The sequence below is a fragment of the Symphalangus syndactylus genome, chromosome 15 (assembly GCF_028878055.3).
Source record: "Symphalangus syndactylus isolate Jambi chromosome 15, NHGRI_mSymSyn1-v2.1_pri, whole genome shotgun sequence".
Lineage (NCBI taxonomy): Eukaryota > Metazoa > Chordata > Mammalia > Primates > Hylobatidae > Symphalangus > Symphalangus syndactylus.
This window is the reverse complement of record NC_072437.2, coordinates 106447337-106519425: the sequence shown is the minus strand read 5'-3', so window position 1 is coordinate 106519425 and position 72089 is coordinate 106447337.

The window sequence follows — 72089 nt, the reverse complement described above, 5'->3', positions numbered from 1 at the left end:
TTGCATAAAAGTTAAAAGGTAATATTTAATATTTAATGAGGCTTATTGAGCTAAATGATGATATGCAGCTTGGGTTATACTTGCAATTATAAGATTTGCTCATTATACCTAAGCAATCTCCTTCACTCAATCTAGCTACCACTAAGGAAGCAAAATTCCCTGAATCATAGTATCAAAGCATTCCATTATGTTTTCTATTAAGTTGTTTTGTTCTTTGAATCATTGTCTATTTTAATTTATCCTTTTAGAAAGAAAACAAATTACTTAACTTGCATTTCCCACTAGAAGCTTCACTACAGCTAGACTTGGAATTGATTTCAGGCCATTTTTTAATAAATGATTGTCCCTAGTGAAAGATAGAATACTTGAGCCATCAATATTGAGTAAATAAAAGGGTTTGGGTAAATAAGAGAGAAGATACCTATTTTTCTCAAATATTTTAAATATCTAATAACCTATTCCTCATCTAAAACAAGCCACAATTACTGGAAATGATGGTCAGAGGAAGGTTTTAGCAACCCTGTGTAATACTACATGTCATGTTGGATGGCTATTACAGAGAAACAGTTGTCATGCTGCATTTTAGTAATTCTACACATTACCAGAGAAATAGACAACTCTTATAGCCACAGAAATCCAACGTAGCTACTGTCTACATATTCTTGTTTCAGACCTTTGGTGAAAAAAACTACTATGTGTATTGAATATATTTTACATTAGTTTTATCACAAAAAAGAAAAATGAGAATTCTATTAGATGCAAATACAAATTCTGAATGACAGGAAAGAAAAATTAAAGTCAAAGCTGATCTTAATTAACAAAATGTATTATCTGCTTACATGTATATACAACTGTTCATATAAAGGCACAGATGCATTTGTGGTTTTGAAAAATATCTATTTCATTTCAAAACTTCATTGAACAATATTACATATGGCAAGAAAACTGCTTTTTTTGAAGGATCTTTTAAAAAGTGTTAAACTTTATTAGATACTTCAAACTAGCAAAGCTCAACTTCATCACAATTATATAATAACACTGCACACTTTCAATTTTATCTGGAGAAATATACCTATCCCTTGAAATAACTCTGTAAACTTCCTGCTCACAGATTTCATTTCAAGCCTTAAAATGCAGGAAATCAATGCCGAATATACTTGCCCCGAAAGGAAAAGAAAATTTCAGCGATGTCAGGATGTTTTATCACATAAAATACAGAATTGCAATTTGTATCTGAGCAGGCAACACACCTCCAAAAATAATACAATACTTATCACAAAATACATTCACAGATACTAGATTTGGCACAAACCACTCCATACAGCTATTGATGAAATCAGTATTGAAAGCCTTATTACAAAATCTATGGCCTTTTTCTACGCTCCAACAGACATTTCAGGAGGCCACAACCTTGCAGCTCCACTCTCTCATTAATTTCCCCTAAATACACTTGGCAGAAGAATGAGAAACGTCACATTTTTCATTTAATTTCTAAAGAACATCGCATCCTTTAAGAATAGGTTCTTGAAATTTTAAAATGTAAAACATAAAAACCCTAAAGAGACAAACATCCAAAAACATAAAAACCCTAAACAGACAAACGTCCAAAAACTTTTCTTCAAAATCACGACAACTTTATATGCTACGTGTTCTTGTAAAATACCACACACACAAACTCACAGGCACACCCACCCACCCAAAACCCACACACACGCATATTTATGGCCTCGTAACACCTCACATATATATACATATCACCAACTACAACAGAGACACACGCATATATATGGCTTCATAAAACCTCACATATATATACATATCATCAATTACAACAGAGAAAAGCCAATTTCAGAAAGATGGCTTCAATTTTGATGCATTTACTCACACCTAATTCTATTTCAATTTAACTGGTGCAGAGATATTACAATACCCTGTAACAAAAACCTGACGGAAGATTGTAACAAATTGCTTAAACATCAAACCAAAGACTCAACATAATTTCATCACAAAGTGAAATTCGCATCCAACTCGCAAAGAATTAGAAAATCCTTGCACTTACCTTGGCCTTGTCCATTCCCCAGATGACCCCAAAAGACCACCGTCATCATCAACAGCCCCGGAGCCCACGTCCACATCCTTCTAGTGACACGCTCATGTCTTCTGGCCATTGCATCTTAAACTCTGCATATTCAGTGGGGTGGATGTGAAAGTACAATAAATTACATTCTTAGAGAAATACACTATGACTCAAATCCCATATCTAATATGCACTGTGCATTTCTGAATTATCCTGCCTACAAGGAGGTATATTTGAAAATCATGCTTCCCTTTAGGGTTGTCATATTGATGATTAATACGAAAGCTCATTCATTTTTAATCTTTAAGCATTCATCTGAATTACATTTTTAATATCATTTTCCAAAACAGGCCACTTAACCTATGAATGTTAAAAAGTACTCCCGATATACATATTGGAGTTCAGTCAAGCAAAAGCATGGTGTATGGACACTACTTAAGTATAACTTGATATTTAGGCAAATTGATGAATTTAACATACCATGTAATCTCTACATATATACAAAAGGACTTTTCAACACATTTATGTAAGTTTTGCATAAATACCCTTGAAAATATTCTCAAGTTTTAAGTGGTATTCTAATTATGTCAGTAATTTTAACTGAATAAAGAGATGCATCATGTGCAAAAACTAATCTTGTTTACTTAAAATTGAGAGTAAATTTAATTATAGAAGGTACAAAACACTTGTAATTTTGATTTCAGATATATGACCCACAGGAACCTTCATATATACAAATATTATACACATATATGCAATGTATATTTGAATGTTCATTTTGAAACTGTTTTTCATACTGATACATGAAAATACTTAAATGTCCACCAAAGCAAGGTTATTTATTCATACATTTGAATGATATACAGTAGCTCAAAAGAATAAACTTGAGTTGCATGTACTAATATGGATAAGTGTCCAAAATGAATAGTGAAGCAAAATTAGCAAATTTAATAATGATAAGTTCAAAACTACACCTTTCATATGTAAACATGTGCAATAGTTAAAACTATACATTTTATGTTGCATAAATATATAATACAGTATAATAACGCATAAGAATGATAAACACCTTCAAGACCAAAGTTAGGAAATTACAAGACTACAATTTAGATGGTTACTAGGTGGAATTGTAAATCAGAGGTTACTCCTAAATCCCAATTTTTCCACAGTTGACAAAATACGGAGTTAAGAAAAATAAACTTAATGATTTCCAGAATGAACGCTTTATTCAAAATGCTACGTAATTACAATTCTAATAAACTTGCAAGGGAATCCAGTCACCCAGAAATTTTTTATGCCTTTCTCCTACATCACGAAAGGGGAAGATTTAATTACCAACTTTGCATTACTTAACGTCAGACACATAGTATCAGAGCTAAAGAGAAATTTAAGAAACACCTAACTCAACCTCTCTATTTTAAATGACCAAATGAGTTGAGAAGGTTACAATGGCATTTCTAAGTTCATATGTAAAAACAGAATTTTGATGACAATGGCAGTTTAAGTACTAATAAACACTCCTTGAAAAGTTACTGTAATCCAGGTTATTTTACTGTGCTAAATGCCTTACATTCTTTACCCAATTCAGTTTCCACAGAAATCCTATGAACAAAGCACTTCCAAAATTTACCACTTCACAGCTAAGAAAACAAGGCTTAGAGAAATGCTACACGATCCCCTAGTCATGAGGTTAGTAGGTACCACTGTGGAGACTGAGGCAAAACAGGACGATTTCAAAGCCTATGCTCTGAACAAGTAAACACTAAGCAGGAATTTAGTTCTAGATCTCCCAGTTGTAGTCCAATAATCAGCCAAAAAATGGTGCTGAGAAGAGGGGAAAGAAAGATGTCTTGTATATGGAGCCTCATATATTTGATCCCAAATAAATCTTCAAATTGAAAATCATTAGAGCACAAGGCAATAGAATTATTAGTTTGTTTCTAAAATCATCAACCTTTCCCAAGTTGAACATACAAGTATATTTTATCATACATATACTATATGTGTGTATAACGTGTGTTTATCTAAGTATTCCTGTGGTTTATATATCTGGATTTGGAATTACAAGTGTTTTGTGGTTTATTATTTATTTATTATTATACTTTGAGTTTTGGGGTACATGTGCACAACGTGCAGGTTTCTTACATATGTATCCATGTGCCATGTTGGTGTGCTGCACCCATTAACTCGTCATTTAGCATTAGGTGTATCTCCTAATGCTGTCCCTGCCCCCTCCCCCCACCCCACAACAGTCCCCAGAGTGTGATGTTCCCCTTCCTGTGTCCACGTGTTCTCATTGTCTCCCTCTGTTGCTCTGGCTGGAGTCAGTGGTGTGATCATAGCTCACTGCAGACTCCAAGTCCTAGGCTCAAGCGATACTTTTGCCTCAGCCTCTCAAGTAGCTCGGACTACAGGCACGCACCACCATCCCCGGCTAATTGTTTTACAGAGATGGGTCCCACCGTGTTGCTTGACTGGTCTCAGCCTCCTTAAGTCAAGGGATCCTCCCACCTAGACTTCCGAAAGCACTGAGATTACAGGTGTCAGCCACCTTGCGTTTTTTGATTTCTTCAATTAATTTTACTTATACACTTGATTACACAAGATTAATTTTGTGTACATAATGAATCTCTTTTGAGGTTTAAGTTACTGATTAATTAGAGTACCACTTAACAAGCGTGTCATCCCAGCACTTTGGGAGGCTGAGGTGGGCGGCTCACCTGAGGTCAGGCATGAGCCACCGTGCCCGGCTTACACACATTCTTTTCACTCCTGCTTTCAGATCTCTATTCCCTTCTAATTCCAGTGGAACCACTTTCACTTAGTATCAAAATATCCAGATCCACTCATCAAAGTGTCAATAATCCTTCAGCAAATTACCTTTGCAAATCTACTTTTATGTAATATTTCCTTAACTTCTTCTTACCTACATCCAGTAGTCATTTTACAAGGCAGAATATTTTCTATTTTATATAGAACTGAGGCAGTATTTGAAAAAAATCTCAAAACACTCTTCAGGAAGGACTGGCATCTAAAACACCAGTTCCAATATATATTTTAGTAACATTTTAAAGGACAGATGGTTTTCAAAATGTTATTATAATTTAAAAAAATGTAACCTTCCTCTCTGAGTTCATGTTTATGGAAAACTAATATTTCATAAATGCCAAGTTACTATGATGTATTGTCTAAATGCTGCCCCTGACATTCTATAAATGTAAAAATCATAACCTTCTAACTAACTTTGGTATTAGTCAACAACTGTGCTGATGAAAAGTAAAATCAATTCATTTAAAAAAAATTTTCCATGAAAAAAAAAACAAGTAACTTGTAAGTAGTAGCGTAGATGAACCAAAAAATAAAGTAACATTAACCAGAAAGACATGCCATGGATTTCTCTAATCTTTTTTTGGAACACACTTTTCATGCATATGAAAATAAAAATTAAATATAAAATGCCTACTTTATGTATGTACTTTTACTTGTGTCTGTTGTTCTTTAAAGGTTAAAATAACTCCTAAAGCCTGCATAGCTGAGCCCATTGTGCTCTTCTGCCCATAAAATAGATTGGATGTGCAGTGAAAGAGGTATAACTTAGGCTTTCAGATTAGTTATGACGATGGAAACACAATTCTATTCAATAGTGTTCATGTTGGTCTTTGAAATGTTTAAGGTCACAAGGCAAAAGAGAACAGACTTTAAGAATGTTCGTGTATTACTTCTCGTCTTACCCAATAGCTAGATTAGTTCAATAAGGCCAGTGTTTTGGAGTAAACAGCATTGTGAAATGTGTCGCGGAGTCCGGAGGCTCCACCACCTACCTCCAGGTAGTTGTTCTGTCCGGTGGAGCCTAGACTAATACCTTAGGAGATGCATTACATCTACAGGTACCAACTAGGAAGGGTAGTCTTGAATTAAATGGCTTTAGACACGTTATAAGAGCAAATCGAAGCTTCCAGGTATTAGAACTACTTCAATCACAGAGCGTCTCTGGGTTCTATCTGTGGCCAGCATCATGTCTCTGTCTGCCCTCCCCGAATGCTTTCTCTCATCATGTGGATCTTCTAGATGGTTTTATTCTTCCCCAGCCAGCCAACTTGATCAACAAGCCTAGGTATATTAGGTATGTATAAAGTTGGTTCTTAAATAAAGTCCATTTCTGTATCTAGGTAAGTAATGTCTTCAGACTTACAATTTCATTGATATCTAGAAAGAGTGACTCTAGTTAGCTTCTAGTGTCAGTTTTCCTAGCAGCTTCTTTAAAAAAAAAAATCCTCTCTGTAACAAAGCTTCCTTGCAAGTATTGCTGTTGGCAATAGTCCTGTTTACTAAAATGCTTATCCGGTGAAACTTGCGCTGTGCCAGTGAGCCTGCAGGTTGATGGTCCTTTTGTTCAACTTCTCCATTATAAAGCAACCTCTCTGATCACCCTTTTAAAACTAAAGACCAAAGAGTCAAATGAGATCAGGAAGTGACCAGAGCTCACAGGTCATCAACTCCTCTTCCTAGCATATTATAGCACACAGTCTAAGCCCGAAAAACACAGCAGAACCCATTATAGCTCTCGAGTTCCAGTTATTAACATTGATTTTTTTCAATGGAAAATTTTCATTAGAAGCTATCACAGGACTCACATTCAGTAATAACTTAGATTAGGATACATACTGGAGCCTTTGTCCTTAGAGTAGGTGCCACTGAGTCACTATTAAAAGGAGTCTTTTTGACCTTAGTAAATTCTCACAGGGCTTATCTCAGTCTAAACTGTAACTGGCCTTTACTAGTGATGTCATGTGTAATTCAAATTAATATTGTAATGTATATAAATTGTATATATAGGTATAATACATGCATGTATTTACAATTATTTATTTTATTTTATTTTTTAATAAGATGAAACTTAGAGGTTAAAATATGACTCTAGGCCATTGTGCTTTAGAATGAAGAGCACAGACATGGGTTGCAAATGTAAATTTTGGTCCAATTTAATTTCTGTGACAAATTCATTAATGTCTTCAAGGTTCAGGCTCTATGTGTGAGACAAATGAAAACAGCTCTAAGATTCCTGAAAACCCTAAAGTATTAAAATTCCACTCTGCCATTAGTTCAGATAAATCATTTGCCAATTTGCCCCACAAGAACCAGGCATCTTTAAATGGTAACATAACATGCACTTCTCTCTCCCAAAGTGTAGTGCATAAACGTTCTGCTTCTGAATAACACAGGATGCCTGCTAAAATGTGCTGTCAGGGGTATTAGTAAGGAAATGTTGTATCAAAACTTCTGCAGATGTGGCCCTGAAATACACATTGTAATAAATCCTCCAGGCCTCTCAAGTTAGGAATAACTGGTTTATAAAATTGTACTTACTTAAAAATTATAGATAAACAGATTTTACCAAAACCCAGTTTTTCTGATCTGAATGAAATAAGGCTCTATATTCAGACTGACTTTTCAGTGAAAAACAACTTAAAATAGTGACAAATCATGTATAAGTTTAAATGAATATAACTAGGAGACCTGAAAACTCAGGTTCAGCAATCATCTTCCAACAGTTTGAGAGCCCACAGGAGCCACACAGCCCTCATGTCTCCCCAGAGAAGCGGGGTGATTCTTCCCCCTAAACACCATGCAATTCTTCTTCTTTTTTTTTTTTTTGAGACGGAGTCTCGCTCTGTCACCCAGGCTGGAGTGCAGTGGTGCAATCTCGGCTCACTGCAAGCTCCGCCTCCTGTGTTCACGCCGTTCTCCTGCCTCAGCCTCTCGAAGTAGCTGGGACTACAGGCGCCCGACAACACGACTGGCTAATTTTTTTTGTATTTTTAGTGGAGACGGGGTTTCACCGTGGTCTCGATCTTCTGCCCTCGTGATCCGCCCGCCTCGGCCTCCCAAAGTGCTGGGATTACAAGCGAGAGCCACCGCGCCCGGCCAACACCATGCAATTCTTGAAGTGAGTGAAAGCATTCCTGCTCACACTGATACCCTCTCAAGTGAACTCAAAGTTAAGCCATCTCCAGCCAGACCAGATACCCTGGCCCATATCTCATTCATTAATATATGTTGAGAAGCATTTGTTTCTTGGAAACTGCATGAAGTGCATAGGCTGTGGACTCCACTGGACCTAGTGGTCTATATTTAATCAATTCCCTTCACACATATGTATCAGATGCTCTCTTAGTTACGGAGCTGCAGTGGTGAGTAAGAAAGCCACAGTCCTGTACTCCTAGGGTTTCAATTCTGAAGACGAAGACAGGCACAGAAATCCAACTGAGCAAAGTGAAGAGATTATTACAAAATGTGTTCACATGCAAAGTGAAGCAAGGGACTGAATATCCAACAAGGGTGTTGGGGCGAACATTAGATATAATCTTAATTCACATTATATAAGATTCATACATATAATTTTTATATATAGTTATATTAATTTGGGCCGGGCGTGGTGGCTTATGCCTGTAATGCCAGCATTTTGGGAGGCCAAGGCGGATGGATCACTTGAGTCCAGGGGTTTGAGACCAGTGTGATCAACAGGGCAAAACCCCATCTCTACTAAAAATAAAAAAGTTAGCCGGGTGTAGTGGTGTGCGCTTGTAGTCCCAGCTACTCAGGAGGCTGAGAAAGGAAAACTGCTTGAACCCAGGAGGCAGAGGTTTCCGTGAGCCAAGATTGTGGCACTGCACTCCAGCCTGGGTGACACAGCAAGACCCTGTCTCAAAAGAAAAAGAAAAAAAGTAATATTAATTTGGATTATACAGACTCTAACCACTTCTTTCAAGTGAGAATATTTAAGCTAAGACCTGAGAATAAAAAGAGTTAGCTTTTCATACAATACAGAAAGATTCGTCTTATAGGAAAAACCCCCAGTGTTCAAGGACCCTAATATATGAGCAAGATCTTGGCATGTAGAAGAAACCTGTGAATTGGATGAAATGAAAAACTGAAAAGTAGGAATCTGGATGAAGTACAGAAGGGAGAAAGACTAATGTGAGACGTGGCTGAAAGAGAAGGATATGTGAAACAGTACAGGTCTTCATTAGTAATGATGAGGAACATAAATCTTAGTCCAAGTACACCAGAAAAGTGGGAGAGTTGGAAACTGAAAGACATGGTAAGAGATCACTTTGGTTTCTCTGTAGCTAACAGGGTGTCGGAGATAAGAATTAAAGTAAGTTGACTAAGGATGACCTAAGAAAATAAGCGTAGGTAAGAAAATATGTGGCTCTGGCTAGGCTGGGGACATTGGAAATCAAAATAGGTGGAGGAAATTACAGATGTATTTGGAACCAAAATATTTTTTAAATGAATGTTGAATTGGATATTGTCAGAATATTGAGGAAGGGCCAAAAATGACTTATAAGCATCTAGCATGGCTGGCAGTGCCACTTACGATCATGTGGGAAACCAGGACATGTTACCTCTGAATTATTCGAGTGCTATTGTCACGTAAATCATCAACTCCCAGAATAAAGGTCTGGACCAAACTCTAAGACTGGAAATTATTAGCTGTTTAGTAGTGTTTAGAGCTTAGAGAGAGTATGTGTGTGGAGAGAAAAGAAGAGCAATTAGGACAGAACCCTTAGAAACGTCAACATTTAAAATTTGGGAAGAGAAAGAGAAACAAATAAATTGTGGGAAAATGAAGCTCAGGGTAGTTGCAAGGGAATGCTAAAAATGAACTATGGCATTTGAGGAGGAAAACGTGGAAACTGAAAGCAAGAGAGTACGGATGGATCGTGAGGGAGCAGCAGCATCTGTGTCCTAAGGAGGGTCTCAGTGAAAATGAAGGGTTGTAGGAATGAGGACATCTGGGCCAACGAGCTGGCAAGGAGTGATGTCCAGGAGGCAGAATATTTGCATCTAGATCCTGGTGGTACATACCCTTGTAGAAAATGTTTCAGATTTGATGACAATAAAGTGGAGGAAAGAAAAAAAGTAATGGAAATAAAGATGTCAAAAAACGGGGAACCGAGGTTTGTACTGGTCCTTTCACGTGAAAGCTGAGCCACTAAAATGATGGCTGAACTTGCCTGAAGATGATATTGAGCAAAAGATCTAAAGCCTTAAATAAATGGCAAGAGGCCAGGTGCAGTGGATCATGCCTGTAATCCCAGCACTTTGGGGGGCTGAGGCAGGCATATCACCTGAGGTCAGGAGTTCGAGACCAGCCTGGCCAACATGGCGAAACCCCGTCTCTACCAAAAATACAAAAATTAGCTGGGTGTGGTGGTATGCACCTGTAATCCCAGTTACTCAGGAACCTGAGGCAGGAGAATCACTTGAAACCGGGAGGAGGAGGTTGCAGTGAGCCGAGATCACACCATTACACTCCAGCATGGGTGACAGAGCAAGACTCCATCTCAAAAAAAAAAAAATAAATAAGACCAGAGTGCCCAGGAGGGAGGTCTGTTGATGATGGTAATACCAAAGGGGCATGGCTGATATTTCCAAGGGGTTTGAGTTTCAAAGGAACAGTCTAATTTGCAAGGAGCGGAGAAATTAACAGTCTAGAAGTTGTAACGGGAACCAAGAACAACCACCTCGGCTTCCAGCCATAGGTATGTGGAGGGTGAGAAAAAGACCTGTCTCAATTTATGAAAGCTAGAGGAAAAACTGCACTTTAGTATCAACCAACTTTTGTTTTAAGATAATTACAAACCAATATGGAACTTAGCAAGAGTCAATTTTGACAGTTTCCTGCAGCTTAGTAAATTCTGCACAAAATTAAGATTTAACACAAAAGTAGAGAAAAATTTTAATGGCATAGCACATTTCTTCACAATTCCTTAAACCAAATAATTCCCTGTTCTTCTAACTCTCACCTTACACTATCAACTAGGCTTCTTATTCAATGAACGGTTTAAGTCTACTAAGACACACACACACACACACACACACGTCTTATCCAGCTGCAGATCTCATTTTTGAAGGTACATTGAAAGTACATAGATCATCCTATAATCATCAACTATGAAGATTGTGAGCAACTGGAACAAGTATTCTTGGAAAAGAAGTTTCCTGTGTATAAGAAAAAAAAGAGTCCAACTCTGGGAACTGACTTGGCTGAGTCATCATTATATGCCACTGGCAAGAAATCAAGAAGTAATTCAGGACTGATAAACTTTGTTAAAGGAAATGGAAACAGCCTATCTGTGAGGCTTAATTCTTGATAATCTGGCCAAGATATAGCATCTGGATAAGAGTTCACTGACTCAACTAAATTTTGTGAAGGTGAAGTACTTGTTAAAATGAAAGATCTATTTAGAGAGAAATAAGTAGACATAATGTCTGCACTATGGATAGGTGTATACCTGTTTTTTGCAAAAACAGTTTGTATCTTTGAAATGCTGGTTTGCCCTGGACAGAGCTAACTTAAATAGAGACCAGGCGCGGTGGTTCATGCCTGTAATCCCAGCACTTTGGGAGGCCGAGGAGGGTGGATCATGAGGTCAGGAGATCGAGACCATCCTGGCTAACACGGTGAGACCCCGTCTGTACTAAAAATGCAAAAAATTAGCCGGGCATGGTGGCGGGCACCTGTAGTCCCAGCTACTCTGGAGGCTGAGGCAGGAGAATGGTGTGAACCCGGGAGGCGGAGCTTGCAGTGAGCCGAGATCGCGCCACTGCACTCCAGCTGGGTGACAGAGCGAAACTCCGTCCCAAAAATATATATATATAGTTTTTTTATATATATATGTATATATACCCAAAGGATTATAAGTCATGCTGCTATAAACACACATGCACACGTATGTTTATTGTGGCACTATTCACAATAGCAAAGACTTGGAACCAACCCAAACGTCCAACGATGATAGACTGGATTAAGAAAATGTGGCTGGATACATATGTAACAAACCTGCACATTGTGCATATGTACCCTAAAACCTAAAGTATAATAAAAAAAAGAAAAAAAAAAAAGAAAATGTGGCACAGATACACCATGGAATACTATGCAGCCATAAAAAAGGATGAGTTCATGTCCTTTGTAGACACATGGATGAAGCTGGAAACCATAATTCTCAGCAAACTATCACAAGGACAAAAAAGACCAAACGCTGCATGTTCTCACTCATAGGTGTGAATTGAACAATGAGAACACATGGACCCAGGAAGGGGAACATCACACTCCGGGGCCTGTCATGGGGTGGGGTGAGGGGGAGGGACAGCATTTGGAGATATACCTAATGTAAATGATGAGTTACTGGGTGCAGCACACCAACATGGCACATGTATACATATGTAACAAACCTGCACGTTGTGCACATGTGTCCTAGAACTTAAAGTATATATATATATATATATAAAGAGAAAACCATTAAAGAAAGGCTATAATACACAGGAACACACAGACATACATACACCTGTGTGTCTATATCTTCAGTTATCACACTTTTTCTATACAGACTCCACACGAGACAAACATGTTACATTTTATGAGAAACTATAAGTGGAAAGAGGAGAATTTGTGAAATCAATATAGAATGTTCCTTGTTTAGCATAATTCTAACTGTTTCTCATTAGAGGTCTGAGTATCAATCTGTATTATATGTGGCCATGCTGGCATTTGGGAAATTCCACAAGAAACTTTTTAAATATGAATTTGGAAAAGGGAAAAGGATTTTTAAAGTGTCTTTTTTTGTTCTGCATTCTATGTGGAAAATCTATTTTGTGCTAACTGCTCGTGTTAGCTTGTGATTGCCTGTGACTATGTGGAAGATATACTTTACGTGACTATGTGAGCAATAGTCTTAAAGTTAAGAAATCTAAAATTTGGTTGGTTTAGTTGCTAATTAGGTAAATTACCTTGTAATGGTTACTTAACCTCTCAAAGATTAATTATCTTCAGTGGTACATTGAAGGTTCCATTCATATTGATTTTAGTAGACTTATCCTACTAAAAAGTAAATTTAACAGAAATTATTCTAGACCTCATTATTTCAGGAGACCCCACCCCAGCTTTTATTCCTAACTTCAAGAAATGCAGAGAAATTTAAAAATTCGATGTTCTCCCAATTCAACAGAATATAACTGAACTAAATCGATTTATGTATAATTCATTATTTCAACCTTTAACGCTATATCCGAGCGGTTTGTTTTCACCATAAAGTTATAGCTGTTTAGGCCAATAATTAAAGAGGACCTTGATAGAGAATGACAAGAGAGGATGATCACCCTATTGTCTATCTTCCAGCTGTTTTCAATGCCCTGAAGTTTTATTCACACCCAAATATTAGAATCTTATCTGAGAGAGCGTACTCAAATGATGAATCATGCTAATTTCTCAAGAAAAGTGTTACAGAATAATAAATGCCTTTCTGGTCAAAGCACTGATGCTCTGGAAATAATCTTTATCCAAATGAGGTACAGGAATTGTTAGGACTATTAAAAGTTTGTATATGATATCTGCCAGGTTCGACTGAGCTTCACTTAAAATCTACCATATTAGGGCCAAGTGTAATGACTCAAATTAGTGAACTTAAAAATTGTTTTAAAATGTTTCCTGGAGACATTTCAAATATTGCTCTCTGATTTATCACTGTTACTTTTGCTGAATTCAATTTGATGCCAAGATTTATTCAGATTAATCAAATGCCATAAACTCTGATACCTAATGTTCTTTAACACCTTAAGAACTTTTAAACAGATCAAATGTTGAAGATACGCTTTTAGTGAAACTGTACCTAAGCACATGAATTCTATTGAATATAGCTTTTTAGAAGACTAACAAAGAAAGAAGACTTAGGAAATTCGGAAACATTTTTTAAACCTTCTAGAGGGAATTAAACTACTGAAAAATAATTTCAATTGGTGAATCTAATGGCATTAATCAGAAGATAAGAAAAAAGTAACCATAAAACTTTATGGGGGTAATATTTGCTATGAGGATCAGGAAAAACAACTAATGGATATTAGGCTTAATATCTGGGTGATGAAATAAACTGTACAACCAATCCCATGGCATAAGCTTACCTCTGTAACAAACCTACACTTGTACCCCTGAACTTAAAAGTTAAAATTTAAATAAATAACGTTGTGCTATTAATTTCAACCAGAGCCTTTCCAAGGTGCAGGGAACTTTTGAGAATTTTATTTCTTGCAAAAGGAAACTTGATTCCTTGCTTAGGGCCTTCCTAGGAAAACCTCTATTCTTTGGAGAAGCATCATACTCCTACAAGATTTAAGGACCATCATATTTGTCAGACTTTTTTTCTGTTTTACTGTGAGCAGTTTACAGAACATAAAGAAAAATCAAATCCGAAGGTGCACTACACGTGTTTTATCAAAAGGAACATTTTTGTGTACTTTTAAGAAAATACGACAAATTGAGTTTTCTGACCTATTACCAAGTTAGACATCTTGAGTGAATTGAATCTGTTGTAATCCTGTTTGGTTTTCATCCCATGGCTCTGGAAAACTGACATTTATCTCCAATTTTTCAACTCTGCTTCTTTCCAGTACCTCATCTATACGACTATTATAGTACTTTTCATCTGCTTCTACCACTACACTATGGCTGCATTACTTTTAACACAGTGTCCCACATGTTACCCATTTCTACCTTATATAAAGAGTAGAAATTGAATTGTAATTGAGTATGCAGTTGCCTCATATTCAGGTCTTCAACTGAAATAACTCCAGCTATCTCAAAACTTCAACCCTCTCTGGAAGTATTGGACCAAATTATTCCAGATTATAGCACTCTCAGGCTAAAATTACTAATGCTTCTATAGTTTCAGAGACTGTATCAGGTTATTCAACACAACATTCCATGCACCATTCCAGCCTCATATAATCAGAGGACACTTAGACGACTTTAATAGCCTTCAAAAGACACCCTCCTCTTTTACTTATATATATATTTATTTATCTATTTATTTAATGGAGACAGGGTCTTACTCTGTCACCCAGACTGGAGCGCAGTGGCATAATCACGGTCCACCGCAGCCTGCACCTGCCGGGCTCCGATCCTTCCACCGCAGCCTCCTGAGTGGCTGGGACCACAGGCGCCGCCACCACGTCTGCCTGGTTTTTGTATTTTTGTGGAGATGGGGTTTCACATGTTGCCCAGGCTGATCTGAGACTCCTGGGCTCAAGAGATCCACCTGCCCCGGCCTCCCAAAGTGCTGGGATTACATGAACGAGCCATTGTGCCCAGCCGGTCCCGCCCGGTTTTTAACCTTCGTACTGTTTATATAATCATCCTTCACAAAATAGAACACTTCATTACTCGATGGTTCTCATTATTCTAATATGAAGAACTATATTAAGAAAATAAATTCCTGGCCGGGCGCGGTGGCTCACACTTGTAATCCCAGCACTTTGGGAGGCCGAGGCGGGCGGATCACGAGGTCAGGAGATCGAGACCACGGTGAAACCCCGTCTCTACTAAAAATACAGAAAATTAGCCGGCGTGGTGGCGGCGCCTGTAGTCCCAGCTACTCGGGAGGCTGAGGCAGGAGAATGGCGGGAACCCGGGAGGCAGAGCATGCAGTGAGCCGAGATCGCGCCACTGCACTCCAGCCTGGGCGACAGAGCCAGACTCCAGCTCAGACAAAAAAATAAATCAATAAATTTCCAATATTTCCTAGCATATCCAATTTAATTCTATACATCACATAAAAATAAAAGCCGTCTTACTGTGTTAGTTTCTTACTGCTGTTACAGTAAATTAACATAAACTCAGAGGCTTAAAACAACACATTTTTTTCTTTATACTTCTGGGGGTCAGAAGTCCAAAATGGGTCTTAGTGTGCTAAAATCAAGGTATCATCAAGTGTATATTTTGTCTAGAGATTCCAGGAGAGAATTCACCAGGTTTGAGGGGTCACATGTATCCCTGAGCTCTTGGCCTCTGCACATCTTGGACACAGCACATCACTTCAGCCTCGGCTCCAGTTTACCCAAGCTCTTCTGCTCACTCTGGTCTCTCCGCCTTCCTGTCTGAAGGTTCTTTGTGACTACAGTGGGCCCACCTAGATAATTCAGGATAATCGCTCCAGTTTAAGGTGAGGTGATTAGCAATCTTAATTCCACCTCTAACCATAATGCTCCCATGCTGCCTAACAACACATTCAAAAGGTCATCCTGCTAAGGGTCATTATTCTACCTACACACTAAGTGACTGAGAAAAAGTAAAGTTATCTATCATGCCTTACCTATGGCGAGGAAATAATAACTTATAATGATTTATCTACGAAAACCTGTTTTTAAAAGCTTTGGTCCTAGTCTATTGATTAAAGTTTTGGTATATTCCAGATAAATTTCATGTCCTTGATGCTAACACATTGTGCACAGTAGATGGCCTTTTTAAAATAGTACTGCATAAAGGAATATTTAAGGTTGTCTGGACAATAGAAAAGGAACTTTAGTTGCTATGCCACAAAAGGCCAGATTTCTGCACATTACACCTCCTACCAGTGCACACATGTGCCAAACTCCTTCCTGAAAGCCTGGTTTATGTTTCCTATGTGCTTAGCAATAGTTTTACTCTCACGACTGTTTATATTAAGTCCTATTTTTTAAAGCATATCCTCATTTGTTTGTTTTCCTGAGCCTCTGAACTGGATTTCATCTGGTATGTATTGCACAGGTTTGCACACTTGATTGTACGCTACCTAAAAGCATCCTCTTGTGTTCTGGACACGGTTATTTTTCTCCATGGTAAGGTGATAAGTGACTTCTCTGAGGACTTGCCACCTTAGAATGCAGTGGTGACATCACCTGCTCAGGCTCTGTCTGCAATGTGGAATTTAGTATTTTCCAACTTCTGGTCTAACTTGAACTTCATAATTAAGCAGAGCCGCCTTTTGAGGGAACAGTAGGGTGTCTGCCCCTAAACGTCTGTGTAAATGCAGAGACACATTTGGGAACATAACTGACTTTTACGTACAGAAGCCAGATGCATTTCATGACCATGCATGCTTAGGGAAGCAAGTTCATCTCATCTATCACAATAAGCATCTGTGCCACTAAATTCCACTGCAGGATACTTTTCACACTTAGACAACAAAACATTTAAGGAAATAAAAGCTCTTTCCAATAAAAATGTGCATCAAATACTGTGTGTATGTTTAAAAAAAAACCTTCCTCTATAAGATAAGGCCACAGGAACTACTAAAAAAGCATTCTTGAAATACATTTTCTGATAGGAATCTAGGCCCTTGCCTTATATAAGATTTAAGGAAAGTGATGTGTGTGTCTTTATACTTGAAAGGCTGTTTTCAACAGCAAAGGGTATGCTTTGAGGTATCAATATAGTTTTGAGAATGCAAAAGTTTAAAAGAAATGGAATGCATATTCTCCAGGTATGAATATGCAATTGTCATTATTTTCCTACCATCTACTAGATTAGAAACAGAAGAAAAATTATGGAAATGTCTGTTTTCCCTCAATAGGAGTACCTATTTATTAAAGTTAATTAATTACTATTCTTTAAACATTTTCAAAATAGACTCATAAGTGACAACTTTCAGAGAAAACAAGGGTTTTTGGATGTAAATATTTACTTATAACATGGATAAAATAATTTTGTTAAATATTAACTCCATATTCATAATGTTCTCTATTGTTTTTGCATTTTGTTTAACAATAGAGAATCTAAGACATTTAGTGTTCATGAGTTTCATACAGTTTCCTGTCAATGTACTTTGTCTTTTTTTTATTGGACTACTAATCATTTATTTATGATTTGTTGGAACTACTCATATTTTAAATATGTCAAGTGAACTGCAAGCACTTGTTGCTGATTTGATATTTGCTTTTTACACATATTCATTGTATCCTCTGAAAAAGAAAAGTTTTATATTTTAACAAATTCCAATCCATAAATTTTTTTTTAAATTTTCTGTTATTGGTTAGGGCTATGTTTGGATATTTAATTTTAACCGTAATGTTGCAAGTGATATTTGTCTATGGTATTTTTTCTTTATATTTTGGAAAAGTGTATTTGACATCCACTATGGAATTAATATTTATTAATGACATATTATACCTTTGTGCAACTATAAAATACATATAGCCAATTATCTGAACACCATTTTATGAACTGTTTATCACTTATCCACTGATTTGAAACACTATCTTTATCATATATTGGATTTTAGGTTTATCGAGATTATGTAACATGAAATTATTTAATTATGAAATTATGTGAATTCAAGCATGACAGTCAGCTCTTCTTCCCCACCACTACCCTGTAAAAGGATGGATGGAATAATTGCTTCCCTATGGCTTAAGTGTATGAGAGGTATACAACATGGTCTTGACGAAGTGGGAACTACACAGAAACTGTTTTTGGTCCTGAAATGTACTCCAGCTTTACCAATTTGTTCTACACATATACCATTGAGGGTAGAAGCTGAATTTTGCTAATGATTATATTTACACTACTTAACATTGTGCCAGATACTGAGTAGATGCTTAGAAACATGTTTAATGACTTGTTTTATTGATAGAGACCTAATTATCTGCTGTAGTGGTGCTATCTCATTCAGAATCATTTTGACCAGCCTTTCTCCATCATGAATAAAACACTTATTTACACACTTGTGTACATGCACATGTGCATAGAAACACACACACCCTTTGCAGAGACAAACTGCATCGAAAGCATGTACAAACATTATAGTATTTTTGTTGATTCTGACCTGATTCTGATTCTATTGTATACATTTTCATTCTGATCACAATAACAATAAAAATAGAAAACTATAAGTTGTGAAGCTGGAAGATGCAGAACATGAAAGATCGAATTACCAATTTTTTTTTCTATTTTCTTTAGTTGGCTGCTGATAAAATCAGAAAAGAAATGGACACAAAAATGAAAGTATGCAATGTGTGTGCGTGTGTGTGTGTGTGTATCACATGCACTCGTTTCCATGATGTACATATGGAATTTCATAACCAGCCAAACTAAGCTTCATAAGTGAATGAGAAATAAAATCCTTTACAGACAAGCAGATGCTGACAGATTTAGTCACCATCAGACCTGCCTTCCAAGAGCTCCTAAAGGAAGCACTAAACATGGAAAGGAAAAACCAGTACCAGCCTCTGCAAAAACACACCAAAATATATAAACCAATGAAACTAGGAAGAAACTGCTTCAACTAATGTGCAGAATAACCAGCTAACATCATGATGACAGGACCAAATTCACACATAACAATATTAACGGTAAATATAAATGAGCTAAATGCCCCAATTAAAAGACATACACTGGCAAATTGGATAAAGAGTCAATACCCACAGGTGTGCTGTATTCAGGAGACACATCTCACTTGCAAGGTCACACATAGGCTCAAAATAAAGGGATGGAGGAATATTTACCAAGCAAATGGAAAGAAAGAAAAAAAAAGCAGGAGTTGCAATCCTAGTCTCTAATAAAACAGACTTTAAACCAACAAGGATAAAAAAGGACAAAGAAGGGCATTACATAGTAGTAAAGGGATCAATGCAACAAGAAGAGCTAAGTATCCTAAATATATATATATGCCAAATACAGGAGCACCAGGATTCATAAAACGAGTTCCTAGAGACCTACAAGGAGACTTAGACTCCCACACAATAATAGTGGGAAACTTTAACAACCCACTATCAATATTAGACAGATCAACAAGAAAGGAAATTAACAAGGATATTCAGACTTGAACTCAGCTCTGGTCCAAGTGGACCTAATAGATACCTACAGAACTCTCCACCCCAAATCAACAGAATATACATTCTTCTCAGGACCACATAGCACTTATTCTAAAATCAACCACATAATTGGAAGTAAAACACTCCTCAGCAAATGCAAAAGAATGAAAATCATAACAAACAATCTCTCACACCACAGTGTAATCAAATTAGAACTCAGAATTAAGAAGCTCACTCAAAACTGCACAACTACATGGAAACTGAACAACCTGCTTATGAATGACTACTGGGTAAATAGCAAAATTAAGGCAGAAATAAATAAGTTCTTTGAAACCAATGAGAACAAAGACACAACATATCAGAATTTCTGGGATACAGTTAAAACAGTGTTTAGAGGGAAATTTACAGCATTAAATGTCCACATTAGAAAGTGGGAAAGATCTAAAATAGACACCCTAACATCACAATCAAAAGAAGCAATGGAAAACACATTAAAAACCTAGTATAAAACAAGAAATAACTAAGATCACAGCAGAACCGAATGGGAGAGAAACACAAAAAAACCTTCAAAAAAAAATCAATGAATCTAGGAGTGGGTTTTTTGAAAAGATTAACAAAATAGATAGACCGGTAGCCAGACTAACAAGGAAGAAAAGAGAGAAAGATCAAATAGACACATTAAAAAACGATAAAGGGGATATCACCACTGATCCCACAGAAATACAAACTATTATTAGAGAATACTGTAAACACCTCTACACAAATAAACTAGAAAATCTAGAAGAAATGGATAAAGTCCTGGACACATACACCCTCCCAAGACTAAAGCAGGAAGAAGTCAAATCCCTGAATAGACCAATAACAAGTTCTGAAATTGACTCAGTAATTACTAGCCTACCAACCAAAAAAAGCCCAGGACCAGATGTCTTCACAGCCGAGTTCTACCAGAGGTACAAAGAGGAGCTGGTACCATTCCTTCTGAAACTATTCTGAACAATAGAAAAAGAAAGACTCCTCCCTAAATCATTTTATGAGGCCAGCATCACTCTGATTCCAAAACCTGGCGGAGACCCAATAGAAAAAGAAAATTTCAGGCCAATATCACTGATGAACATCGATGCGAAAATCCTGAATAAAATACTGGCAAGAGAATCCAGCAGCACATCAAAAACTTATCCACCACGATCAAGTTGGCTTCATGCCTGGCATGAAAGGCTGGTTCAACATATGCAAATCAATAAACATAATCCATCACATAAACAGAACCAATGACAAAAACCACATGATTATCTCAATAGATGCAGAAAAGGCCTTCAATAAAATTCAACACCCCTCATACTAAAAACTCTCAATAAACTAGGTATTGATGGAACATATCTCACAAAAATAAGAGCTATTTATGACAAATGCATAGCTAATATCATGCTAAATGGCCAAAAGCTGGAAGCATTACCTTTGAAAACTGGCCCAAGAGTAGGATGCCCTCTCTCCCCACTCTTATCAACATAGTATTGGAAGTTCTGGCCAGGGCAATCGAGTAAGAGAAAGAAATAAAAGCATGCAAATAGGAAGAGAGGAAATCAAATTGTCTCTGTCTGCAGATGACATGATTGTATATTTACAAAACGCCACCACCTCAGCCCAAAAATTCCTTAACCTGATAAGCAACTTTGGCAAAGTCTCAGGATATAAAATTAATGTGCAAAAATCACAATCATTCTTATATACCAATAACAGACAAGCAGAGAGCCAAATCATTAGTAAACTCCCATTCACAATTGCTATAAAGAAAACAAAATACCTAGGAATACAACCTACAAGGGATGTGAAGGACCTCTTCAAAGAAAACTACAAACCAGAGCTCAAGGAAATGACAGGACACAAACATATAGAGAAACACTCCATCCTCATGGATAGGAAGACTCAATATCATGAAAATGGCCATATTGCCCAAAGTAATTTATAGATTCAATGCTATTCCCATCAAGCTACCATTGACTTTCTTCACAGAACTAGAAAAAAACTATGTTAAATTTCATACGGAAGCAAAAAAGAGCCTGTGGAGCCAAGGCTAACCTAAGCAAAAAGAACAAAGCTGGAGGCATGACGCTGCCTGACTTCAAACTATATTACAAAGCTAAAGTAACCAAAACAGCATGGTGCTAATACCAAAACAGATATATAGACCAATGAAACAGAATAGAGGCCTCAGAAATAACACCACACATCTACAACAATCTGATCTTCAACAAACCTGACAAAAGCAAGCAATGGGGAAAGGATTCCCTATGTAATTAATGGCGCTGGGAAAACTGGGTAGCCATATGCAGAAAAGAGAAACTAGACCCCTTCATTATACCTTATAAAAGAATTAACTCAAGGTGGATTAAAAACATAAATGTAAAACCTAAAACTATAAAAACCCTAGAAGAAAACCTAGGCAATATGATTCAGGACATAGGTGTGGGCAAAGACTTCATGACTAAATCACCAACAGCACTTGAAACAACAGCCAAAATTGACAGATGGAATCTAATCAAACTAAAGAGCTTCTGCTCAGTAAAATAAACTATCACAAGAGTGAACAGGCAACCTACAAAATATGAGAAAATTTTTGCAATCTATCCATCTGACAAAGGTCTAATATCCAGAATCTAGAAGGAACTTAAACAAATTTACAAGAAAAAAAAAACAAACAACCCCATCAAAAAGTGGGCAAAGGATATGAACAGACACTCCTCAAAAGAAGATATGTATATGGCCAATAAACATATGAAAAAAGCTCATTATCACTGTTCATTAGAAAAATGCAAATCAAAACCACAATGACATACCATCTCACACCAGTTAGAATGGTGATCATTAAAAATTCTGGAAACAGCAGATGCTGGAGAAGATGCAGAGAAATAGGAACACTTTTACACTGTTGGTGGGCTTGTAAAATAGTTCAACCATTGTGGAATACAATGTGGTGATTCCTCAAGGATATAAAACCAGAAATACCATTTGACCCAGCAATCCCATTACTGGGTATATACCAAAGGATTATACATCATTCTACTCTAAAGACACATGTACATATATGTTTATCATGGGACTATTTACAATAGCAAAGACTTGGAACCAACATAATGCCCATCAATGATAGACTGGATGAAGAAAATGTGGCACATATTCACCATGGAATACTACACAGCCATAAAAAAGGATGAGTTCACGTCCTTTGCGGGGATATGGATGAAGCTGGAAACCATCATCCTCAGCAAACTAACACAGGAACAGAAAACCAAACACTGCATGTTCTCACTCATAAGTGGGTGCTGAACAATGAGAACATGTTGACACAGGGAGAGGAACATCACACACTGGGGTCTGTAGGTGGGTGTGGGGAAAGGGGAGGGAGAGCATTAGGACAAATAGCTAATGCATGTGGAGCTTAAAACCTAGATGACGGGTTGATGGGTGCAGCAAATTACCATGGCACAAGTATACCTATGTAACAAACCTGCATGTTCAGCACATGTATCCCAGAACTTAAAGTAAAATTTTAAAAAATGAAAGTATGCAATATGTGTATGTGTGTGTATACATACATATAAAACAAGCACTCATTTTCATTTTGACATATATGCACATTATGAGTGTGAATATATGTTAAATAATATCCTATCAGTTTTGTATTTGTAACACATATATGTACATGCATATACAACAAATAGAGGTGTTTTGCATAATAATTTCATTTATATTCATTTCATCAGCTAAGAACTAAAAAGAATTTAAATCAAAATCAATTATTCATTTACAGGTGTTTTTAACCATCATCTCCCCCTTTATCTTCAGTTTTATGCCTCCTTGTATTGCCATTTTGTGACTTTTTTGCCATAAATTATACATATTTGGAACAGTCACTTTAAGAAATTCAATCTTTGGATAAGATCTCTAAGATTGATTTAGTATGAATACGTGTGTGGGCACACACTTGACAAAGAAAGGTCAGTTATAAATATATGTGTACACTTATCAAAATAATTCACATAAAATCTCTGAATAAAATTATCTGTATGCTTTTTCTGTCAATAAAAGCAATATAGTATAATTCTTGGTAGTAAACCTGTTTGTTTTCATTCTGTTGCCTACCATGTGAGCTGCCATGTTGGTATAAAACATCGATCATTTGATATTTTACTACAGCAAATAATAGTGATCCCCACGAAATAATAAATAAATCAGTGAGTTTCACGGAAATAAGTTTTTGGATGGATCAGATAATTTGAAGTTGTTAGTTTATTCTCCAGCAAGGTGAAAGAAAAAAGCTGTTAGTTTGTTCTCTATCAGGTGATCGAAGATGAAAACTAAAGTTCTCAAGGCCAGTGCATAATAATGGTGCCGTATTCTGTGCATCAATCACCATTACCAAATACCTATATTGCCAAATATTTCATGTACCGCTTTAGTGGTGATTAATCAATGTGCCATGGCACTGAAACTGAAACGAGACTTTGTAGTACAAGTGATATTCAAAGGGTTTTGAAAATTTATCAGCTCTATAGATATAGATGAAAATTTATCATCATCTATCTAGAAATCCTGTTTTTATAAATGTTACCTAGCCAAATATTGGTTTTATTTAATTAATATTTAGAAAACATGAGTTTAGTAAAAATTGTTCAGATTTTCTTAATGTAGTGTGTGAAATTACTATGTAATTATACAAGAAATATGCTACACAGCTGAATACACAAAGAGGTCAGCAGAGGGAGCAAAAGGTGCCTTTCCCCTATAATCCACAGCAACATCACCCGCTCTTCTCTCTACATCATCGATGTATGTTATCTAAAGTCCTGTGCAAATGCCACCTCAACACAAGTCCTCTAGCCTTGCCTTCTTATCAGAAGCAGCTCGAAAGCCCCGATAATTCTAGAACCACTGAAAAATACACACTTGTTGCAAGGATTGAAAAGCCTCATATTGCAAATTCAGAATTCACAGTACTGAAAAAATTCATAATTTTTTAAAGTTACAATACTGTGAACTATACAAAATGAATTATGCTGGGATCCGATGACTCTCTTCATTCCAGCCTATCTTATATTTTCTCATTCATTTCTCCACATAGTCACAACAACAGACTCACTATTACATTTCATTAATGGCTATTTTATAATAAATGATCTCAATAGCATTTCTGAAACCTCTGCTGTTCTGGTTTTACAGAACTCTTGAATTTTTGAATGAGTTAGTTTTTGATTGAAAAAGACCTGACTCTTATGCTTAGAAAAGCCATCATTTCTTTCTGTAAGCTTTCCGTCTTCTATAAGCTTTACATGTTCCATAAGCAAACATTCGCTGGTTTTGTGATCAAACTAGAGAGGCAAATTCAGTTAATAATAACAACGTCATTTATCATCCTCAAATCTAGTGTTATGGATAATACGATCTCCACAAGGAGACGGTTGCACGAGCGACAAGAGAAAGACAATCAACAGTCTTTTACTCATACCAAGATATGTCCACACACACTTGTTTCAACAGTCAAAGTAACGCCATATGTCCCCAGTGATGTGGGTGGGCAAAAGGAACAGTTGGCCTGCTAATGAGGGCCATATGTACACGCAGCCTATCGTACCATCCTTCTTACTTATGGTTGCTGAAAACTCAGTGGAAGAGCTTGCTCTGAGGAATGGCATGGCTGGAGGAGGAGAGGCTTCCTTAAGAGCAGGAAAGGACCATTTGTTGTACAACTACTGTATCTCTGAAACTGGGAGCTAAAGATATGCATGTACGTTACTCATTCTTATTAAGAGTTACTTACGCATCCGTAGAGTTCTTTACTCCAGTTTCACCTTCTTTCACTAAATTCTTTTGCATTTATGTGCAAAGGGATTTTGGGCCCTTTTCAAAAATTACTTTTCCTAATCAATCTTGTTAATTTGATGTTCATTTACATCGGCTTCTCTTTATTTTTAGCTTGATTTCCAGAAAAATTATACTTTCTTTGACATTGTTAAATGTTACAATATTAAAAGAAATGAAAAAGACTTAAAAACTTAGAATATTTGAATGAGGGTTTCTGGAAGGCAGAGAGAACAATAAGGCAAAAGTACTTACTGCACTACTGTTCCAAAGTAAAAGAAAAACAAAGATTTTAAAAATGATTATAGCAGCTTTGTATCTCAACCAGGGTTTCCTTTGAAATTTCTACAACTGCAAACACTATTCAGCAATTTGCACTGATTATAAAATTTATTGTTTTAAGGTCAATTGTGATACTATGATCAGATAATATAATTTACTTTACTCTTAATGGCTTCATTTTGACAACTGAGGGAGCTTTCAGGAAGGACAACGCTTCCTGCACAACAACCAGTAAAGCAGGTCACATCCATTTTCAATCTAATTTTAAGAAAAATGAAGGACAAACTACTTGTGAGGCAGCAAGAATTCATTTGCATTAAATTAATTTGAACAGGGCATTTCAAGTTCTCTCTGGCAACAATGGAATAAAGGGGAAAATGAATCTATCTTATGCAATGATCCTCTTCTAGGTTACAGAAAGATTTGAAAGGCTGACATGACCATTGCTAAATTTCTTCTAGAAGTCTATGATTAGTGTCATAGATATAACTCATGAGATAAAATATTCACAAAGAATGTCTGTGAACTGCATCAATTGTGATGGAACTACTGTCTAACATCCCTTTGAAAAGTTATATTCTGCAAAGGTTAAAAAACACCAACCTTTCGATGCTTTCTTATATGGATGAGCTTTTGTCAACAAGAACTAAGCTTCACAATTAAGCACTATGGAAGATAATGTTCTAGGTTAATTTAAACCTAACTAATCCAGGACTTGGCCTTGATAAATAATGGGTTTAATTAATATTTTTGACCCTAGCAGTGCAAATACTTTTACTTATATTTTACTAAAGCTAGTTTTGACAAATCTAAGGGTATTTAATTTATCAGTATCTGTTGTCAGATGAAAACTTCCCCATCAATACCTTCTAATGGTTCAAAAATAAACTGTTACCCCCACAGATACATTGTTTTTCCATGCGTAAGCAAGTACATTAATTTCAGGGTCTCAAGGCATAAAAGTGATATTACCACTTGTGATAGGCTGCATAATAGTCCCAAAAGATGTTCTTCACCTAATCTCCCGGCCCTGGGAATGTGCTGCCTTACACAGCCAAAGGACTTGTAGATACGATTCATTTAAGGATCTGGAGACAAGGTGATTATCCCAGATCATCCACGTGAGTCCAAAGTAATCACAGGAGTCCTTAGATGAAGTGGAGAGAAGGACTCAAAGTTAAAGGAGGAGACAGCGCGGAGACAGAAACAGAAATAAAAGCAACGCACCTTGAAAATGGAGGAATGGGGAAAAGACAATGAAGACAGGTGCCACCAGAAGCAGAAAATGCAAGAGAATGGATTCTCCCCTCAGCACCTCCAGAAGGAACCCACACTGCAGACACATTGACTTAGCCATATTAAAGTGATTTTGGACTTCTGACCTTTGAAACTGCAAGACAATAAATATGTGTTAAGTTATGTAAATGTGTCGTAATTTGTTATAGCAGCAGTAATACAACTAATACACCACTACAATAAGCAAAGGAAATAAAGTGCAATAGTGACAAACTTAAGGGTTTCCAGGAAAGAGAAACGAAGTGGTAAACTCAATCACAGGATTATATTAGTAACTGTAGTATATGTTACTTTCTTACCCTTTCAATCACATTATTGCTGTAATTATCATTATCATCCAATCAATATGATTACACCAGTATGTATAACTTAGACATGAAAATTTTTTTCTATTTCACTCTTCCCATAATTCCATGCAGCTACCCCTAAGCAACTATGTATCTGATGAAGCTAATATTTTCAGGGAAAATCTTCCATGTTAAGCAGAAAATTTACATCTAAAATTAAATTCTTTTAAGCCAGTCTGGGGACAATACCTAGAAAATTCAAATATTACTTCTCAAGAATACCACTAGCAGTGAATTTGTGACGCTATCTTCCACCAACTGAATCAAAATTAATTTTAAATATTTTCAAAGCAATATTTTAAAAAATCGTGTACACATTTTTTCCTCTTGGTAAAAATAAACCACTTCTCAACCATCCATTATATTTATGTTAGTTACATGAAGTCCATACATGAATTATCATACCACAAATAGAAAACTATTTAAATAGAAAAATCTCACTTGGTGCTGACAGAATGACAGCATAAAACTGTTAAGCATGAGGAGAAAGTTGTTTGCAGTGTAAATATTTCCCTTTTCCTATCAAAGTGTGTCCTGTGATCTAGCGCTCTTCTCTCCACATGCTTAAGTACAGCAAAAGTTATAAAAACACTCATTCTAGTTTTCTATACTTTAATGGTTGTAGAACATCAGAAGAGAATTGGGAGATGGGAATGTTTTGTGCTTGACATTGCATTTGAGGGGAAAATAAAAACTTGGACATAATATGTGGGATGTCTCCACAGTAATACATGGGAGGGCAAGAAAAAAATGCTATCAAATTTCTACCATGCGCTGAGCCCCTTATATCAACAAATATCCAGCCTTTCTAATGTACTAACAACCACTCTTCATAGCAAGTATTCTATTCCCAGCTTGTAGGTAAGAAACAAAGCTTCAGAAAGGGATCTTCACCAATTTCACACAGTCAATAAAAGGCAGAACTAGGGCAAATATCAATAATAAAAATAGCAATCTAATCCTAATTGGACCTGGCACTGTTCTAAGAAGAAAATCATTAACAAAGGATTTTGAGTTACCACACTCTTAGTCTCCCCGTTTTACAAAAGAAGCAACTGGGCTAAAGTGAAGCTATGCCGTTTCTTTTCAAACTCATATACCTAACAAGATACCACTTTAATCATGGGTCTCTGATAGATCGTGTACCTCATTTCTAGCGTTTGCTGAGATTTTTCTTATTAACCCTAAGCAAGTATTTGATCCCTGGTAAGTATGCTGTAATTTTTTCACCGCTCATTCTTATCACGGTTCTTCAAGAAAAGTACAGTTCAACACATTTGTCCTATTTGGTTACAAATTTTGAAATTCAAAATATGTATCACACTAAGCTGTTAGCTCCATTTGGAATTTTAAAAAACTAAATTTTTCACTCAGTTAAAAAAAATTGCATTGTTTACTCCCATATCTACAATATAGCTTATAAGTGTATATTTGTATTGAAAACATAATTTTCTACAACTTTTATAATATTTAAATATTATTTAAGGTTTTAATAATATTTAAATATTTAAATAATACATTTAAAAACATAGTTCAACAAGTCCGAATAATCCATCACTTACTTATGACAGAATATTTGTTCAGTATCTTCTGTTTGTTCACTCTTGTGTAATATATCCTATTTTAAGAATCAAAAACTTCTCTTAATGTCAACACTACAGCCTCTTCACAATTCCTACTTATTCCTAATTACCCTTCAGGAGCAAATAAAATGAATTTATCCCAAATTTCTTTGCTTTGAAACAACTTCAGTGAAAATGGTGGTTGTCAACCATATCTACCATTCATATATCCCATTGTTTTCTGCATTAAATTTCATCTAATACTCCTTATGCCATCAGTGTCACTACAAAGGGGGACAGGGGATGAATCTCATCATGAACAAAGGTATATACACTAGATCTTAGGATGTTCAATCATTTCCTTACTCTATTATGTCCCATCTGAACTACTCATATTAAAATGAGCAACTATATGAACATGGTACTTTTAAGAAAGGATGTTCAAAAATTAATTCATATCTTGTACAAATTGGTATCCAAGAAATCATGACCTAATAGGCATCACATATGTGAATGAAAAAATTCACTTTCAGCAATGAATGTTGATGACACTCCTTTAGCAAGAGTTGTACCGAGCTACCCACAACTCCTCAGCACTCACTATTCTCATACATGCGGTCGGACAATGTCCAAGGGTGCAGTGATTCTGTCCAGAGGCTTTTCTGGGCCGTTAGAGCTGTCTCAGCCTGTGTACAGGGTTATACAGACACTCTAGGGCATTCATGACTCTGATCACTGGAGCAGCCCTGTACTAACTGCAAATTTATGGAGGAAACTTTCAAGTCCTCTTGCCCCCCAGTTGGGGTAACTCTGTTACCTATTTCATGTGGTCTCAGTTCTCCAACAAAAATGATCTCGGCCTGCTCATCTTACTTCCATTTCACTACATGGCATAACTAGAAGTTGACTAGGTATTCTGCTTTAATGTATATGCAAAGCCCTCTTGTTCAGGAATGTTTGTAGAATAATATTTCTAAATTAGGAATACAATTGGTCTTGTTCTTTCCTGAGGGATAAAATGTCATCTCTCTTCTTCTCTCCCTCTCTCCTTTCTTCCTAACTCAGCTAACCCTCTATCTGAAAGAATTACAAAGGAAGAAATCTAGGGCATTGTTTAGCATTCTCAGGAGGATTGGAAATGTTGGAATGACAGCGAGTATCACACATACACTGCTTGAAGTATTTTGTAGGATCCAAGGGAAGAGAAAATTTTGACATTCCAGAAAATTTAAGTCATCCTTTTAATATCAGGACCAGAAAGAAACAGGTCACACGGGCAAGAGCCATAAAACTAATTATCTTGACTCTTTCCAGAATACCTGAGCTATAAATGTACAGGGAATCCTGTAATCAGATGCAAAGTTGTGTATAATATACTTAGTTCCCAAATGTAACTAGGAATTTTATGTATATAATGTGAAAAATCGTTCCAAAGTATTTGAGACTCCAAAAACTTTCCTAGCTAGCATTCAATATTCTTGCTTAACTTCTCCTTATACCCCTAACTGTATTGAGCATGCATAGACACACAAAAGCTAGGATCAACTATTACCGCTTAAGAAAGAAAAGGAGGAAAAAGGCTGTATTATAGGGATTTAGTTTTCTTCCTCAACTCTTGAAGAAGCCTATTTGTATCAGCCCGTGTCAGACAACAAAGTACTTATCAATAAAGTTTTATGAATGTGGTCACATATGAAATATAAGAGCATTCAGTTTCTACCTCTCCTTTTCTCATAAATCCTACATCAGATAGACATTAGCTATATCTGCCAATGTTTCCACGGAATCTTAAAGACTATTCACTGCAAAGCTGGCAGTGTAGCCTGAAAGCAAGTTATGTCTGCGTTGCAACTTCACACTAAGTGGTTTAAAAATACAACTAAATGTGGCCTGTCTTTATCTTGATTATAAGACATAAATTATCCCAAGAATATTCTTAGTAAAAATTGGGTCTCCCGGTCAAGCCACTTCTATTAAGAAGGACACAGGTCAGTTTTTAGGAGTTTAGGTGTTATTTGGAAGTTAGGAGCATCTAAATATGGAATATAACTCCATTAAATTATAGTATATTTTATATCAAAGAGAAACGACAAAAATAAGAAATGTTTTAAGTATTTTTTCGTATAGCGTGTTCATATATAATTACTTCAGTAGTCTCAATGTAGTCATGCAATTGTTTGGGTAAAGAACTAAACTTGAAGTTAAATAGCATAGGTCTGAATTCTTATGGTTTATAACATTCATATATTTTATATGTTCCAGAATAATATGTAATTTCTAAGTTTATAACATAATAATTACAGAAATCTAGGTAAAGTAATACTTCTGTGACACAGTCTCTTCATCTACAAAATGGAATATTGCTTTTCTCCTTAAATTTATATTAAAAATTGGAGAAGTAATATATGTGAAAGAACCTTACATTAAATATGCAAGTTTTATTTGTTGAATTCAAACAGTCATTAAAGAACAAAATAAAACATTACATTTGGATTAACAAAGTAGACACATATATCTCAATCTGAGAAACCTTTAAGCTCTCTTGACCATAAAATGACATTGGATCCTATAAGAGAGTTTGGTAAATATTTGAAAGATATTTCAATTTCACACCTAAATGTTGATTCTGACATTTATTTCCTAAACTTATCATTTGTATACTTACCTGCTATTAAATCCACAGGGGTCATGTCACTAACTGTATGCCCACCGATTTTATTGAGAGGTATTCAGCAAGGCCCACAAAGTAAGTATTGAATTTTTTTAAAAAACAGACCCAAAACACCTAAAAGCAAAACACTTAGTAAATTCTTATAATCATGAAGATCACAAATTAGTGCTATTAGTAAGAAAGAAACTTCTAAACCAAATAAAGTCCTAATACCTCCAACGAATTTTGTCTCTCTGATACACACACACACGATTAAAAAAAAAATGAAGGAAATGTAAAAAAATAAATAAATGAAGGAAGTTCTGTGGGAAATGTCCATAATTTCATGCCCAGAATTTCCCTATCAATCTCTTTCCCCAAAGTTCTTCCGAGAAAATAAAGTTGCCTTTCTCTCAACGTTAACTCATCACTTTTCTCATAGCATTTTCAAAAGAAATATTTCCTGTCAGCCGGCCACTTAAACTTTGTGCTGTTAAAGAAATCCAAAAAGGTATCAATTTTGCAACAAAGGATAAAGAGGAGACGAAGTGAACCAACATGGCTTTTAAGCTAAATTGCCGTCACCTGTCACAGGTTGTCTAGCGAGCCTCAAGTTCCCTCTAATAAGCTTATGGAGGGTGCGGAGCAAAGGCACCTCAAGGTGCTCTGCGGGTTTTCCCCTGGTAAATTAGGCTGAAAGGAAAAGAGTCCCACCCCCCACCCCCAAACTTGGAGACCAGGGCTGCCCTGCCGAATGCTGTGCCCAGACCTCCTACTTCCACGCCCTTCCAGTCCTTTCCTCGGCTTGGAAAATTGGGCATGAGGCAAGCAAAAGGAAGGACAGAAGGCCAAAACGGGCATCCGGGAAGCCAAATTTCTGTCTCAAAAGCTCGTCTAGAAACGCGTACATAGCGCGTGCCTTGCGGACATCTCCTAAAACCCCGTTCACTGAAGCTAATTCCTCCCGAACGCCCCCACGCCGGCTGAGGATCGCAACCGCCCATCCGCCCCTCCAGCCTGTGCAGCCGCCCCCAAAACCTCCCGTGAATCGGGAAATGTCAAGGCAGCAGCGCTTGGGGAGCCGAGCAGCCTCGCCAGTTCCAAGTCTCTGGTTCGAGACCCCTCGCTTCGCCTCTTTGGGGAACTCACCTGGAGTCAGGTTTAGATGGCAGCCTCCACCCAGGGGACCGGGAAGCGGCCCCGGGAAGCGCCGCCGCGTCCTGTGAATAACGAGCGCAGCGCAGCGGAGCAGCTCCCCCTGGACTGGCCGCTCCCCGATTCCTCCCGCTCTGTCCGGGAACCGTCCCTCCGTTCTTTCCTCTCCCTCCCTTGCCTGCAGCCGCCGCGCTCCCTCCTCCTGCTGGCGGCTCAGGGCTGTGCTTCCGCCTCCCTCCTGCGGGCGCACGAGCTGCCCGCGCTGCTAATGAGCAGGCTCCAGGCTCCGCCCGGCCAGGGGTGCGCACACACCCCACGCCGGAGACGAGCTCCCGGGAGCGGAGCTATGGATACGCCTGGTGCGGCCGCTGGAGAAATGAACTGGAGGAGGCATCCAGCATCTCACACTTTCTGGCCACTCAGCTTAACTAAGCCATAACCCCAGACTTCTTCCTAAATCTCCAGTAATTTACAGGTGCTGAAAAGTCAATGAGGGGTTTGAGCACAATCTGTGTTAACAGTATTGCCAGTATAGACATGCTAATCTGGCTAGATTCTAGGGATGAAATGTTCAAGGGACGGTATATGATTCTTTCTGGTGGTTATTTTGACATATTTTGGCTATACTTACAGATCTGTAAAATAAACCAGCAATCTTCTAATCATGACAACACAGATTCCTAATTGAAGGCAGCTGATACTTATTAAATACCAGGCTCTGTTTAATAGGCTCTTCTTTCCCAGCTGATCTTTACTACAATTCTGTGAGCACTACTAGCACCCCTGTTCTATATTTTAAGAATTTGGGTTTAACTTTTAAAACAAGACGGTCTTAAAACAAGACTAAGGATCATGTCCAACCTTGCAGAGATTCTAAGTTTCTGAGCCTAAATAATAACTGAAATCTGTAGCTCCCACAACCCATAGCCTGTGTATAATGTGTTGCAGCATCTTGGATGGTACTGTGTAACTGAACCAACAAAGATAATAGGACCATCAGCAAATACACACCACGAGACTAATGAATACCTAGAATCCTAGTGAGACTTGTAAATAGTCAAGCACCCTACTTATAAAAGAACAGCAACCAGTATGAGTGAAGACAGGCAAATAATGTTCAAAATGTTCAGAATCAATGTCCAGCCACTTATGAGTTGAATTCCCCACTCTAAAAAGGAGGCCAGATGTGATGTATTCTAAGAAGTCTACAATGGGCGTGGTCTTTTCGCAACCAAAAAGGGCTTTTTAAACACTTATTTCCCATTAAGAATATGCAATAGCTAATTAATATTAAATCTGAAAATCAGTGATAATTTATTTCAACTAACCTTACATGAAAAAATCATTACTCATTCAAGCTTTTAGAATTAGATTAAATAGCATTGAGTATCAAATTTACTTCAACCCATAGAAATAATAGACAGTTAATTAATAAAGTAAGTAATTTAATTAACTTTACTTTTGTGTCATGATGTATTTTTCCTTAGGAAAAGGATAAGACATTTTTTCCATGGTATAAAATACTAGAATATGACTTTTATATTTTTCTTCATGAAGATTAAAGAATTAATAAAATAAGTACAGACATATTGTCAACAAATCTATCCAGATCATTCATTCTCCACTCAAGAAATTATGCTAGGCAAGCTTTATTTCTCCATATGTACAAGGCAATTCAGAGGTCAAAAATTTGAAAACACTTCAATGAACATCAACCATTAATTAACTAAGAGTAGATTTTATTTATAAACAACTTTAAAAGACTATAAAAAAGGTATAACAAACTTCTACTTTATCAGTACTGCTACTCCTGTTGAACACAAAGATATATAATTATAGTTTTCTCCCTATTTAAAATATTTATTGATTCTGGCATAATAATGTCATACTCATCCCTCAATAATCAGTGTACATGGAACCAGAAATCTTTTCTTTCACCTAGTCAATTTAAGTATTTCTGTGTTTTGCATGTTAACACTCTATTTATTCTGTGTTTCTAGTGCTTATCCTCAAAATTTTTATAGTTCCGTTCACATATGAATTCTACCAATCAGCACTATATATAAATAATGCAACGTATAAAATGTGTTAAATAAATGGATGTAAGATTTATGCTAAATTTTTCACATAGTAAGTACTTCAAAACCCTTATTATTTTTCCTTAAGCTTTTATGTGCATATATTTTATCTCTCCAACTAAAGAATAAACTTCTAAATAAGAAGAGTTTTGTCTATAAATTTTACGCATTTTAATACATTATTAATCTAAAACCTTGGACTAGAGTTTGGAATTCTTTTATGTATTCATTTATTGATTCAAAAAATAGGTGTCCATGCCATTTTTTCTAAACCTTGTGCAAGATGTAGGGTATACAATGATGTCCAGACTTTAGAGTCCTTGACCTCATGGCGTTTAAAGTGCAGTAATGTACAGTAATTTTAAAATCTATTTATTATTATTTAAAACAATCAATGAATACATTCTTGTCGAAAATAACTGAAAAGTCTGTCTGAATTCCCTGGCCAAGGCCAAAACATGAAAGCAAAAGAGCTGCCTGAAAACAGTGCAAGCCACTCTCCAGAGGGTTTCTCTGTTGAAACAGCACATCGCATTATGGAAATAATGAGAAAAATTAGTAACTGTGCAAACGACAACACATATGCATCTTTGTGGTTTCTGACCTTTTAGCATCGTCGAAGCAAGACCACAAACCTTTCAACACCAGGCGTGGTATTAATCTTGCACAGAATATAATGTTTTCACATATTTTATTCTGATTTCCTACAAAGTAATTTCAATTTCTAGCTAAAGCTAATGGATTTTTCTAGTGAAAACATTGTGTACCGAATGACTTTCCAGTGAGATCCGCGTACCATGCGCCATTTTCATGTTCGTGCTCATTTCTCTGAAGTCTGTTTGCCTTTAATTCACCATAATGAAATTCCTTGTGTACTTTTATTGGCAACCATTGCATAGTGACACTTGCATCCAAATGTAATTCCATTTGAGCTTGGCAGTGTTTGCTTTTTTATCAGAAGAGGAAAGTTAGAGGGAACAAGGGGCAAAGATGTGTGTAAGAATATCTGAGGGACCATCACAGCATCATCACAAATTCAAGATTTTTTTGAAACATTAGACAAGGGACTCACAGCCATGCCCTGGGATGGCTGAAACACTTCACAACCTGCTCATGTTTATGACCAAAATCATCACCTAAAATGAATTCAATGTGTCAATATCATAATATTGTTTGTGTATAAGTAATCATGAAGCAGTTAGGGAAGGGAGTATAATCTAGTAAGAAATTGGAACAAAAAGTGTTAGACAAAATTCAAGAAGATTTAAAAGAAGAAAATTAACCTGTCTGATCTGAACAGAATTGGAAAAGCACATCAATCATAGCTCTATACATTGACCATAGACTTAAAGCATAACATAAAAATAAAGAAGGCAGATAACTCAGGAAAACATTTCTATTAAATCTACTCCGTAAAGTTTTCCCATACTTTTATTTTACTAACAGGAGCATACATTTAAATCTGACAAAATCATATATATTTTGTTGATTCAATTTGTAGCAGATAGAGGAGCATGTCCCAGTGCTATGACAGTGAGTTGTCACTATAACATACCACTGCTTTGCATCTTACCCACAGGCTAAAATGTTTACCCCTAGAGTCGTGACTTTGTATATGACAGGAGATTGCTACTAAAAGTAAATATATTTGGCTGAAGGGTAGATACAACTTTAGGCCATTATATCATTCACTAAAATTTAGCTGGCATTTACATATTTACCTGCTTAGTTCATATGACAAATATGTTTGAGAGACTGCCATATACAAAAAAAAAGATGGAACCATCTTACAAATTTAGAGATTACTTAAAGAAATGGAACTGAAGGGTTAACTGTGATGGCAAGAATGAAGAGAGCAAAACCAGAGAGTACTTCAAGGAGAACAGGCATGAGAGAGGCATTATAATTTGGAGGGTGCTATGATTTGAACCTATGTGCCCATCCAAAGTTTGTATGTTGAAACTAAAATCCCAGGACAATGACATCAAGAGATGGGGCTTTTGGTTAAGTGATTAAGTGAAGAAGGATCCACCCTCATGAATGAGATAAACGTCCTCGTAAAAGATGCTTTAGAGGAATGCCGGGCTCCTCAGTCTCTTCTGCCATGTCGTTACATTGTCCGTTTTTGCCCACTTTTGTCACGTGAAGACGAAGCAAGAAGGTGCCACCTCGGGACCAACTGCCAAATCTCCACTGCCTTGATTTCGGACTTCTCAGCCCCAGAACTGTGAGAAATACATTTCTGTTTTTTATGAATTACTCAATCTGTGGCATTTTGTTATAGCAGCATACAGACAAAAACAGGGTAAACAGCCTGGTGAGAGTGGATATTTTAGAAACTTGAGATGATTCAATGTCGCTGATTCTCCATTTTCTCATATGTAAAATGAAGGAAATAATGCTGATTACTTCATAGTTCATTGTACAAATTAAATTAACTATGTAAATAAAGCAATATAGTTCCTTTTATCTAGTATACATTGTTTAAGTGTTGTTGTCATTACATGAGGAAAACAAGAACTTCCCCAAACAGAAGGATGTGGGAACCAAAACTAAGATATAAGAAAGGACCAAAGTTCACTGTGACAATCTGGTCAAGCGCTGGTTAGGGAAGATAGCATAATGTTACGCATAGATATTATTATAGGATAATTTTCCTCCACCCCGAACTCCTCTAGCACTTTCCCTACGTCTTTCATTGCACTTCTTCATTTGTCTCTTTAATTACGGTTATTTATATAAATCTTTTAGCTTCCTACAAAAATAAGCTTGTAGTGGGACAGATTCTTGAGGATCTATGTCAAAGCAATTTTTCTATTTCCTACAGCAAGTAACCCAGTAGTAATCACACAGAATTTGTTAAAAGAATAAACATAGGAAGATTAATTTCCATTTTTTTCTTTGCTAATTTTTAATCAGAATTATACCATTGTTAGGGAGGGAGAAATTATAAATTGAGGACATGAGTATTAACATTTAAATCTGTTATTCTGCTTTATTTTAGAGCTTGCCATGTGTTGTGATTAAAAAAAGAAACAGGACATTCTATATAGCTGTTGCAAAACGTGTGGTCTGTTGGTGAACTAGCAGCACCAGCATTATCAAGATTTCCTTAGTTTGCAGGGCTACTGAGTCAGAATTCGCATTTTGACAAAACTCCAGGTGATTCATGCTCTGCATTTAAGTTGGAGAAGCACTGTTCTATAGTTCTCCTTATGTCCTAAATGCATTGTCAGTGAAAGAAAATACTATACGTATGATAATAATAACGGTAATATTAACAAAAATGTAACTATTAGTAATTTTCTATGCTCTCCCAGATACTAAGTCCTTTATTTAATACTTGTGATATTTCTGCGAAGTTGCAATTGATATCACCTACTAAACTGATACTCAGAAATCTGAAGTAATTCTCCAAGGTCACAAAGCTAGTGAATCACAAAACAGATTTTTAAACTCTTGCTGCTTCATTCCAAAGACTAAACCGTTTCTAACTCACGGTTAATACATTTGCTTCTGCCTTCCATTTCCTAAATATGGTTTCCTTTCTATTTCATTAGCTTTACTTATACATGACTGATTTTTAACCCTCTCTAACATTTGCAGAATATGGTGTACTATGGTTAATAAGGACAATACCAAGTAATATCATGTTGAGAAAGTGTGCAGAAGTAGCATCAAAAAACAGACTTTTTCCAAAATGTTTACTAAAAACTTTCAATAAAAACAAGATTTTCTACTTAGAATTTCTACCTTGCATAACTCAAATGGAGCATGATTATTAAAATGACAAAAAGATTCCGTAATTGCCTAAGAGCTAAGAATAAGAATTGCTATATAAAAAAGCATAAATATGCCATATGAATGACATGTATAAGAATCATGGGAGTGCTATTTGGTATTTAGTATTTAGTTCCATTCTGCAGCATGATCAAAAAGAAGCATCTGTATAGTTCACTGTGCATTATAGCACAATAAATCACCTCATTAGGCTCAGATATATGTAAAGATTTACAGTCTGGGAAAGTCCACTAGATATTCTTAATCACTTCTTAGACTGTACTGTCCCCCATATTTCTCTTTTTCTATAGAAAGGTTGCACATGGAAAGGCTTTATTTGAAATCCAGCAATGAATGGAATGTCTGTGAAGCAAGAAATAGATGGAAATTGACATTTTAAAAGAAAGTTTGGCTTCTGAAGAGATACAGCTGTGACCTTGGTCTTTTTGTTGGAGAGAAGTATTCCCTAGCCTTACTGTACTATTTTTCCCAATGCACCCTCTCTATTGTTCTCCCTTCATCTCTGGCTCGTATCATATGGCCCCTCCCTCATTCTATCTGGTGAGTTCTGAGAAAAATGCTTAAATTCTGCAGAGAAGATTGAGAACAATGCTAAATATTCCTCAGAGAAGCAAAATATTATGTTAACAGTTTATATTTTCACATGAAATTGTCTATCTCTTCTCTCTGTCTCATGTGTGTATGTGTGTATGTGTGTATGTGTATATATATATATACATATAATATACAGTAGATATGTATATATAGAGTATAATATTCAGTATATATGTATATATAGTATAATATACCGTATATATGTATATATATACAGTGTGTGTGTGTATATATATATACATATATATATATATATATGTATATATATACTACCATTTACCTCCCAGGCTATACGTCCTGACATCTTAAAAGTAGAAAGCCCTCACAGGCCGCGGTTGCTCATGCCTGTAATCCCAGCACTTTGAGAGGCCGAGGCGTGCAGATCACCTGAGGTCGGGAGTTCAAGACCAGCCTGACCAACATGGTGAAACCCCATCTCTACTAAAAATACAAAAAATTAGCTGGGCGTTGTGTTGCGCACCTGTAATCCCAGCTACTCAGGAGGTGGAGGCAGGAGAATCACATGAACCCGGGAGTCGGAGGTTGTGTGAGCCGAGACCATGACATTGCACTGCAGCCTGGGCAATGAGAGCAAAACTCCATCTGAAAAATAAAGGTGGCTGTTCATGTCCTCTGCCCACTTTTTGATGGGGTTGTTTGTTTTTTTCTTGTAAATTTGTTTGAGTTCATTGTAGATTCTGGATATTAGCCCTTTGTCAGATGAGTAGGTTGCAAAAATTTTCTCCCATTGTGTAGGTTGCCTGTTCACTCTGATGATAGTTTCTTTTGCTGTGCAGAAGCTCTTTAGTTTAATGAGATCCCATTTGTCGATTTTGGCTTTTGTTGCCATTGCTTTTGGTGTTTTAGACATGAAGTCCTTGCCCACGCCTATGTCCTGAATGGTATTGCCTAGGTTTTCTTGTAGGATTTTAATGGTTTTAGGTCTAACATATAAGTCTTTAATCCATCTTGAATTAATTTTTGTATAAGGTGTAAGGAAGGGATCCAGTTGCAGCTTTCTACATATGGCTAGCCAGTTTTCCCAGCACCATTTATTAAATAGGGAATCCTTTCCCCATTTCTTGTTTTTGTCAGGTTTGTCAAAGATCAGATAGTTGTAGCTATGCGGCATCATTTCTGAGGGCTCTGTTCTGTTCCATTGATCTATGTCTCTGTTGTGGTACCAGTACCATGCTGTTTTGGTTACTGTAGCCTTGTAGTATAGTTTAAAGTCAGGTAGCGTGATGCCTCCAGCTTTGTTCTTTTGGCTTAGGATTGACTTGGCGATGCGCGCTCTTTTTTGGTTCCATATGAACTTTAAAGTAGTTTTTTCCAATTCTGTGAAGAACGTCATTGGTAGCTTGATGGGGATGGCATTGAATCTATAAATTACCTTGGGCAGTATGGCCATTTTCACGATATTGATTCTTCCAACCCATGAGCATGGAATGTTCTTCCATTTGTTTGTATCCTCTTTTATTTCATTGAGCAGTGGTTTGTAGTTCTCCTTGAAGAGGTCCTTCACATCCCTTGTAAGTTGGATTCCTAGGTATTTTATTCTCTTTGAAGCAATTGTGAATGGGAGTTCACTCATGATTTGGCTCTCTGTTTGTCTGTTATTGGTGTACAAGAATGCTTGTGATTTTTGTACATTAATTTTGTATCCTGAGACTTTGCTGAAGTTGCTAATCAGCTTAAGGAGATTTTGGAAGACATTTATGCAGCCAAAAAACACATGAAGAAATGCTCCTCATCACTGGCCATCAGAGAAATGCAAATCAAAACCACAGTGAGATACCATCTCACACCAGTTAGAATGGCCATCATTAAAAAATCAGGAAACAACAGGTGCTGGAGAGGATGTGGAGAAATAGGAACACTTTTACACTGTTGGTGGGACTGTAAACTAGTTCAACCATTGTGGAAGTCAGTGTGGCGATTCCTCAGGGATCTCGAACTAGAAATACCATTTGACCCAGCCATCCCATTACTGGGTATATACCCAAAGGACTATAAATCATGCTGCTATAAAGACACATGCACACGTATGTTTATTGCGGCACTATTCACAATAGCAAAGAGTTGGAACCAACCCAAATGTCCAACAACGATAGACTGGATTAAGAAAATGTGGCACATATACACCATGGAATACTATGCAGCCATAAAAAATGATGAGTTCGTGTCCTTTGTAGGGACATGGATGAAACTGGAAAACATCATTCTCAGTAAACTATCGCAAGGACAAAAAACCAAACACCGCATGGTCTCACTCATAGGTGGGAATTGAACAATGAGAACTCATGGACACAGGAAGGGGAACATCACGCTCCGGGGACTGTTGTGGGGTGGGGGGAGGGGGGAGGGACAGCATTAGGAGATACACCTAATGCTAAATGACGAATTAATGGGTGCAGGAAATCAACATGGCACATGGATACATATGTAACAAACCTGCACATTGTGCACATGTACCCTAAAACCCTAAAGTATAATAAAAAAAAAATAAATAAACCAAAAAAAAAAAAAAAAAAAAAAAAAAAAAAAGAAAAATAAAGGTGGATAGGCCTTAAAAGACTTTTGAAAATGAGATTTGTCAAATATTTATTAGAGATGAAGAAAATAAGTGCGGACCCACACGTAACTTGTCTGAGGTCACAGAAGTAGGGACCCACACGTAACTTGTATGAGGTCACAGAGGTAGTCATGCTGCAGCAGCCTTATTGGTTTTCCTCTATGACATGCATTATTATTGTTTTTGATCATTTCAAGAGGTTTCTAGTCGATAGTGGTACAAAATTTCTAATTTGGGAACCTAATTTTCTCTGCAAATCTTCTTTACATCTCTAGCTTATTAATACACCTCAGAAGTGTTACAGGAATTAATTCGCAGGATTTTGAAGAATATTTTGAGGTATGCTGGGAAAAATCATGTCAAGTATCAATGATTAGAAACTAAACAATCAATATTAGATATTGTAAAATTATATTTAATCTTCCATATGGCATAAATAAGTTATTTTAATGTACAGTCGTTGTACTTTGTAAATTTGCATATAAAATATTTGAAAAAATAACTTTCAATATGTAAAATGTAAATATACAAAGGAAAGGATCGGAAAAAATAGATAAAAATAATCAGGCTAAGAAAACACTACAGTGTCACCCTCAGAAGACTATAGAAGGATTCTCACCCTCGAGAAACAGAGGAACTTGAACATGGAAATGACGCTCTGCTGGCCATACTGATTATGGTACATAATTTTAAAAGGCTTTTAGAGAGAAGGGAAATGTTTTATTATGCATTCAGCACAGTGTTATTGTGATGTTTCTTAACTATCAGCTATTTTTAAAATTCTTATAATCTTTCTATAGATGACAAAGTTACATAAATATGAAGGATAAGAAGGGCCCCTGCAAACCTGATAATACAATTCTCTTTTCAATGATAACGTATTTCTAAGCGCGCATCTCCTAATCATATTGATGTGCATTAAGTGTTCTTTTACCTACACCTGTCAAAGTGGCTAAAGTAATATTTCATGAGGAGATAATTTTTTCCTTTAGGTGATTTTTTCCGCATAATACTCTAACATTTCCAATTCCATCTTTCTCGAAAAAGTTTACATGATATACATATACAATTACTAAAATTTTGGCGGCATAAATAATTTAAATGGACTTTACTTCAAAGATAATACTTACTTTTAAAGTTGTAAACCTTTGAATCATCAATTAATTAGAATTATCTTTTTCTTTATAAATAAAGTTTTTTGTCCCTACATATTTATGATTTGGAAATTTTCACCTGGAAAATTTCATTTTCAGTTGTATGCCTTGTCTTTAGTATAAAATTCAGTATTTCAATTTCAATATAATTTTTTGATTGATTTTAATGCAGAGAACAGAAAGGAATATATTCAAATATAAATTACACAGAATCATTCTGTGAAACATCTTTCTGATCTGTGCATTCAGCTAACAGAGTTAAACCGTACTTTTGATTGAGCAGTTCTGAACACTCTTCCTGTAGAAAATGCAACTGGACATTTGCAGCGCTAAGAGGGTAGTAGTGGAAAAAGGAATATATTCAAATATAAAGTAAACAGAAGCATTCTGTGAAATTTCTTTCTGTTCTCTGCAACTTCTTTCTGTTCTCTGCATTCAACTAACAGAGTTCAGCCTTACTTTTGAAGGAGCAGTTCCGAAACACTCTTTGTGTAGAAACTGAAATTGGACATTCGGAGAGCTAAGAGGATAAAAGTCGAAAAAGGAATATCTTCAGCTAAATACTACACAGAAGCATTCTGTGAAACTTATTTCTGATATGTGCATTCAACTAACAGAGTAAAACCATACTTTTGATTGAGCCATTATGAACACTCTTTCTGAAGAAAATGCAAGTGGACATTCGGAGCACTAAGAAGGTAATACAGGAAAAAGGAATATATTCAAATATAAACTACACAGAAGAATTCTGTGAAACTTCTTTCTGTTCTGTGCATTCAACTAACAGAGTTGAACCTTACTTTTGATTGAGCCGTCCTGAAACACTCATTCTGTAGAAATTGCAATTGGACATTCTGAGCGCTAAGTGGCCTATATTGGGAAAAAGAATATCTCCAAATAAAAACTACTCAGAAGAATTCTGTGAAACTTATTTCTGATCTGTGCATTCAGCTAACCGAGTTAAACCATACTTTTGATTGAGCAGTTATTAAACACTGTTTCTGTAGGAAATGCAAGTGGACATTAGGAGCGCTAAGATTGTAATAGTGGAAAAAGGAATATCCCCAAATAAAAACTACACAGAAGCATTCTCTGAAACTCCTTTCTGTTCTCTGCATTAAACTAACAGATTTGAGCCTTACTTTTGAAGGAGCTGTTCTGAAAAACTCTTTGTGTAGAAACTGCCAGTGGACATTCGGAACGCTAAGAGGGTAATAGTCGAAAAAGGAATATCTTCAACTAAATACTAAACAGAAGCATTCTGTGAAACTTCTTTCTTTTCTGTGCATTCAACTAAAAGAGTTGAACCTTACTTTTGATTGAGCCGTTCTGAAACACTCTTTCTGTAGAAAATGCAAGTGGTGATTCGGAGCGCTAAGAGGGTAATAGAGGAAAAAGGAATATCTTCAAATATAAACTACACAGAAGCATTCTGTAGAACTTCTTTCTGTTCCTTGCATTCAACTAACAATATTGAACCTTACTTTTGATTGACCAGTTCTGAAACTCTCTTTCTGTAGATACTGCAATTGGAAATTCTGAACGCTAAGAGTCCTATATTGGAAAAAGGAATATCTTCAAATAAAAACTACACAGAAGAATTCTGTGAAACTTCTTTCTGATCTGTGCATTCAACTAACAGAGTTAAACCATACTTTTGATTGAGCAGTTCTGAACACTCTTTCTGTAGAAAATGCAAGTGGACATTCGGAGCTCTAAGAGGGTAATAGTGGAAAAAGTAATATCGTCAAATAAGAACTACAGACAAGCATTCTGTGAAACTACTTTCTGTTCTGTGCATTCAAATAACAGAGTTGAACCTTACTTTTGATAGAGCCATTCTGAAACACTCTTTCTGTAGAAAATTCAATTGGACAATCTGAGCAATAAGAGGCCTATATTGGGAAAAAGAATATCTTCAAATAAAAACTACACAGAAGCATTCTGTGACACTTTTTCTGATCTGTGCATTCAGCTAACAGAGTTAAATCATACATTTGATTGATCAGTTCTGAACACTCTTTCTGTAGAAAATACAACTGGACATTTGGAGCGCTAAGAGGGTAGTAGTGCAAAAAGGAATATATTCAAATATAAACTACACAGAAGCATTCTGTGAAACTTGTTTCTGTTCTGTGCATTCAACTAACATAGTTGAACCTTACTTTTGATTGAGCCTTTCTGAAACACTCTTTCTGTAGAAAATGCAATTGGACATTCTGAGCGCTAAGAGGCCTATATTGGTAAAAAGAATATCTTCATATAAACACTACACAGCAGCATTCTGTGAAACTTCTTTCTGATCTGTGCATTCAGCTAACAGAGTTAAACCATACCTTTGATTGAGCACTTCTGAAACACTCTTTCTGAAGAAAATGCAACTGGACATTCAGAGCGCTAAGTGGGTAATAGTGGAAAATGGAATATCTTCAAATATAAACTACACAGAAGAATTCTGTGAAACTTATTTCTGATCTGTGCATTCACCTAACACAGTTAAACCATACTTTTGATAGAGCAGTTCTGAACACACTTTCTGTAGAAAATGCAAGTGGACATTCGGAGATCTAAGAGGCCTATATTGGTAAAAAGAATATCTTCATATAAACACTACACAGCAGCATTCTGTGAAGCTTCTTTCTGATCTGTGCATTCAGCTAACAGAGTTAAACCATACTTTTGATTGAGCAGTTCTGAAACACTCTTTCTGTAGAAAATGCAACTGGACATTCAGAGCGCTAAGTGGGTAATAGTGGAAAATGGAATATATTCAAATATAAACTACACAGAAGCATTCTGTGAAACTACATTCTGTTCTGTGCATTCAACTAACAGAGTTCAACCTTAATTTTGATTGAGCAGTTCTGAAACACTCTTTCTGTAGAAAGTGTAATTGGATTTCTGAACGCTAAGAGTCCTATATTGAGAAAAATAATATCTTCAAATAAAAACTACAGAGATGCATTCTCTGAAACTACTTTCTGATCTGTGCATTCAGCTAACAGAATTAAATGATACATTTGATTTAGCAGTTCTGAAACACTCTTTCTGTAGAAAATGCAAGTGGACATTCGGTGCGCTAAGTTGGTAATTGTGGAAAAAGTAATATCTTCAAATAAAAACTACACAGAGGCATTTTCTGAAACTTCTTTCTGTTCTCTGCATTCAACTAACAGAGTTGAGCCTTATTTTTGAAGGAGCAGCCCTGAAACACACTTTCTGTAGAAACTGCAAGTGGACATTCCGAGCGCTACTAGGGTAATAGTGGAAAAAGGAATACCTTCAAATAAATACTACACAGAAGCAATCTGTGAAACTACTTTCTGTTCTGTGAATTCAACTAAAAGTGTTGAACCCTACTTTTCATTTTGCCGTTCTGAAACACTCTTTCTGTAGAAACTGCAATTGGATATTCGGAGCGCTAAGAGGCCTATATTTGAAAAAGGACTATCTTCAAATAAAAACTACACAGAAGCATTCTGTGAAACTGCGTACTGATATGTGCATTCAGCTAACAGAGATAAACCATACTTTTGATTGAGAAGTTCTGAACACTCTTTTTGTAGAAAATGCAGGTGGACATTCGGAGCGCTAAGAGGGTAATACTGAAAAAAGGAATATATTCAAATATAAACTACACAGAAGCATTCTGGGAAACTTCTTTCTGTTCTCTGCATTCAACTTACAGTGTTGAGCATTACTTTTGAAGGAGCAGTTCTGAAAAACTCTTTGTGTAGAAACTGCCAGTGGACATTCGGAGCGCTAAGAGGTTAATATTCAAAAAAGGAATATCTTCAACTAAATACTACACAGAAGCCTTCTCTGAAACTTATTTCTGATATGTGCATTTAACTAACAGAGTAAAACCATATTTTTGATTGAGCCGTTCTGAACACTCTTTATGTAGAAAATGCAAGTGGACATTCGGAGCGCTAAGAGGGTAATAGTGGAAAAAGGAATATATTCAAATATAAACTACTGAGAAGCATTCTGTGAAACTTCTTTTTGTTCTGTGCATTCAAATAACAGAGTTGAACCTTACTTTTGATTGAGCCGTTCTGAAACACTCTTTCTGTAGAAACTGCAATTTAACATACTGAGCGCTATGATGCCTATATTGGGATAAAGAATATCTTAAAATAAAAACTAAACAGATGCATTCTGTGAAACTTCTTTCTTATCTGTGCATTCAGCTAACAGAGTTAAACGATACTTTTGATTTAGCAGTTCTGAAACACTCTTTCTGTAGAAAATGCAAGTGGTCATTCGGTGCGCTAAGATGGTAATTGTGGAAAAAGGAATATCTTCAAATAAAAACTACACAGAGGCATTCTCTGAAACTTGTTTCTGTTCTCTGCTTTCAACTAACAGGGTTGAGCCTTATTTTTGAAGGAGCAGTCCTGAAACACTCTTTCTGTAGAAACTGCAAGTGGACATTCGGAGCGCTAAGAGGGTAATAGCGGAAAAAGGAATATATTCAAATAAATACTACACAGAAGCATTCTGTGAAACTACTTTCTGTTCTGTGCATTCAACTAAAAGAGTTGAACCCTACTTTTGATTGAGCGATTCTGAAACACTCTTTCTGTAGAAACTGCAATTGGATATTCGGAGCGCTAAGAGGCCTATATTGGAAAAAGGACTATCTTCAAATAAAAACTACACAGAAGCATTCCGTGAAACTTCGTACTGATCTGTGCATTCAGCTAACAGAATTAAACCATACTTTTGATTGAGCAGTTCGGAAACACTCTTTCTGTAGAAAATGCAAGTGGACATTCGGAGCGCTTAGAAGGTAATAGTGGAAAAAGGAACATCTTCAAATATAAACTACACAGAAGCATTCTATGAAACTTCTTTCTGTTCCGTTCATTCAACTAACAGAGTTGAACCTTACATTTGATTGAGCAGTTCAGAAACACTCTTTCTGTAGATACTGCAATTGGACATACTGAGCGCTAAGACTCCTATATTGGAGAAAGGAATATCTTCAAATAAAAAGTACACAGAAGCATTCTGTGAAAATTCTTTCTGATCTGTGCATTCAGCTAACAGAGTTAAACCATACTTTTGATTGAGCAGTTCTGAACACTCTTTCTGTAGAAAATGCAAGTGGACATTCGGAGCGCTAAGAGGGTAATACTGAAAAAGGTAATATATTCAAATATAAACTACACAGAGGCATTCTGTGTAACTCCTTTCTGTTCTCTGCATTCAACTAACAGAATTGAGCCCTACTTTTGAAGGAGCAGTTCTGAAACACTCTTTGTGTAGAAACTGAAATTGGACATTCGGAGAGCTAAGAGGATAATAGTCGAAAAAGGAATATCTTCAAAAAAATACTACACGGAAGGATTCTGTGAAACTTATTTCTGTTATGTGCATTCAAATAACAGAGTAAAACCATACTTTTGATTGAGCCGTTCTGAACACTCTTTCTGTAGAAAATGCAAGTGGACATTCGGAGCACTAAGAGGGTAGTACTGGAAAAAGGAATATCTTCAAATATAAACTACACAGAAGCATTCTGTGAAACTTCTTGCTGTTCTGTGCATTCAAGTAACAGAGTTGAACCTTACTTTTGATGGAACCGTTCTGAAACCCTCTTTCTGTAGAAAATGCAAGTGGACATTCGGAGCGCTAAGATGGTAATAGTGGAAAAAGGAATACATTCAAATATAAACTAAACAGAAGCATTCTGTGAAACTTCTTTCTGTTCTGTGCATTCAACTAACAGAGTTGAACCTTACTTTTGATTGAGCCTTCTGAAACACTCATTCTGTAGAAACAGCAATTGGACATTCTGAGCGCTAAGTGGCCTATATTGGGAAAAAGGATATCTCCAAATAAAAACTACTCAGAAGCATTCTGTGAAACTTATTTCTGATCTGTGCATTCAGCTAACAGAGTTAAACGATACTTTTGATTGAGAATTTATGAGACACTCTTTCTGTAGAAAATGCAAGTGGACATTCGGAGCGCTAAGATTGTATTAGTGGAAAAAGGAATATCCCCAAATTAAAACTACACAGAAGCATTCTCTGAAACTCTTTTCTGTTCTCTGCATTCAACTAACAGATTTGAGCCTTACTTTGAAGGAGCTGTTCTGAAACACTCATTGTGTAGAAACTGCCAGTGGACATTCGGAACGCTAAGAGGGTAATAGATGAAAAAGGAATATCTATAACTAAATACTACACAGAAGCATTCTGTGAAACTTCTTTCTGTTCTGTTCATTCAACTAAAAGAGTTGAACCTTACTTTTGATTGAGCCGTTCTGAAACACTCTTTCTGTAGAAAATGCAAGTGGTGATTCGGAGCGCTAAGAGGGTAATAGTGAAAAAAGGAATATCTTCAAATATAAACTACACAGAAGCATTCTCTGAAACTTCTTTCTGTTCCGTGCATTCAACTAAAAGTATTGAACCTTACTTTTGATTGAGCAGTTCTGAAACTCTCTTTCTGCAGATACTGCAATTGGACATTCTGAGCGCTAAGAGACCTATATTGGAAAAAGGAATATCTTCAAATAAAAACAACACAGAAGAATTCTGTGAAACTTCTTTCTGATCTGTGCATTCAACTAACAGAGTTAAACCATACTTTTGATTGAGCAGTTCTGAACACAATTTCTGTAGAAAATGGAAGTGGACATTCGGAGCTCTAAGTGGGTAATAGTGGAAAAAGTAATATCGTCAAATATGAATTACAGAGAAGCATTCTGTGAAACTACTTTCTGTTCTGTGCATTCAAATAACAGAGTTGAGCCCTACTTTTGAAGGAGCAGTTCTGAAACACTCTTTGTGTAGAAACTGCAATTGGACAATCTGAGCGCAAGAGGCCTATATTGGGAAAAAGAATATCTTCAAATAAAAACTACACAGAAGCATTCTGTGCAACTTCTTTCTAATCTGTGCATTCAGCTAAGAGAGTTAAATCATACATTTGATTGAGCAGTTCTGAACACTCTTTCTGTAGAAAATGCAACTGGACATTTGGAGCGCTAAGAGGGTAGTATTGGAAAAAGCAATATATTCAAATATAAACTACACAGAAGCATTCTGTGAAACTTCTTTTTGTTCTGTGCATTCAACTAACATAGTTGAACCTTACTTTTGATTGAGCTTTTCTGAAACACCCTTTCTGTAGAAACTGCAATTGGACATTCTGAGCGCTAAGAGGCCTATATTGGTAAAAAGAATATCTTCATATAAACATTACACCGCAGCATTCTGTGAAACTTCTTTCTGTTCTGTGCATTCAGCTAACAGAGTTAAACCATTCTTTTGATTGAGCAGTTCTGAAACAATCTTTCTGTAGATAATGCAACTGGAGATTCAGAGCGCTAAGTGGGTAATAGTGAAAAATGGAATATCTTCAAATATAAACTACACAGAAGAATTCTGTGAAACTTCTTTCTGATCTGTGCATTCACCTAACAGGGTTAAACCACACTTATGTTTGAGCTGTTCTGAACACTCCTTCTGTAGAAAATGCAACTGGACATTTGGAGCGCTAAGAGGTTAATAGTGGAAAAAGGAATACCTTCAAATAAATACTACACAGAAGCATTCTGTGAAACTACTTTCTGTTCTGTGAATTCAACTAAAAGAGTTGAACCCTACTTTTCATTGAGCCGTTCTGAAACACTCTTTCTGTAGAAACTGCAATTGGATATTCGGAGCGCTAAGAGGCCTATATATGAGAAAGGACTATCTTCAAATGAAAACTACACAGTAACATTCTGTGAAACTTCGTACTGATCTGTGCATTCAGCTAACAGAGTTAAGCCATACTTTTGATTGAGCAGTTCGGAAACTCTCTTTCTGTAGAAAATGCAAGTGGACATTCGGAGCGCTTAGAAGGTAATAGTGGAAAAAGGAATATCTTCAAATATAAACTACACAGAATAATTCTCTGAAACTTCTTTCTGTTCTGTTCATTCAACTAACAGAGTTGAACCTTACTTTTGATTGAGCCTTTCTGAAACACTCTTTCTGTAGAAACTGCAATTGGACATTCTGTGCGCTAAGAGGCCTACATTGGTAAAAAGAATATCTCCATATAAACACTACACAGCAGCATTCTGTGAAACATCTTTCTGATCTGTGCATTCAGCTAACAGAGCTAAACCATACTTTTGATTGAGCAGTTCTGAAACACTCTTTCTGTAGAAAATGCAACTGGACATTCAGAGAGCTAAGTGGGTAATAGTGGAAAATGGAATATCTTCATATATAAACTACACAGAAGAATTCTGTGTAACTTATTTCTGATCTGTGCATTCACCTAACAGAGTTAAATCATACTTTTGATAGAGCAGTTCTGAACACACTTTCTGTAGAAAATGCAAGGGGACATTCTGAGCTCTAAGAGGGTAACAGTGGAAAAAGGAATATCTTCAAATACAAACTACACAGAAGGAATCTATGAAACTACATTCTGTTCTGTGCATTCAACTAACAGATTTGAACCTTAGATTTGATTGAGCCGTTATGAAACACTCTTTCTGTAGAAAATGCAAGTGGAGATTCGGAGCGCTAAGAGGGTAATAGTGGAAAATGGAATGTCTTCAAATATAAACTGCACAGAATGATTCTGTGAAACTTCTTTCTGATCTGTGCATTAAGCTAACAGAGTTAAAACATACTTTTGATTCAGCAGATCTGAACACTCTTTCTGTAGAAAATGCAACTGGACATTTGGAGCGCTAAGAGGGTAGTAGTGGAAAAAGGAATATATTCAAATATAAACTACACAGAAGCATTCTGTGAAAATTCTTTCTGATCTGAGCATTCAGCTAACAGAGTTAAACCATACTTTTGATTGAGCAGTTTTGAAACACTCTGTCTGTAGAAAATGCAACTGGTCATTCGTAGCGCTAAGTGGGTAATATTGGAAAAAAGAATATGTTCAAATATAAACTACACAGAAGCATTCTGTGAAACTTCTTTCTGATCTGAGCATTCAGCTAACAGAGTTAAACCATACTTTTGATTGAGCAGTTTTGAAACACTCTGTCTGTAGAAAATGCAACTGGTCATTCGTAGCGCTAAGTGGGTAATATTGGAAAAAAGAATATGTTCAAATATAAACTACACAGAAGCATTGTATGAAACTTCTTTCTGTTCTGTGCATTCAACTAAAATAGTTGAACCTTACTTTTGATTGAGCCGTTCTGAAACACTCTTTCTGTAGAAACTGCAATTGGACATTCTGAGCACTAAGAGGCCTACATTGGGAAAAAAAATATCTTCAAATAAAAACTACACAGATGCATTCTGTGAAACCTATTTCTGATCTGTAAATTCAGATAACAGAGCTAAACCCTATTTTTGATTGAGCAGTTATGAAACACTCTTTTTGTAGAAAATGCAAGTCGACATTCGGAGCGCTAAGATTGTAATAGAGGAAAAAGGAATATCTCCAATTAAAAACTACACAGAAGCATTCTCTGAAACCCCTTTCTGTTCTCCGCATTCAACTAAGAGAGTTGAGCCTTACTTTCGAAGGAGCAGTTCTGAAACACTCTTTGTGTAGAAACTGCCAGTGGATATTCGGAGCGCTAAGTGGGTAATAGTCCAAAAAGGAGTATCTTCAACTAAATACTACACAGAAGCATTCTGTGAAACTTCTTTCTGTTCTGTGCATTCAACTAAGAGAGTTGAACCTTACATTTGATTGAGCCGTTCTGAAACACTCTTTCTGTAGAAACTGGAATTGGACATTCTGAGTGCTAAGAGGCCTATATTGGGAAAAATAATATCTTCAAATAAAAACTACACAGAAGCATTGTTTGAAACTTATTTCAGATATGTGCATTGAGCTAACAGAGTGAAACCATACTTTTGATTGCGCAGTTCAGAACACTCTTTCTGTGGAAAATGCAAGTGGACATTCGAAGCGCTATGAGGGTAAGATTGGAAAAAGGAATATATTCAAATATAAACTACACAGTAGCATTCTGTGAAACTTCTTTCTGTTCTATTCATTCAACTAAAAGAGTTGAACCTTAGTTTTGATTGAGCCGTTCTGAAACACTCTTTCTGTAGAAACTGCAATTGGACATTCTGAGCGCTAAGAGGCCTATATTGGGAAAGAGAATATCTACAAATAAAAACTACACAGAAGCATTCTGTGAAACTTCTTTCTGTTCTGTTCATTCAACTAAAAGAGTTGAACCTTAGTTTTGATTGAGCCGTTCTGAAACACTCTTTCTGTAGAAAATGAAAGTGGAGATTCGGAGCGCTAAGAGGGTAATAGTGGAAAAAGGAATGTCTTCAAATATAAACTACACAGAATCATTCGGTGAAACTTCTTTCTGATCTGTGCATTCAGCTAACAGAGTTAAACCATACTTTTGATTGAGCAGTTCTGAACACTCTTTCTGTAGAAAATGCAACTGGATATTTGGAGCGCTAAGAGGGTAGTAGTGGAAAAGGAATATATTCAAATATAAACTACACAGAAGCATTCTGTGAAACTTCTTTCTGATCTGAGCATTCAGCTAACAGAGTTAAACCATACTTTTGATTGAGCAGTTTTGAAACACTCTGTCTGTAGAAAATGCAACTGGACATTCGTAGCGCTAAGTGGGTAATAGTGGAAAAAAGAATATGTTCAAATATAAACTACACAGAAGCATTGTATGAAACTTCTTTCTGTTCTGTGCATTCAACTAACAGAGTTGAACCTTACTTTTTATTGAGCCGTTATGAAACACTCTTTCTGTAGAAAATGAAATTGGACATTCTGAGCGCTAAGAGGCCTATATTGGGAAAAATAATATCTTCAAATAAAAACTACACAGAAGCATTGTGTGAGACTTATTTCTGATATGTTCATTCACCTAACAGAGTTAAACCATACTTTTGATTGCGCAGTTCTGAACACTCTATCTGTAGAAAATGCAAGTGGACATTCGGAGCGCTGAGAGGGTAATAGTGGAAAAAGGAATATATTCAAATGTAAACTACACAGTAGCATTCTGTGAAACTTCTTTCTGTTCTGTGCATTCAACTAACAGAGTTGAACCTTACTTTTGATTGAGCCGTTCTGAAACACTCTTTCTGTAGAAACTGCAATTTTACATTCTAAGGGCTAAGAGGCCTACATTGGGAAAAAGAATATCTTCAAATAAAAACTACACAGATGCATTCTGTGAAACTTATTTCTGATCTGTAAATTCAGTTAAAAGAGCTAAACAATATTTTTGATTGAGCAGCTATGAAGCACTCTTTTTGTAGAAAATGCAAGTGGACATTCGGAGCGCTAAGATTGTAATAGAGGAAAAAGTAATATCTCCAATTAAAAACTACGCAGAAGCATTCTCTGAAACCCCTTTCTGTTCTCCGCATTCAACTAACAGAGTTGAGACTTACTTTTGAAGGAGCAGTTCTGAAACACTCTTTGTGTAGAAACTGCCAGTGGATATTCGGAACACTAAGTGGGTAATAGTCCAAAAAGGAATATTTTCAACTAAATACTACACAGAAGCATTCTGTGAAACTTCTTTCTGTTCTGTGCATTCAATTAAGAGAGTTGAACCTTACATTTGATTGAGCCGTTCTGAAACACTCTTTCTGTAGAAACTGCAATTGGACATTCTGAGCGCTAAGACGCCTATAATGGGAAAAATAATATCTTCAATAAAAACTACACAGAAGCATTGTTTGAAACTTATTTCTGATATGTGCATTCAGCTAACAGAGTTAAACCATACTTTTGACTGTGCAGTTCAGAACACTCTTTCTGTAGAAAATGCAAGTGGACATTCGGAGCGCTAAGAGGGTAATAGTGGAAAAAGGAATATATTCCAATATAAACTACACAGAAGCATTCTGTGAAACTTCTTTCTGTTCTATGCATTCAATTTCCAGGGTTGAACCTTACTTATGATTGAGCCGTTCTGAAACACTCTTTCTGTAGAAACTGCAATTGGACATTCCGAGCGCTAAGAGGCCTATATTGGGAAAATGAATATCTACAAATAAAAAGTACACAGAAGCATTCTGTGAAACTTCTTTCTGTTCTGTTCATTCAACTAAAAGAGTTGTACCTTAGTTTTGATTGAGCCGTTCTGAAACAATCTTTCTGTAGAAACTGCAATTGGACATTCTGAGCGCTAAGAGGCCTATATTGGGAAAAAGAATATCTACAAATAAAAACTACACAGAAGCATTCTGTGATACTTATTTCTGATCTGTGCATTCAGCTAACAGAGTTAAACCATACTTTTGATTGAGGAGATCTGAACACTCTTTCTATAGAAAATGCAACTGGACATTTGGAGAGCTAAGAGGGTAGTAGTGGAAAAAGTAATATATTCAAATATAAACTACACAGAAGCATTCTGTGAAACTTCTTTCTGATCTGAGCATTAAGCTAACAGAGTTAAACCATACTTTTGATTGAGCAGTTTTGAAACACTCTGTCTGTAGAAAATGCAACTGGACATCCGTAGCGCTAAGTGGGTAATAGTGGAAAAAAAATATGTTCAAATATAAACTACACAGAAGCATTGTATGAAACTACTTTCTGTTCTGTGCATTCAACTAACAGATTTGAACCTTACTTTTGATTGAGCCGTTCTGAAACACTCTTTCTGTAAAAACTGCAATTGGACATTCTGAGCGCTAAGTGGCCTATATTGGGAAAAAGAATATCTACAAATAAAAACTACAGAGAAGCATTCTGTGAAACTTCATTCTGTTCTGTTCATTCAACTAAAAGAGTTGAAACTTACTTTTGATTGAGCCGTTCTGAAACACTCTTTCTGTAGAAACTTCAATTGGACATTCTGAGCGCTAAGAGGACTATATTGGGAAAAATAATATCTTCAAATAAAAACTACACAGAAGCATTGTGTGAAACATATTTCTGATATGTGCATTCAGCTAACAGAGTTAAACCATACTTTTGATTGTGCAGTTCCGAACACTATTTCTGTAGAAAATGCAAGTGGACATTCGGAGGGCTAAGAGGGTAATAGTGGAAAAAGGAATATATTCAAATATAAACTACACAGTAGCATTCTGTGAAACTTCTTTCTGTTCTCTGCATTCAACTAACAGAGTTGAACCTTACTTTTGATTGAGCCGTTCTGAAACACTCTTTTTGTAGAAACTGCAATTGGACATTCTAAGCGCTAAGAAGCCTACATTGGGAAAAAGAATATCTTCAAATAAAAACTACACAGATGCATTCTGTGAAACTTATTTATGATCTGTAAATTCAGTTAACAGAGCTTAACCATATTTTTGATTGGGCAGTTATGAAATACTCTTTTTTTGAAAATGCAAGTGGACATTCGGAGCGCTAAGATTGTAATAGTGGAAAAAGGAATATCTCCAATTAAAAACTACACAGAAGCATTCTCTGAAACCCCCTCTGTTCTCCGCATTCAACTAACAGATTTGAATCTTACGTTTGAAGGAGCAGTTCTGAAACACTGTTTTTGTAGAAACTGCCAGTGGATATTCGGAGCGCTAAGTGGGTAATAGTCCAAAAAGGAGTATCTTCAACTAAATACTACACAGAAGCATTCTGTGAAACTTCTTTCTGTTCTGTGCATTGAACTAAGAGAGTTGAACCTTACATTTGACTGAGCCGTTGTGAAACACTCTTTCTGTAGAAACTGCAATTGGACATTCTCAGCGCTAAGAGGCCTATATTGGGAAAAATAATATCTTCAAATAAAAACTACACAGAAGCATTGTTTGAAACTTATTTCTGATATGTGCATTCAGCTAACAGAGTTAAACCATACTTTTCATTGCGCAGTTCAGAACACTCTTTTGTAGAAAATGCAAGTGGACATTCGGAGCGCTAAGAGGGTAATATTGGAAAAAGGAATATATACAAATATAAACTACACAGAAGCATTCTGTGAAACGTCTTTCTGTTCTGTGCATTCAACTACCGGGGTTGAACCTTACTTTTGATTGAGCCGTTCTGAAACACTCTTTCTGTAGAAACTGCAATTGGACATTCTGGGCGCTAACAGGCCTATATTGGGAAAAAAAATATCTACAAATAAAAACTACACAGAAGCATTCTGTGAAACTTCTTTCTGTTCTGTTTTTTCAACTAAAAGTGTTGAACCTTAGTTTTGATTGAGCCGTTCTGAAACACTCTTTCTGTAGAAAATGCAAGTGGAGATTCGGAGCGCTAAGATGGTAATAGTGGAAAAAGGAATGTCTTCAAATATAAACTACACAGAATCATTCTGTGAAACTACTTTCTGATCTGTGCATTCAGCTAACAGAGTTAAACCATACTTTTGATTGAGCAGATCTGAACACTCTTTCTGTAGAAAATGCAACTGGACATTTGGAGCGCTAAGAGGGTAGTAGTGGAAAAAGGAATATATTCAAATATAAACTACACAGACGCATTCTGTGAAACTTCTTTCTGATCTGAGCATTCAGCTAACAGAGTTAAACCATACTTTCGATTTCGCAGTTCCGAACACTCTTTCTGTAGAAAATGCAAGTGGACATTCGGAGCGCTAAGAGGGTAATTGTGGAAAAAGGGATATATTCAAATATAAACTACACAGTAGCATTCTGTGAAACTTCTTTCTGTTCTGTGCATTCAACTAACAGAGTTGAACCTTACTTTAGATTGAGCTGTTCTGAAACACTCTTTCTGTAGAAACTGCAATTGGACATTCTAAGCGCTAAGAGGCCTACATTGGGAAAAAGAATATCTTCAAATAAAAACTACACAGATGCATTCTGTGAAACTTATTTCTGATCTGTAAATTCAGGAAACAGAGCTAAACCATATTTTTGATTGAACAGTTATGAAACAATCTTTTAGTAGAAAATGCAAGTGGACATTCGGAGCACTAAGATTGTAATAGAGGAAAAAGGGATATCTCCAATTGAAAACTACACAGAAGCATTCTCTGAAACCCCTTTCTGTTCTCCGCATTCAACTATCAGAGTTGAGCCTTACTTTTGATTGAGCCTTTCTGAAACACTATTTGTAGAAACTGCAATTGGACATTCTAAGCGCTAAGAGGCCTACACTGGGAAAAAGAATATCTTCAAATAAAAACTACACAGATGCATTCTGTGAAACTTATTTCTGATCTGTAAATTCAGATAACAGAGCTAAACCATATTTTTAATTGAGCAGTTATGAAATACTCTTTTTGTTGAAAATGCAAGTGGACATTCGGAGCGCTAAGTTTGTAATAGAGGAAAAAGGAATATCTCCAATTAAAAACTACACAGAAGCATTCTCTGAAACCCCCTCTGTTCTCCGCATTCAAATAACAGAGTTGAGCCTTACTTTTGAAGGAGCAGTTCTGAAACACTCTTTGTGTAGAAACTGCCAGTGGATATTCGGAGCGCTAAGTGTGTAATAGTCCAAAAAGGAGTATCTTCAACTAAATACTACACAGAAGCATTCAGTGAAACTCCTTTCTGTTCTGTGCATTCAACTAAGAGAGTTGAACCTTACATTTGATTCAGCCGTTCTGAAACACTCTTTCTGTAGAAACTGCAATTGGACATTCTGAGCGCTAAGAGTCCTATATTGGGAAAAATAATATCTTCAAATAAAAATTACACAGAAGCATTGTTTGAAACTTATTTCTGATATGTGCATTCAGCTAACAGAGTTAAACCATACTTTTGATTGCGCAGTTCAGAACACTCTTTCTGTAGAAAATGCAAGTGGACATTCGGAGCGCTAAGAGGGTAATAGTGGAAAAAGGGATATATTCAAATATAAACTACACAGTAGCATTCTGTGAAACTTCTTTCTCTTCTGTGCATTCAACTAACAGTGTTGAACCTTACTTTTGATTGAGCCGTTCTGAAACACTCTTTCTGTAGAAACTGCAATTGGACATTCTAAGCGCTAAGAGGCCTATATTGGGAAAAAGAATATCTTCAAATAAAAACTACACAGATGCATTCTGTGAAACTTATTTCTGATCTGTAAATTCAGTTAACAGAGCTAAACCATATTTTTGATTGAGCAGTTGTGAAACACTCTTTTTGTAGAAAATGCAAGTGGACATTCGGAGCGCTAAGATTGTAATAGAGGAAAAAGGAATATCTCCAATTAAAAACTACACAGAATTATTCTCTGAAACCCCTTTCTGTTCTCCGCATTCAACTAACAGAGTTGAGCCTTACTTTTGAAGGAGCAGTTCTGAAACACTCTTTGTGTAGAAACTGCCAGTGGATATTCGGAGCGCTAAGTGGGTAATAGTCCAAAAAGTAGTATCTTCAACTAAATACTACACAGAAGCATTCTGTGAAACTTCTTTCTGTTCTGTGCATTCAACTAAGAAAGTTGAATCTTACATTTGATTGAGCCGTTCTGAAACACTCTTTCTGTAGAAACTGCAATTGGACATTCTGAGCGCTAACAGGCCTATATTGGGAAAAATAATATCTTCAAATAAAAACTACACAGAAGCATTGTTTGAAACTTATTTCTGATATGTGCATTCAGCTAACAGAGTTAAACCATACTTTTGATTGCGCAGTTCAGAACACTCTTTCTGTAGAAAATGCAAGTGGACATTCGGAGCGCTAAGAGGGTAATAGTGGAAAAAGGAATATATTCAAATATAAACTACACAGAAGCATTCTGTGAAACTACCTTCTGTTCTGTGCATTCAACTACCAGGGTTGAACCTTACTTTTGATTGAGCCGTTCTGAAACACTCTTTCTGTAGAAACTGCAATTGGACATTCTGAGCGCTAAGAGGCCTATATTGGGAAAAAGAATATCTACAAATAAAAACTACACAGAAGCATTCTGTGAAACTTCTTTCTGTTCTGTTCATTCAACTAAAAGATTTGAACCTTAGTTTTGATTGAGCCGTTCTGAAACACTCTTTCTGTACAAAATGCAAGTGGAGATTCGGAGCGCTAAGAGGGTAATAGTGGAAAAAGGAATGTCTTCAAATATAAACTACACAGAATCATTCTGTGAAACTTCTTTCTGATCTGTGCATTCAGCTAACAGAGTTAAACCATACTTTTGATAGAGCAGATCTGAACACTCTTTCTGTAGAAAATGCAACTGGACATTTGGAGCGCTAAGAGGGTAGTACTGGAAAAAGGAATATATTCAAATATAAACTACACAGAAGCATTCTGTGAAACTTCTTTCTGATCTGAGCATTCAGCTAACAGAGTTAAACCATACTTTTGATTGAGCAGTTTTGAAACACTCTGTCTGTAGAAAATGCAACTGGACATTCGTAGCGCTAAGTGGGTAATAGTGGAAAAAAGAATATGTTCAAATATAAACTACACAGAAGCATTGTATGAAACATCCTTCTGTTCTGTGCATTCAGCTAACAGAGTTGAACCTTACTTTTGATTGAGCCGTCCTGGAACACTCTTTGTGTAGAAACTGCAATTGGACATTCTGAGCGCTAAGAGGCCTATATTGGGAAAAAAAATATCTTCAAATAAAAACTACACAGAAGCATTGTGTGAAACTTATTTCTGATGTGTGCATTCAGCTAACAGAGTTAAACCATACTTTTGATTGCCCAGTTCCGAACACTCTTTCTGTAGAAAATGCTAGTGGACATTCGGAGCGCTAAGAGGGTAATAGTGGAAAAAGGAATATATTCAAATATAAACTACACAGTAGCATTCTGTGAAACTTCTTTCTGTTCTGTGCATTCAACTAACAGTGTTGAACCTTACTTTTGATTGAGCCGTTCTGAAACATTCTTTTTGTAGATACTGCAATTGGACATTCTAATCGCTAAGAGGCCTACACTGGGAAAAAGAATATCTTCAAATAAAAACTACACAGATGCATTCTGTGAAACTTATTTCTGATCTGTAAATTCAGATAACAGAGCTAAACCATATTTTTAATTGAGCAGTTATGAAATACTCTTTTTGTTGAAAATGCAAGTGGACATTCGGAGCGCTAAGTTTGTAATAGAGGAAAAAGGAATATCTCCAATTAAAAACTACACAGAAGCATTCTCTGAAACCCCCTCTGTTCTCCGCATTCAAATAACAGAGTTGAGCCTTACTTTTGAAGGAGCAGTTCTGAAACACTCTTTGTGTAGAAACTGCCAGTGGATATTCGGAGCGCTAAGTGTGTAATAGTCCAAAAAGGAGTATCTTCAACTAAATACTACACAGAAGCATTCAGTGAAACTCCTTTCTGTTCTGTGCATTCAACTAAGAGAGTTGAACCTTACATTTGATTCAGCCGTTCTGAAACACTCTTTCTGTAGAAACTGCAATTGGACATTCTGAGCGCTAAGAGTCCTATATTGGGAAAAATAATATCTTCAAATAAAAATTACACAGAAGCATTGTTTGAAACTTATTTCTGATATGTGCATTCAGCTAACAGAGTTAAACCATACTTTTGATTGCGCAGTTCAGAACACTCTTTCTGTAGAAAATGCAAGTGGACATTCGGAGCGCTAAGAGGGTAATAGTGGAAAAAGGGATATATTCAAATATAAACTACACAGTAGCATTCTGTGAAACTTCTTTCTCTTCTGTGCATTCAACTAACAGTGTTGAACCTTACTTTTGATTGAGCCGTTCTGAAACACTCTTTCTGTAGAAACTGCAATTGGACATTCTAAGCGCTAAGAGGCCTATATTGGGAAAAAGAATATCTTCAAATAAAAACTACACAGATGCATTCTGTGAAACTTATTTCTGATCTGTAAATTCAGTTAACAGAGCTAAACCATATTTTTGATTGAGCAGTTGTGAAACACTCTTTTTGTAGAAAATGCAAGTGGACATTCGGAGCGCTAAGATTGTAATAGAGGAAAAAGGAATATCTCCAATTAAAAACTACACAGAATTATTCTCTGAAACCCCTTTCTGTTCTCCGCATTCAACTAACAGAGTTGAGCCTTACTTTTGAAGGAGCAGTTCTGAAACACTCTTTGTGTAGAAACTGCCAGTGGATATTCGGAGCGCTAAGTGGGTAATAGTCCAAAAAGTAGTATCTTCAACTAAATACTACACAGAAGCATTCTGTGAAACTTCTTTCTGTTCTGTGCATTCAACTAAGAAAGTTGAATCTTACATTTGATTGAGCCGTTCTGAAACACTCTTTCTGTAGAAACTGCAATTGGACATTCTGAGCGCTAACAGGCCTATATTGGGAAAAATAATATCTTCAAATAAAAACTACACAGAAGCATTGTTTGAAACTTATTTCTGATATGTGCATTCAGCTAACAGAGTTAAACCATACTTTTGATTGCGCAGTTCAGAACACTCTTTCTGTAGAAAATGCAAGTGGACATTCGGAGCGCTAAGAGGGTAATAGTGGAAAAAGGAATATATTCAAATATAAACTACACAGAAGCATTCTGTGAAACTACCTTCTGTTCTGTGCATTCAACTACCAGGGTTGAACCTTACTTTTGATTGAGCCGTTCTGAAACACTCTTTCTGTAGAAACTGCAATTGGACATTCTGAGCGCTAAGAGGCCTATATTGGGAAAAAGAATATCTACAAATAAAAACTACACAGAAGCATTCTGTGAAACTTCTTTCTGTTCTGTTCATTCAACTAAAAGATTTGAACCTTAGTTTTGATTGAGCCGTTCTGAAACACTCTTTCTGTACAAAATGCAAGTGGAGATTCGGAGCGCTAAGAGGGTAATAGTGGAAAAAGGAATGTCTTCAAATATAAACTACACAGAATCATTCTGTGAAACTTCTTTCTGATCTGTGCATTCAGCTAACAGAGTTAAACCATACTTTTGATAGAGCAGATCTGAACACTCTTTCTGTAGAAAATGCAACTGGACATTTGGAGCGCTAAGAGGGTAGTACTGGAAAAAGGAATATATTCAAATATAAACTACACAGAAGCATTCTGTGAAACTTCTTTCTGATCTGAGCATTCAGCTAACAGAGTTAAACCATACTTTTGATTGAGCAGTTTTGAAACACTCTGTCTGTAGAAAATGCAACTGGACATTCGTAGCGCTAAGTGGGTAATAGTGGAAAAAAGAATATGTTCAAATATAAACTACACAGAAGCATTGTATGAAACATCCTTCTGTTCTGTGCATTCAGCTAACAGAGTTGAACCTTACTTTTGATTGAGCCGTCCTGGAACACTCTTTGTGTAGAAACTGCAATTGGACATTCTGAGCGCTAAGAGGCCTATATTGGGAAAAAAAATATCTTCAAATAAAAACTACACAGAAGCATTGTGTGAAACTTATTTCTGATGTGTGCATTCAGCTAACAGAGTTAAACCATACTTTTGATTGCCCAGTTCCGAACACTCTTTCTGTAGAAAATGCTAGTGGACATTCGGAGCGCTAAGAGGGTAATAGTGGAAAAAGGAATATATTCAAATATAAACTACACAGTAGCATTCTGTGAAACTTCTTTCTGTTCTGTGCATTCAACTAACAGTGTTGAACCTTACTTTTGATTGAGCCGTTCTGAAACATTCTTTTTGTAGATACTGCAATTGGACATTCTAATCGCTAAGAGGCCTACACTGGGAAAAAGAATATCTTCAAATAAAAACTACACAGATGCATTCTGTGAAACTTATTTCTGATCTGTAAATTCAGTTAACAGAGATAAAACATATTTTTGATTGAGCAGTTATGAAACAATCTTTTTGTAGAAAATGCAAGTGGACATTCGGAGCACTAAGATTGTAATAGAGGAAAAAGGGGTATCTCCAATTTAAAACTACACAGAAGCATTCTCTGAAACCCCTTTCTGTTCTCCGAATTCAACTAACAGAGTTGAGCCTTACTTTTGAAGGAGCAGTTCTGAAACACTCTTTGTGTAGAAACTGCCAGTGGATATTCGGAGCACTAAGTGTGTAATAGTCCAAAAAGTAGTATCTTCAACTAAATACTACACAGAAGCATTCAGTGAAACTTCCTTCTGTTCTGTGCATTCAACTAAGAGAGTTGAACCTTATATTTGATTGAGCCGTTCTGAAACACTCTTTCTGTAGAAACTGCAATTGGACATTCTGAGCGCTAAGAGGCCTATATTGGGAAAAATAATATCTTCAAATAAAAATTACACAGAAGCATTGTTTGAAACTTATTTCTGATATGTGCATTCAGCTAACAGAGTTAAACCATACTTTTGATTGCGCAGTTCAGAACACTCTTTCTGTAGAAAATGCAAGTGGACATTCGGAGCGCTAAGAGGGTAATAGTGGAAAAAGGGATATATTCAAATATAAACTACACAGTAGCATTCTGTGAAACTTCTTTCTCTTCTGTGCATTCAACTAACAGTGTTGAACCTTACTTTTGATTGAGCCGTTGTGAAACACTCTTTCTGTAGAAACTGCAATTGGACACTCTAAGCGCTAAGAGGCCTACATTGGGAAAAAGAATATCTTCAAATAAAAACTACACAGATGCATTCTGTGAAACTTATTTCTGATCTGTAAATTCAGTTAACAGAGCTAAACCATATTTTTGATTGAGCAGTTGTGAAACACTCTTTTTGTAGAAAATGCAAGTGGACATTCGGAGCGCTAAGGTTGTAATAGAGGAAAAAGGAATATCTCCAATTAAAAACTACACAGAAGCATTCTCTGAAACCCCTTTCTGTTCTCCGCATTCAACTAACAGAGTTCAGCGTTACTTTTGAAGGAGCAGTTCTGAAACACTCTTTGTGTAGAAACTGCCAGAGGATATTCGGAGCGCTAAGTGGGTAATAGTCCAAAAAGTAGTATCTTCAACTAAATACTACACAGAAGCATTCTGTGAAACTTCTTTCTGTTCTGTGCATTCAACTAAGAGAGTTGAACCTTACATTTGATTGAGCCGTTCTGAAACACTCTTTCTGTAGAAACTGCAATTGGACATTCTGAGCGCTAACAGGCCTATATTGGGAAAAATAATATCTTCAAATAAAAACTACACAGAAGCATTGTTTGAAACTTATTTCTGATATGTGCATTCAGCTAACAGAGTTAAACCATACTTTTGATTGCGCAGTTCAGAACACTCTTTCTGTAGAAAATGCCAGTGGACATTCGGAGCGCTAAGAGGGTAATAGTGGAAAAAGGAATATATTCAAATATAAACTACACAGAAGCATTCTGTGAAACTTCCTTCTGTTCTGTGCATTCAACTACCAGGGTTGAACCTTACTTTTGATTGAGCCGTTCTGAAACACTCTTTCTGTAGAAACTGCAATTGGACATTCTGAGCGCTAAGAGGCCTATATTGGGAAAAAGAATATCTACAAATAAAAACTACACAGAAGCATTCCGTGAAACTTCTTTCTGTTCTGTTCATTCATCTAAAAGATTTGAACCTTAGTTTTTATTGAGCCGTTCCGAAACACTCTTTCTGTAGAAAATGCAAGTGGAGATTCGGAGCGCTAAGAGGGTAATAGTGGAAAAAGGAATGTCTTCAAATATAAACTACACAGAATCATTCTGTGAAACTTCTTTCTGATCTGTGCATTCATCTAACATAGTTAAACCATACTTTTGATAGAGCAGATCTGAACACTCTTTCTGTAGAAAATGCAACTGGACATTTGGAGCGCTAAGAGGGTAGTAGTGGAAAAAGGAATATATTCAAATATAAACTACACAGAAGCATTCTGTGAAACTTCTTTCTGATCTGAGCATTCAGCTAACAGAGTTAAACCATACTTTTGATTGAGCAGTTTGAAACACTCTGTCTGTAGGAAATGCAACTGGACATTCGTAGCGCTAAGTGGGTAATAGTGGAAAAAAGAATATGTTCAAATATAAACTACACAGAAGCATTGTATGAAACATCTTTCTGTTCTGTGCATTCAGCTAACAGAGTTGAACCTTAATTTTGATTGAGCCGTTCGGGAACACTCTTTCTGTAGAAACTGCAATTGGACATTCTGAGCGCTAAGAGGCCTATATTGGGAAAAAAAATATCTTCAAATAAAAACTACACAGAAGCATTGTGTGAAACTTATTTCTGATGTGTGCATTCAGCTAACAGAGTTAAACCATACTTTTGATTGCTCAGTTCCGAACATTCTTTCTGTAGAAAATGCATGTGGACATTCGGAGGGCTAAGAGGGTAATAGTGGAAAAAGGAATATATTCAAATATAAACTACACAGTAGCATTCTGTGAAACTTCTTTCTGTTCTGTGCATTCAACTAACAGAGTTGAACCTTACTTTTGATTGAGCCGTTCTGAAACACTCTTTTTGTAGAAACTGCAATTGGACATTCTAAGCGCTAAGAGGCCTACACTGGGAAAAAGAGTATCTTCAAATAAAAACTACACAGATGCATTCTGTGAAACTTATTTCTGATCTGTAAATTCAGTTAACAGAGCTAAACCATATTTTTAATTGAGCAGTTATGAAATACTCTTTTTGTTGAAAATGCAAGTGGACATTCGGAGCGCTAAGTTTGTAATAGAGGAAAAAGGAATATCTCCAATTAAAAACTACACAGAAGCATTCTCTGAAACCCCCTCTGTTCTCCGCATTCAAATAACAGAGTTGAGCCTTACTTTTGAAGGAGCAGTTCTGAAACACTCTTTGTGTAGAAACTGCCAGTGGATATTCGGAGCGCTAAGTGGGTAATAGTCCAAAAAGTAGTATCTTCAACTAAATACTACACAGAAGCATTCTGTGAAACTTCTTTCTGTTCTGTGCATTCAACTAAGAAAGTTGAACTTTACATTTGATTGAGCCGTTCTGAAACACTCTTTCTGTAGAAACTGCAATTGGACATTCTGAGCGCTAAGAGGCCTATATTGGGAAAAATAATATCTTCAAATAAAAACTACACAGAAGCATTGTTTGAAACTTATTTCTGATATGTGCATTCAGCTAACAGAGTTAAACCATACTTTTGATTGCGCAGTTCAGAACACTCTTTCTGTAGAAAATGCAAGTGGACATTCGGAGCGCTAAGAGGGTAATAGTGGAAAAAGGAATATATTCAAATATAAACTACACAGAAGCATTCTGTGAAACTTCCTTCTGTTCTGTGCATTCAACTACCAGGGTTGAACCTTACTTTTGATTGAGCCGTTCTGAAACACTCTTTCTGTAGAAACTGCAATTGGACATTCTGAGCGCTAAGAGGCCTATATTGGGAAAAAGAATATCTACAAATAAAAACTACACAGAAGCATTCTGTGAAACTTCTTTCTGTTCTGTTCATTCAACTAAAAGATTTGAACCTTAGTTTTGATTGAGCCGTTCTGAAACACTCTTTCTGTACAAAATGCAAGTGGAGATTCGGAGCGCTAAGAGGGTAATAGTGGAAAAAGGAATGTCTTCAAATATAAACTACACAGAATCATTCTGTGAAACTTCTTTCTGATCTGTGCATTCAGCTAACAGAGTTAAACCATACTTTTGATAGAGCAGATCTGAACACTCTTTCTGTAGAAAATGCAACTGGACATTTGGAGCGCTAAGAGGGTAGTACTGGAAAAAGGAATATATTCAAATATAAACTACACAGAAGCATTCTGTGAAACTTCTTTCTGATCTGAGCATTCAGCTAACAGAGTTAAACCATACTTTTGATTGAGCAGTTTTGAAACACTCTGTCTGTAGAAAATGCAACTGGACATTCGTAGCGCTAAGTGGGTAATAGTGGAAAAAAGAATATGTTCAAATATAAACTACACAGAAGCATTGTATGAAACATCCTTCTGTTCTGTGCATTCAGCTAACAGAGTTGAACCTTACTTTTGATTGAGCCGTCCTGGAACACTCTTTGTGTAGAAACTGCAATTGGACATTCTGAGCGCTAAGAGGCCTATATTGGGAAAAAAAATATCTTCAAATAAAAACTACACAGAAGCATTGTGTGAAACTTATTTCTGATGTGTGCATTCAGCTAACAGAGTTAAACCATACTTTTGATTGCCCAGTTCCGAACACTCTTTCTGTAGAAAATGCTAGTGGACATTCAGAGCGCTAAGAGGGTAATAGTGGAAAAAGGAATATATTCAAATATAAACTACACAGTAGCATTCTGTGAAACTTCTTTCTGTTCTGTGCATTCAACTAACAGTGTTGAACCTTACTTTTGATTGAGCCGTTCTGAAACATTCTTTTTGTAGATACTGCAATTGGACATTCTAATCGCTAAGAGGCCTACACTGGGAAAAAGAATATCTTCAAATAAAAACTACACAGATGCATTCTGTGAAACTTATTTCTGATCTGTAAATTCAGTTAACAGAGATAAAACATATTTTTGATTGAGCAGTTATGAAACAATCTTTTTGTAGAAAATGCAAGTGGACATTCGGAGCACTAAGATTGTAATAGAGGAAAAAGGGGTATCTCCAATTTAAAACTACACAGAAGCATTCTCTGAAACCCCTTTCTGTTCTCCGAATTCAACTAACAGAGTTGAGCCTTACTTTTGAAGGAGCAGTTCTGAAACACTCTTTGTGTAGAAACTGCCAGTGGATATTCGGAGCGCTAAGTGTGTAATAGTCCAAAAAGTAGTATCTTCAACTAAATACTACACAGAAGCATTCAGTGAAACTTCCTTCTGTTCTGTGCATTCAACTAAGAGAGTTGAACCTTATATTTGATTGAGCCGTTCTGAAACACTCTTTCTGTAGAAACTGCAATTGGACATTCTGAGCGCTAAGAGGCCTATATTGGGAAAAATAATATCTTCAAATAAAAATTACACAGAAGCATTGTTTGAAACTTATTTCTGATATGTGCATTCAGCTAACAGAGTTAAACCATACTTTTGATTGCGCAGTTCAGAACACTCTTTCTGTAGAAAATGCAAGTGGACATTCGGAGCGCTAAGAGGGTAATAGTGGAAAAAGGGATATATTCAAATATAAACTACACAGTAGCATTCTGTGAAACTTCTTTCTCTTCTGTGCATTCAACTAACAGTGTTGAACCTTACTTTTGATTGAGCCGTTGTGAAACACTCTTTCTGTAGAAACTGCAATTGGACACTCTAAGCGCTAAGAGGCCTACATTGGGAAAAAGAATATCTTCAAATAAAAACTACACAGATGCATTCTGTGAAACTTATTTCTGATCTGTAAATTCAGTTAACAGAGCTAAACCATATTTTTGATTGAGCAGTTGTGAAACACTCTTTTTGTAGAAAATGCAAGTGGACATTCGGAGCGCTAAGGTTGTAATAGAGGAAAAAGGAATATCTCCAATTAAAAACTACACAGAAGCATTCTCTGAAACCCCTTTCTGTTCTCCGCATTCAACTAACAGAGTTCAGCGTTACTTTTGAAGGAGCAGTTCTGAAACACTCTTTGTGTAGAAACTGCCAGAGGATATTCGGAGCGCTAAGTGGGTAATAGTCCAAAAAGTAGTATCTTCAACTAAATACTACACAGAAGCATTCTGTGAAACTTCTTTCTGTTCTGTGCATTCAACTAAGAAAGTTGAACCTTACATTTGATTGAGCCGTTCTGAAACACTCTTTCTGTAGAAACTGCAATTGGACATTCTGAGCGCTAAGAGGCCTATATTGGGAAAAATAATATCTTCAAATAAAAACTACACAGAAGCATTGTTTGAAACTTATTTCTGATATGTGCATTCAGCTAACAGAGTTAAACCATACTTTTGATTGCGCAGTTCAGAACACTCTTTCTGTAGAAAATGCCAGTGGACATTCGGAGCGCTAAGAGGGTAATAGTGGAAAAAGGAATATATTCAAATATAAACTACACAGAAGCATTCTGTGAAACTTCCTTCTGTTCTGTGCATTCAACTACCAGGGTTGAACCTTACTTTTGATTGAGCCGTTCTGAAACACTCTTTCTGTAGAAACTGCAATTGGACATCCTGAGCGCTAAGAGGCCTATATTGGGAAAAAGAATATCTACAAATAAAAACTACACAGAAGCATTCCGTGAAACTTCTTTCTGTTCTGTTCATTCATCTAAAAGATTTGAACCTTAGTTTTTATTGAGCCGTTCTGAAACACTCTTTCTGTAGAAAATGCAAGTGGAGATTCGGAGCGCTAAGAGGGTAATAGTGGAAAAAGGAATGTCTTCAAATATAAACTACACAGAATCATTCTGTGAAACTTCTTTCTGATCTGTGCATTCATCTAACATAGTTAAACCATACTTTTGATAGAGCAGATCTGAACACTCTTTCTGTAGAAAATGCAACTGGACATTTGGAGCGCTAAGAGGGTAGTAGTGGAAAAAGGAATATATTCAAATATAAACTACACAGAAGCATTCTGTGAAACTTCTTTCTGATCTGAGCATTCAGCTAACAGAGTTAAACCATACTTTTGATTGAGCAGTTTGAAACACTCTGTCTGTAGGAAATGCAACTGGACATTCGTAGCGCTAAGTGGGTAATAGTGGAAAAAAGAATATGTTCAAATATAAACTACACAGAAGCATTGTATGAAACATCTTTCTGTTCTGTGCATTCAGCTAACAGAGTTGAACCTTACTTTTGATTGAGCCGTTCGGGAACACTCTTTCTGTAGAAACTGCAATTGGACATTCTGAGCGCTAAGAGGCCTATATTGGGAAAAAAAATATCTTCAAATAAAAACTACACAGAAGCATTGTGTGAAACTTATTTCTGATGTGTGCATTCAGCTAACAGAGTTAAACCATACTTTTGATTGCTCAGTTCCGAACATTCTTTCTGTAGAAAATGCATGTGGACATTCGGAGGGCTAAGAGGGTAATAGTGGAAAAAGGAATATATTCAAATATAAACTACACAGTAGCATTCTGTGAAACTTCTTTCTGTTCTGTGCATTCAACTAACAGAGTTGAACCTTACTTTTGATTGAGCCGTTCTGAAACACTCTTTTTGTAGAAACTGCAATTGGACATTCTAAGCGCTAAGAGGCCTACACTGGGAAAAAGAATATCTTCAAATAAAAACTACACAGATGCATTCTGTGAAACTTATTTCTGATCTGTAAATTCAGTTAACAGAGCTAAACCATATTTTTAATTGAGCAGTTATGAAACAATCTTTTTGTAGAAAATGCAAGTGGACATTCGGAGCACTAAGATTGTAATAGAGGAAAAAGGGGTATCTCCAATTTAAAACTACACAGAAGCATTCTCTGAAACCCCTTTCTGTTCTCCGAATTCAACTAACAGAGTTGAGCCTTACTTTTGAAGGAGCAGTTCTGAAACACTCTTTGTGTAGAAACTGCCAGTGGATATTCGGAGCGCTAAGTGTGTAATAGTCCAAAAAGTAGTATCTTCAACTAAATACTACACAGAAGCATTCAGTGAAACTTCCTTCTGTTCTGTGCATTCAACTAAGAGAGTTGAACCTTATATTTGATTGAGCCGTTCTGAAACACTCTTTCTGTAGAAACTGCAATTGGACATTCTGAGCGCTAAGAGGCCTATATTGGGAAAAATAATATCTTCAAATAAAAATTACACAGAAGCATTGTTTGAAACTTATTTCTGATATGTGCATTCAGCTAACAGAGTTAAACCATACTTTTGATTGCGCAGTTCAGAACACTCTTTCTGTAGAAAATGCAAGTGGACATTCGGAGCGCTAAGAGGGTAATAGTGGAAAAAGGGATATATTCAAATATAAACTACACAGTAGCATTCTGTGAAACTTCTTTCTCTTCTGTGCATTCAACTAACAGTGTTGAACCTTACTTTTGATTGAGCCGTTCTGAAACACTCTTTCTGTAGAAACTGCAATTGGACATTCTGAGCGCTAAGAGGCCTATATTGGGAAAAAGAATATCTACAAATAAAAACTACACAGAAGCATTCCGTGAAACTTCTTTCTGTTCTGTTCATTCATCTAAAAGATTTGAACCTTAGTTTTTATTGAGCCGTTCCGAAACACTCTTTCTGTAGAAAATGCAAGTGGAGATTCGGAGCGCTAAGAGGGTAATAGTGGAAAAAGGAATGTCTTCAAATATAAACTACACAGAATCATTCTGTGAAACTTCTTTCTGATCTGTGCATTCATCTAACATAGTTAAACCATACTTTTGATAGAGCAGATCTGAACACTCTTTCTGTAGAAAATGCAACTGGACATTTGGAGCGCTAAGAGGGTAGTAGTGG